The sequence below is a fragment of the Peromyscus leucopus genome, chromosome 13 (genome assembly GCF_004664715.2).
Source record: "Peromyscus leucopus breed LL Stock chromosome 13, UCI_PerLeu_2.1, whole genome shotgun sequence".
In the NCBI taxonomy this organism is placed as follows: Eukaryota; Metazoa; Chordata; class Mammalia; order Rodentia; family Cricetidae; genus Peromyscus; species Peromyscus leucopus.
In genome coordinates this window covers 11,798,901-11,870,989 of record NC_051074.1, presented here as the reverse complement: position 1 = coordinate 11,870,989, position 72,089 = coordinate 11,798,901, and the positions used below count along the sequence as shown (strand labels likewise).

Here is a 72,089-nt window from a genome sequence, read left to right as displayed (position 1 = left end):
ATTTAACAATGTAATACAAATTTCTGATCCTTGAATGTTATTATTACCAACTACTAGGATATAAAGGAATGAAAGTTAGTAGTTAGACATTACAGTAGAACTTGTAGTCATATTAGATATGTTTTAAAAATTGAGCAGAGATGTTTTAGACAGGTCATTTCAAACCCTTCAGAGATCTATAGAATATGGCATTTAAAATGTTTTAATAACTTAGAAAATTTTTCTTTTTTGAGACATGTCAGCTCCTGGCAGTACTAATCTACTTCAGAGAAAATATGGGCATTGAAGAAACTGCATATGGAGTCAAATTTCCTTGTGGCAAAAGTTAGCCACTGGACAACAAAGTATCCTCAAATCAACAGGACAAAATGGACAGACAGAACACGAAACAAGGGACTATTGATTCTTGCCAAAACAAGTGTGGTTATGGCTTTATCAAAAGGCATCTTCTGAGGCCAGGACAATATGGCCCCATCCCTGAAGTGGCCTTCGCATCCGGAAAAGGTACGGTGCCCTTTTCTTCGAAGGCAGCTTAACAGGCAGAGGGCCGATGGCTTCTGTTGTGCAATGGAACAGCAGCTGAAAGTTCATGCCTCTCGAAAGTAGACTGGCATTTAATAGAGGGATGTGGAGAAGAAGGGGATGCTGAGATGAAGCCATATATACACAGCCAAGAAGAATGGACAGCTGAATTAAAAAACTGTCAACAATTTCCAGAATTTAAAATCCTGAATCATGACAGGACACTAGTGGAATTCAGGTGTTTCTGGTACATGGACTGCTCTCACCCAATGTGAGATTGAACTGTTGACCTTGTGTACATCCTACTTCACAAATGAGTCTGTCAGATACACTAAGCCTATAGGCTGAAGATGATGCCCCAACACTGCGGAGAAACCTCAGGTGACTGCCCAGGTAGCTGGCTGTTTCTGTCAACTCACAAATTTTTTGGAAGTTGCTTGCATGCACTTCCTGTTTTTTATTTTTGTTAGCTAATATTATTTCCTTCTTGGGTCTCTGAGGGAGTTGATTAGTTAGTTATGGTTGAAGATTAGTTAAATATAGTTGAAAAATTAATTAGGATAGAAAGTGCATTAGATACATCTTGGATTTACCAAAATAGGATAGATAATGGAATTATTTTCTCTGATTTGTCCAATACCTGTTTAGGTATTTATTATTTGTATATATTGTATATAGTTATTGTACTTTTGTATATAGTTTTTCTTTTGTTAGTTATAACCTTTTGCTTTTTTTTTCTTTTTATTAAAATAGAAAAGGGGAAATGTGGTGGTAATCTAATTGTACTGAAATGTGATTTTGATTGTATGTTAATAAATAAAGTTGCCCGGGGGTCAGAGCTATTAGAGCCATAGCAAGAGTGTGGCGGTGGTGGCACACGCCTTTAATCCCATAGATATCTGTGTGTTCAGGGATATAGCCAGCATTGGAGACATATGCCTTTAAGACCTAGGGGGCTGTACATTCAGACAGTGACGAGGCAGTCACATGTTTGGGTTTACAACCAATGAGAAGGCAGAACAAAATACTTTAAATAGACGAACAGACAGGAAATAGAACCCTCATTCGGGAAGCTGGGACACCGCAGGCGGAAGGGTGAGATTTTAGCTCTGAGCTCTGACCTCTCGGCTTTCTCTTTTGCATTGTTTGGTTACATCTATAAGAAGACTTGACTTCAGTTCCTCAAACCAAATTTGGGCAGCTTACAACCACCTATAACGCTAGTTCCAGGGGATTTGATGCCTTCTGTCCTCTGGAGCACCCACATGCATATATACCTATGCCCATATGAACACATGCATACACACAATTAAAAATAAAAATAAATCATAAAAAGATGTATCTCTTCTGTGGATGGCCCACAAATTTCAAATCTGTATGTTCACATAATTTTTCTACTTTCCAGTGACCTTCTGGGTGTGTTAGAACAATCATTGAACTGAGCTATTAAAGGTAGAAAAATCATCAAAGACATAAGCCCTTGTACAATTTTTATCTGCCAAAGCCAGTGTTAAAATTTAATTCTCCTACATTACTGTTATCTGAAAAAAGAAAAAAAGTTTTGTACTTTAATTTAGTAAATCTTAGATCGAAACTCTCCTTGTACTTTAACATTCTACGTTTTTACAAGATCATCCTTCCTTGTGCTGTGATGTTATTTTGGCTCAGGAATTCATAGCACAAAAATAGGTCATTTGAAAATGTTTAGAACATGAGATGGGAATGTATATGTCACCAGCATATGGTTTTGTCAAAAGCCCAGCTACCTTGATGTCTCTTTTTCCCTCTCTCTATTACTATTACTACTACTGCATATGAACACACACACACACACACACACACACACACACACACACACACACATGTCCCCACTCATACATACACATACACACACACATGCAGATACACACCCTCACACATATACAAGCACACACACACACAAACTCGCACACACACACACATACTTGCAGAGAGTTTCTCCTACAAAGGAAAAAAATTCTTACTAATTATTTAATTAGCTCTGTCAGCTATGTTGACAGAAGTTGAAGCTACACTAAGGCTCTGTCCACACACAGACATAGAATTTGGTCTCAACTCCTGTTTTTGATTCCAGAACCTTGCAAACAAAGGATTTTATTCTCCATTGATATAGTCCAGATATTTTTTTGTCTAAGTATTTTTTTTAGCATAGTGATATTTGCTTTAGTGTGTCATAAATTGGTTCTCTGCAATGGTAAAAGTAAGAGCAGAGATCCCTGTAAATGTGAAATAATATCATAAATGCTAATAGTTTGTCCAAAACAACATCTATGTAGAGAGCTATGAAGGGTAACATTTGTTTTAGTGCCTCTTATAAAGTATAAAATAAAAAAATGAAACAAATCATTGAAAATAAATATTTGATTAAAAAAATCAATGCCATTCCACAGAAAAACACCCTATAGTCAGTTAAAAACAAGGAATATGTCAAGAATTATTGATAAACCAGAGAAATACAATTAGATTTTAAATGAACTATTCATCGGCTACATCAACAAAACACTCCTGCATGTAAGCCTCAGGGAATATTGGGGAACAGGAGACAAAAAGATGGTAAGAGCCAGAAAATCAGGGAGTTTGTTATGAGGTTGTCTATTAATAATATTCGAAGCTACACCCATACAGTCTCCCCAACATGACTGCCCAAACATGAGCTGAACAAGGATGACAAAAATGTCCACACCAAACCAGACAGAGAAAAAAAAAAACCCACAAGGCCTACAAAAAAAAAATAATAATTACAGGCGACTGAGGAAAGCTGGGAGAGGAAGAGGTGGTCATCCCCAAGGAAGACCACATCCATTGGCTGTCCAGAACTGGGCACACAAGTGGCATTCCATGAACTAAGCAGGTTATAGTTAGGAATAGATATGCATACACACACACACACACACACACACACACGCACGCACGCACGCACGCACGCACGCACGCACATGCACATGCACATGCACATGCACACGCACACATATGAAATAACAGTGCAAAAAGAGACCCTGGATTTGAAGGAGATAAGAAAGAGGAATATAGAGGGTTTACAGGGAATTAAGAGAAGGGAGAAATATTGTAATTATAATCTCAAAAAATTAAAAAAAGCTGACTCAGAAAACTTAAAACTCTAAATCATCCAGCCTTAGTCTTCTGAGTACTGGGATTATAGGTGTGCACCACCATGCATGACAAAAATACATCTTGAATAGAAAATAAAATAAAAAATAAAAAGCTACTTTATTCATATGAAAGTTGATATATGCATTTCTATGTTTAAGTTTTAGTGATTGTGCATATAAATACATCACAAGCATAGAATTCCCAGTGATTTTTTTTTAATTTAGGTTATCTACTTTGTAGTGGCAAAAAAAAATGTGTGATAAATACTTTTTATTTCAAAAACATGATAAAATTTAGAATTCTAAAAGCTACATCAGACTTTCAGGTAGAATAGTTGGTGACTACCAGCACCAGAGGGAATATTTTCAAATGGAAGTATGGACTTTAATGGAATTGTAAAATCAATAATTAAATGAAGGTAAGAGTGGAAAGAATTATGAAGAAAAATAAGTTGGGATCATTGTACAGTAACTTATTGATCATCTGTAAAGTTTAGAAAACGGACAAATAAATTCCTGTTGTGGCCCATGTCCTAAGATCTTTTTGAAGCAAAATGTAGAGAGCTTACATAACTAAATAGACTAGATGGTGTTTCTTTTAAATCATAGATTATATAATCTATGATTGAAGTGTCTAGATAAATAAGTGGTTAAAAAAAAAGTTACACTCAATTCTTCTTCTGTGAAGGCAACACAGACTCCATCTTAGACCAACTGCTGTACTCAGTTTCAGGAAGAACCTCAGGAATGTGTCATGACAACTAGAACAGATACAGAGCAGTATGCTCCTGCAGACATTCTGTCTGCAGTTTATGGCCCTTTTTACAATATCAAATCTTAGAAATATGTCATATGAGAATCACATACTTATATTATTTCATTTTGCACAGCAGACTCTAAGTTTATTCATGGCATCAGTATTGCAGACTTTCCATTCATAAGGCTGAATAATTATCACACTTACTAATTTCTATCCATTTATTTATTGATAAATATTTAGGCTTTTTCCAAAATGCTTATTGTGAATACTGCCAACAATTAACATAGTGGTGCTAATATTTCTTCAAGATCCTAGTTTCAATAAATACCCAGACAAAATAGTAGGAAAAGCTAATAACTCAACTGAACATTAGGCAAAAGACTAGACTATATGTTTATTTAAAGAAGACCTATAAATTCAGAAAGCATATGAAAATATTCTCAAGGTTCTTAAGATAGAAATATAAATAAACCACAGTCTTCTCTTCACTCACATTATTATTATGACTGTTCTTATACCCTCATTTTTAAATATCTCACGACTTTGAACCCTTTCCACTTCTATACTGCTCAAGTCTGATTTCTAGGAGAGACTGGTTCCCTGCAGACTTCCCCTACATTCTGGCTCTTACACTCTTACCCAATGTCCCCTGAGCTATAGATGCAAGAGAGGTGATGTAGCTGTATCCTTTGGGGCTGAGCTCCCCATGATCCATTGATCGCTGCGCTGTGTCCAGTTGTGGGTTTCTGTGAGTGTCTCCTTTTTCTTTAACAGGAGTGGTAGCTAAACTTAGCTGTGGGTATAAGGATAAGATAGAACGTAGTAAGGAATTATTCTGGTCTGGAAAAATGGTAGCAATAGACTATTTTCTAATGTCCATGCTGTTACTAGCCTTGGGAAGCAGCCTAGGTTTCCAGTACCAGGAATAATTTACCCTCTTTTGATGGGCCTCAAGTCCATTTAGGCAGCTATTGTTTCCCATTGACAATTCTAAAGGCTATGAATGCGTTTTATGATGTTTCTTAGCCATTCTTATTCTTATTTTATAGCTCTATAATGTATCTTTAAGTCTGGAAGAAGAATAACTACAGTATTCTCCTTGCTTAGAAATGTTTTGGCTGTGGCTTCTGGAATAATTTCTTCATTTTCATAAAGAGAGATGGTATTATGGTTCCTCTTCTTTATTGAAGGCCTCCATGGGAGTTCCTGTAGATGTGGCAGCCATTTTGCAAACATGGATACTAGTCATAAAGAAGATCAACACCAAAATGAGGTGGAGTTAATAAAGACTGCTGTGAACTATTAACTTAGGCAGCTCTAGGATAATGCAACATGGGAACTTCATTTATATTTTTGAGAAAAATCAATTTGCCTTATTAAGTTGACTTGAGGTTTTGTCTTACCTGCCGTGAAACTGAAGCTATTAACCAGTATGTGATTGCATTGTGTACTATTTGATATTCTCATATTCCATGGGTACCCTTACTTTCCTACTGGACCAAACTGCATTTAATTCATCTCCTTTACTTAAATTCCATGAAATTACTCACAGCCTCATATAACATCAAGATTTCTCACTTGTCCATTGCTAATTTTCTGTCTTCGGTGTCTCTGCCAGTTTTTTGTTACTGGTGTCATTTTAGGAAGAATCTACACCTCTATCTATAAAATATGAAGTGATCCACTTACATTATTTTACTTCCAAAGTACTTATGATTCTTTCCTGAGTCCAATCTCTCCACTTGCATTCAAAAAAGTGTTTGTTTTTCTATACAGTATTTACTTCATTTCCTCTTCTATCTTCTTACTTTCAGTTGGATTAAATCTGCATCATTTATTTGATTCCCACCTGGAAACACAACCAGTAACTGTTATATTTCTGTATCGAATCTGCACTGTTATGTCACATTGTTAAAGCTCTCTGCACTACATGATACAGTTGAGCACTGTATCTCTCCCAAGCATTTCTCTTCCTCAGTGGTGGTATTAATACTCCTGAGAGCCTATTCTGGAGCTCTTTATACATTTCTAAATTTACATGCTTTTCCTGAGTTACAGGAGACTTCAGCTTTTCTCATAACTTTAATCTTTTCAAATCACATTTTTTTTCACAAATACATATAAATGTTTTGATCAAGCCTTAACATAGTGTATTGATCATACACCATTACAATCTACTATAATTCCACCATAGGAGAATCTACTACAAATCTACTACTAGAGTTTACAATTCCTGAAGGTTTGCAGACAGGGATCTTATGATTTCTCTCCTACAATGTGAGCAATCTCAGTAGATGATTTCTTTTTACACATAAAACTATTATATTCATGTTGATGATGCATATTTCAAAACTCTCTAACAAAGTGCTACACATGTAATGTATAGTTACTACTAGCTTAATTACTTCTCCAAGCTGGTAGTAATTGAATAAATACCCTGTGTGAGATGAATGGCTCACTGGTTAAGATCACTTGTTATTCGAACAGAGAACCTGGGTTAAATTCCCAACACCGACATGGTGGCTCACAACTGTCTATAATTCCAGTTCTAGGGGATCCAATGCCCTCTTCTGACCTCCACAGGCACCCAACATGGATGTGGTACACATGCATACATGCACGCAAAAGATCTGTACACATAATAAATAAAATAATTTAAATGAATATTTAATATCTCTGAGTTCTTAACCTATAATGAAAGTCTCACTTTTAACTATCACTTCAAAATGGTAAATTTCACTTGAGTGAAAGAAAAACTTGAAATTTTAGGAATTATATCACATCTATTTTCTTACTCATATTCAGTATCTCGGTTGAGAATATTATGAGGGATTCAGTTATTGAAATTAAAAATGTGATGGCTTTTGCTACTATCCTTTCAGTCTTCCTGAGAAAGTCACTTAATTGGCCCAGTTGGCCGTCTGTGTCAAATTGTATCAGGCTTCATTCACTTAAATCCATTTCATCTGCCACAGGCTTCATTCACTTAAATCCATTTCATCTGCCACCATTTCTAATACTGTGCTTATTTATTTCAAAGGCCTCCTAACTGTTTTCCTCGCCTTTCTATGCTGAGATGACAACAAATAGGGCCTTTTAAAATGCAAATCGACTAACAGGGTGTCTGGCCATCCCATCACAGGAGTAGGTCAGTTCCTGCCTTCTCTCGACCATTGCCAGCAGTCTTTTGTGGGGGTATCTTTGTGGATCTCCGTGGGCCTCCCTAGCTCTCTGCTTCCTCCCCTTCATAAACCCCATACAAGGAAGGTCTGAGGAATCTGGATGCAGACATCCACGGCTGGGCCCCTGGTGGAGCACTGGGAGTCTAATTAGTGAGAAAGAAGAGGGTTTATATGAGCGAGAATTGTTGAAGCCAGGGTTGGATAAAGCACAGGGACAAATAACCAAATGAATGGAAGCACAGGATCTATGAACCAAAGGCTGAGGGGCCCCCAACTGGATCAGGCCCCCTGAACGGGTAAGACAGTCATTTGGCTTGATCTGTTTGGGAGGCAGCCGTGTGTTGGTGCCGGGTCCTGGGCTTGTTGCATGAGTTGGCTGTTTGAATCCTGGGACATATGCAGGGACACTTGGCTCGGTCTGGGAGGTGGGGACTGGTCCTGGCTGGACTGAGTCTACCAGGTCGATCCTGGTCCTCGGGGGAGACCTTGATCTGGAGGAGGTGGGAATGGGGGGTGGGGTGGGGGAGGGGGAGGGGGGGCGAGAGTGGGAGAACATGGGAATCTGTGGCTATTATGTTGAACTAAATGATGTTGTAAAATAAATTTACTTAAAATAAAAAAAAAATGCAAATCGATTGCATCACTGACTACTTTAAAACTTCCCATAGGTCCTCATTCACATCAGTTATAATAAAACCAAGATTCTTGCCAGCTCTTATTAATTGCTCTGTACAGCAATTAAGACAGCTCTGCCCATGATGCTGTCCTAGTCTCATGTCAGTTTGGTTTTAGTAGCAAAGGATACCACACCTTTGAGTTCTAAGTTTCCATAGCAATTCAAATTGGCTCCCATCCAAGCAACGTTCAGATAACAATTCCCCTAGGATGCTTTCCGACTGAGTTTTCAAATATCTGCCTCTTTCCTACACATCTCATTTTATATGTAACTGTTTCAAGAAGCATATCTTGAATACGACATATCGCTGTTCATCTTGCTCCTACCAGAGATTTTCTAACACAAAGCTCAGTATTTCCAAATATTTGTCATAACTAGTAATCATCTCACTGAACTTGAATGTGTGCTGTCATCTGCTCTCTTGCTGGAATTTGCACTCCATTCGGCTGCATCTCTTTCCAATCTTTTTGCCTTTATGTGCACAGCAGGGTTTCTACAAAATTGTTGTTGCACTGGTGTCTAAGTGTTGAGACTAAGTGACATTGTTTATCATCCAAGGACACATGGGAAGTGCCATTCTTTCTCCCAAAATCTTTAGTGTTCTCCAAAACACATTCAGCTACTGCTGAATACCCCAAGGAACTTTACTTCTGGAATTTAAATTTTTATGAAATCTTTTTCATAGTTTAGTAGATTTATATTTATGCAAACTATGCCTTGTTCTAGAGAGAAAAATATCAAGATCAGAATTATTATTTATGCCAATAAAGAGAATATTTTAAGTTGAGAAGAAATAAATTGGAGATTTTTTTTCAAATAAAAGCCATCACTTAGTGTGAATTTACTTCAAATAGATACTTTGATAAAAGCTATTTCCATTATCTGATACTGTCATCACATTCAAGAATAAGCTAAGTAATGATACTGAAGCTTTAAAAATTATTAACAATATTCCCATGGTGAGTAAAGAATGGATGTCTTCAACGTCTATGTGTGGAGTCTCTTAGGTTGTATCTGTTATGTTCTATTTCTTTTCAGCAGGGGTAGGGGCACAGGACATCCATGAACAGAAACCCCTGCTTATATCATGCTGTAACATCCATTCTTGCATTCTTTCATCTTCTTTATGTAAACTAAAGGCTGTACAAAGTTAAAAACTTCAGCCCTTGGATATCTTTCCAATGCCAAAAGCAAGGTTTGTAGAATAGAATAAAACAAGGCAACTTCTAGGCAAGGACGTGAGATCTCCTAGCATATATTATTTCAAAGATCTGTTTTCTGGGCAGCTTGTTGAAGTGCCTGCTTTTGTTTCTAATGTCCTAAGAGTAAAGTGATAAGTTTGGAAGCAGGATTTCCCTTCAAAAATGTTTTCTATTTGGCCATTCTGGAGATTTTATGAGTTGTTTGCCATTGAAGTTAGCTTAAATGTATTGCTCTTGGACCTAATTACCTCGATTGATTTAGTAATTGCTGTAAAAAGTTGTTATCTATAACAGATAACAAATTGTGGATTTGTCTTAATGGAGAATGTGGAGAGATGAAAATGGATTTTCAGAGACTAGACTAGAAAGCTAATGACTTTCGATGCACAATGGAGAGCGGCAGGATTAAATTTCCACCTGCTGCACCGTGTGAAGCAAACTGTGTACTGTCTCACTGCAGCATTAGAACAAGAACTGGCAGAATGTCGGGTGGAGCCAGCTTGGCACTGTTGGGAAACTCTGGGGGTGAGAAGGGGTCTACAGGCACAGATGCGGGAGCTGTCACTTTCGTAAGAGAAGTGCTTTCTGCCCACAGCTTGACATCTATATTTACAGATAATCCTATAATTCAGACCTTTAGAAGATTAAAAGATAAAAGCTCTGCCAGGGCTCTTACGAGAAACCATTCTGAGGAGAGCAAACTGCAGCCTTCGGAAGAAGCCAGGCAAATTCAGACAGTGTCAAGGAAGAAATGAGAATAAGATTTGCCTTCCACCCAATATTGGCTTCTAATACTATGTCAATGTCTAGGAAGCTAAGGGAGGGAAAGTGGGCAGTGTAAAGGCCAATCAATGAAAAGAACAGTGTGAAGATACCCAGTCCAGGCTGTAGTGTGACTGTCAGCAGCTCCAAGGTCCCCCGTTACAACCACAGCAGTTTTGAAAAAGAGTCTCAGGTGTTAGGTCTGTACCCATCTCAAAGGATAGTGAAGTGTAGCAGGATATTATTTTAAGGTGTGTTACTTTTGTTTATGTTGCATTTGTTTGACTCTGTGAAGCTGTGCTACTGTGCCTGTCTAAAACACCTGATGGTCTAAAAAAGAACTGTCCAATAGCAAGGCAGGAGAAAGGTTAGGTGGGGCTGGAAGGCCGAGAGTATAAATAGAGGGAGAAATCTGGGAAGAGGAACTGGATATCTAGCAGCCGGAGGAGGAGGAGGACTCCAGGACCAGCCACCCAGCTATGTAGGAAGCCCCAGAGTAAGAGTAAGTTTTATGTAAATAAGACAACAGGGAAAAGCCCAGAGGCAAAAGACAGACGGGCTCTGTTAAGGAAAGCTGCCTAGAAACTAAGGTAAGGCCGTGCATTCATAAATAAGAATAAGCCTCCGTGTGTGATTTATTTGGGAGCTGGGTGGCAGGGCCCCCCAAAAGAGTCAAAAACAAACAACACTGAAGCTGAGAGGGAGGAAAGGTTGGCTGACCAAAGAAGTCACAGTCACTAGCTCAGGAAGTCCTGGTCATGCTTATTAGCAGAACATGAGACTTGGTATAGATCAATACTTCTCTGGATTTTCTTGGTATTATTTTCTTGAATGGAAGTTTTCATAATACTCATTCTATTTTTTCCACCCAATTGTACTTGGCTTGGAGACACCTGATCTTTCTTTTAGGCAGTAAGCACAGGAACCTTGGGACAGGCACCTGTTGGTAAGATGGCACACTGCCAGACATACAACTTGAGTTCTTAAACTGGACACCATCACGAGGGGACAACTTGGGAAGTCTCTGCTGAAACAGATTTAATTACAGATTACTACTGCTAAAACAGGGTGGGGAGAAGCCACCAAAGATGGGATTCAACAAATTAACTTCGTTGGGATAACAATCAAATTCCCATTTCTTTCCTTATTAAAGGACCACCTACTTTGCTACTTTGTTTTTTGTTTGTTTGTTTTTTTTTTGACAATGAACTCAAACAAAAATCTCTATTTCCCCAGTGTGAGCAGCTTTGATAAGATGCTTCAGACCACAGAGAAAGTGCAAGTGTGCTAAGAATTTCTATGTAATCTGACTTTTTCAATTCTGTATACTGTTCCTAAAGACAGACACCATAAAATTCTCTTTCTTTATGCATAAATCCCTTCCTCTATCAAAATGGGGTTTAATTACTCTCATATTGAATATAAGAATGATTTAATGGCTAACTTAAATAATCAAGTACAGCAGAAATCACATCAGAAAACTCCTGAGACATCATATAAAACTTTTCATTGGCAAAAATTGAAATTACATGTTGGTAACACGTTCCCATAATGCAGAAAACAACCACAGGTAGTGTTTTAAGTTATAATCCTTCTGCCTGGAGGTTGACTCAAGAGGATTGCCATTAGTCTGAAACTAATGGGATTTACAGTGGGTCCCAGGCCAGCTTGGGCTTGTGCGAGACTGTCTCAAACAAACAAACAAACAGACAAACAGAAACAAAAATCAAAATGAAAAAAAAAAAAAAAAGAAATGGGGAATGGTTCCAATAATTTATATACCAAGGAGAAGGATAAAATTCCAACTAGTTTCTATTGGATCCATAACATAATATAAAGACAGGATAAAAAAGATAAAATTCAGTATTTTTTGGAGAATTTTTAGAGGATAAATAACAGAAGACACAAAATTGGACACTTTATCCAATTTTCCCAGTATCAGAGCTTCTCTCAAATGAGAAATGCATCAGGGCAAAATGCAGTCTTAGGTTGTGTGGTGGTATTGTGTTCCCCAAAATATTGTGTACCCTAATAAACTTATCTGGGGTCAGAGATAAAATAGCCACTAGATACAGAGGCTAGAAAATGGTGGCACTCATGCCTTTAATCCTAGCATTCCAGAGGCAGAAATCTGTCTGGATCTCTGTGAGTTCAAGGCCACATTGGAAACAACCAGGCATGGTGACACATGCCTTTAATCCCAGAAAGTGAGCCTTTAATCCCAGGAAGTGAGGGCAGAAAGCAGAAAGGTATATAAGGCGCAAAAACTAGGAACTAGGCTGGTTCAGCTGAAATTTACTGGGATAAGGACTCAGAGGCTTCCAGTCTGAGGAAACAGGATCAGCTGAGGAACTGGTGAGGTGAGGTAGCTGTGGCTTGTTCTGCTTCTCTGATCTTTCAGCTTCACCCCAATACCTGGCTCAGAAGATGCCTTTTGTTAAAGCCACAACCACACTTGTCTTGGCAAGAATCAGTAGTCCTTTGTTTTGTGTCCTGTCTGTCCATTCTGTTAGCAGTCAATTCGAGGATACTTGGTTGTCCAGTGGCTAACTTTTGCCACAATGAAAGTTAACTCCATATGCAGTTTCATCAATACCCATATTTTCTCTGAAGTAGATTGGTACTGCCAGGAGCCGACATGTCTCGTAGTCATAACAGAAAGAAAAATTTTCTAAGTTATTAAAACATTTTAAATGCCATATTCTATAGATCTCTGAAAGGTTTGAAGATGACCTATCTAAAACATATCTGCTCAATCTTGAAAACACACCTAATATGACTACAAGTTCAATTGTAATGTCTAACTACTAACTTTCATTTCTTTATATCCTAATAGTTGGTAATAACAACATTCAAGGATCAGCAAATTGCATTACATTGTTAAATGAACGATATAAGTACAATATCTTGAACAAGATTAGAAATATATGTATGGCATTTTCTAACAATGTCAATCTCAATATATATGATTTGTATACAATATAAAAAATCCAATCCAATGTAAAATATTTAAAACTAGTAATTCTCTCTCTCTCTCTCCTTTTTTAAACAAGAACCTTAAATCTAATCTCCTTTGCTTAGCCCTTTTCTATTTTAATAAAACATGAAACAAAGGACTACCAATTCTTGCCAAGACAAGTGTGGTTGTAGCTTTAACAAAAGGCATCTTCTGAGGCCAGGACAATATGGCACCATCTCTGAAGTGGCCTTTGCAATCTGGAAAAGGCACAGTGCCATTTTCTTCGAAGGCAGCTGAACAGGCAGTGGCCGATGGTTTCTGACGTGCAGTGGAACAGCAGCTGAAATAGTTATTCTCGAAGAGTAACTAAGCTCACACCTCTCAATAGTAGACTGGCCTTTAACAGAGGGATGTGGAGAAGAATGCGATGCTGAGATGAAGTCATACACACACACAGCCAAGAATAGACAGCTGAATTAAAAAAAAAAAAAAACAATTTCCAGAATTTAAAATCCTGAGTCATGACATGACACTTGTGGAATTCAGGTGTTTCTGGTACATGGACTGCTCTCACCCAATGTGAGATCGAACTGTTAGCCTTGTGTACATCCTATTTCACAAATGAGTTTGTCAGATACGCTAAGCCTATAGGCTGAAGATGATGCCCAAACACTGTGGAGAAACCTCAGGTGACTGTCCAGGCAGCTGGCTGTTTCTGTCAACTCACATTTTTTTGGAAGCTGCTTACGTGCACTTCCAACTTTTATTTTTGTTAGATAATATTATTTCCTTCTTGGGTCTCTGAGGGAGTTGAAGATTAGATAGTTATAGTTAAAGTTTAGATAGTTATAGTTTTCCTTGTTAAGAATTTTAGAAGCCGGGCGGTGGTGGCGCACGCCTTTAATCCCAGCACTCAGGAGGCAGAGCCAGGTGGATCTCTGTGAGTTCGAGGCCAGCCTGGTCTCCAAAGCAAGTTCCAGGAAAGGTGCAAAGCTACACAGAGAAACCCTGTCTCGAAAAACCAAAAAAAAAAAAAAAGAATTTTAGAAAAGAAACTCACTAAAGAGTAAGTGTATAAATTTATAAATTTGAAAGACGTTATAAAGATAGTTCTGTTAGTAATATAAGTTATGATAGAAAGTGAATCAGGTACATTTTGGACTTACCAAAATATAATAATGGAATTACTTTCTCTGAATGTGTCAAATGCAAATGGACTAGACATTGTTTAGGTATTTATTGCTTGTATATATGGTATATAGTTATTGTACTTTGTATATAGTGTTTCTTATATTAGTTATAACTTTTTTCCTTTTTTCTTTTTATTAAAATAGAAAAGGGGGAAGTATGGTGATATTTCATTTGTACTGAAATGTAGTTTTATTTGTATGTTCTTAAATAAAGTTGCCTGGGGGTCGGAGCTAATAGCAAGCCATAGCAGAAGCCGGACAGTGGTGGCGCACACCTTTAACCCCGATCACATGACAGACAGATCTCTGTGTGTTCAAGGATACAGCCAGCATGGAGACACATGCCTTTAATCTCAATACTAACCATAGAAGACCTGGAGGTCTGTATAGACAGGCAGTGACGAGGAGGTCATGTGGCTGGGTTTATAACCAATGAGAAGGCAGAACAGAAAGTCAATAAAAAGACAGATACACAGGAAGTAGGTCTCTTTCTGAGGGCAGTGGCATTGAGGGGTAAGAAAGGTTTTTTAGTATCAGCTCTTAGCTACTGTTCTGACCTCTTGGGCTTTTAACTCTGAATTTGGCTCTGTGTTTCTTTTTTTAATAAGACTGTTAAATCTAAAGGTTGTTTTCAATAATGTGGAACATTATAACCTTAAGGCATGATTCTGGTCAATCATGCACTTAGAAAACCTTTTAATGACACCTCCATGGAAGGGAGAGGCATAACATAAACAAAGAAATGAACACATAAATAAATAAAGCAAACTCCTTTAAATATCAAGTTCTGCAAATGTCAACCAAATAAATGGCAAGATGGCATCAAGACTCTAAACCACAAACCAGAGAACCCCTCTAGCGAAAACAGAAACCATGAAGATAACATTATCTAAGGAAGTAAACCCCAATGAAAATGAAGGAAGAGACTCAAATTTCTATCGACATAAAGCAGGCCCAGCCAGTTATTCAAAATCAATATAACCCCTATAACCTTACTGAAAGGAAGGTCTTAGAGCCCAATGTCAGCAGCCTAGAGAAGAGACCAAGTGCCACAGATCCAGTCCCTTGGAGCACAATTAGAACCCAACCAAACAGGTGACAGGTGCAGAGGAATCAGTGTGACAGGAAGAGCTAATAACTGAGTGCTGTTTCTGCATCACCAGAACAAATAAATATTAAATATTTTTGATAAAGTATTATGTATTAGAGATGAGACAGTTTAAGACATCCAATTTAACAATTCAACATTGTATTAAACCAAAATGCCACTTAGTATTCCGTAGAAATGTATAAACATAACTTTTTAATGCTGTGATTATACTGTCCCTCCAGTCAAAATTGACCTTTTATAAAATTTGAATTTTTAATGAACTTCAAACCTGTATATCTCTCTCCCTTGCACTACTGACTATTGAGCAGATCATTTGACTCTGGTTTATATTTCTTTTGTTAAAGAGAAACCATATTTGAGGAATTGCATCTAAGTTCCTCGAACTATACCCAAGCCTCTCATTTTCTTTTAAATTTAAATGTATAAATCCTAGGGTTTGAGCCACGCCCTAAACAGAATATAATTTGGGGAACACCAGAGAAAGACTGTTCTGCAGATAAGGGGGATATGAATCCTGGTAGGCAATAATGGTGGTCTCCACAACTGGCCACCACTGGATTCCTTCTGTGTGTTTGTGTTGCTTCTCCCATGATGAACATGTAGACTGTAGTTTCCTTCCCTTGACTTTAAATTAATATTCGTGACAGGTTTGATGAAGAGAATATGCCAAAGTTAATATTCACACACATCTGAACTGAAATCCTAAGAAATGTTGCTGTTTTTCACTCTTACCTTAGGATGATCTCAAAATCTAGATGCCAAATTCATGGTAAGCATGTGAGTTGAACTCTGCACCAACAAGTCACCATCAGCTCCCAGACATGTGAGTAAGATGCTCAGGAGTCACAGTGAAGGGGAAACTCCAAAGGACCACAAGTCCAGGCACAGTCTGAAGGCACCACATGAACTAGTCCAGGTGGATAGCCCACGGAGACTTGTCAGTAGAGGAGAATGTGCTGACAGGAAAACCTTTTATATGCTTTGAGTTTTATTCTGAAATATTATAGGCCTAGGTTATATATTTAAATATAAAACCATTTTCTTTGTATCTTTTTCTCTTTGTTAGAGGAGTATCTATTGTGGCCTTGTTGAATGGGAGTAGCTCTAGGGTTGGCTTTGGTCAATACAAGAAGGGTAGAACTGAAATTAATCCATCATTATGAGGCAGTAGCCTATAAAATAACTAAGTTTAGCATTTGAGATAAATTTCTTGATCAGCTTTGCTACAGAGAAAATATAATACAGAACAAAACTATAGACTGTAAGTGTAGCTGATATATTAAAAAATAAATCTTTACTGTAAGCAACCATGACCATGGATGATCCCATTCTGTTACACATTCAAATGACCTCACTTATGCTAGTAAGAACAGTGTTCATGACCCATGCCTTTTCTGTAAGTCTTCTTCTAAAATTTAAAATATGTAAAATCAGACCTGGGTGAGATTAGATTTGCTGTGAGATAATGAAGCTAATCTCTACATAAATTCCTGACTTCAAAGTCTACAGATGGAATATTTCAATCGCTTGGTCTCTTCAATCTCTTCTGACAAGACTCAGAACCATACAATCTGATCTGTAATTAACTCTCTCACATTAAATTATAAATGCCTTTGAAATTCATAGATTTCCAAAATATCTCATCTCTAAGAAGATATTCAACCTTCTTTGCCCCATTTATCCTTGGACTCAATCTCAGAGAAATCTCCTGTCTTATGCAAGAATTATAGATGTGAGACATTAAGCTAACGAAAAATACATTTTAGACTCAGTACATAGAGATAACATAAAAATACACATTAATATATAATAATGGAGTGTTTATTTTGTAAACACATTCTGTCTGTACCACTTAAATAATTTTAAATTACATTTATTCTTTTGCATACAATAGCACAGACAATTACTATTATTTAAAAACTCAAAAACAACATAACAAATTTGGCTTTTTCCCCACAAAAATGGGAAACTTTTAGTAGAGAAGAATTTTAATTAATTTTTCATACCAGTTAGTTGTGGCTTCTAGTTCTTTAAATTATGACACTGACAAAAATAATTAACAACAATTGATTAGTACTTAAAAGAAAACAAGGTACAATAATATGGTAAAAGGAAGGGTCAAAGCTCTTCAGAAAATACCATTTTAAAATAATTTTCCAATGGAAAATCCAGTACAATAAAGTTTGTCCCTAAGAGCATGGAGCCCATTAATAGAGCAGTTCCAAATATACAAAGATATAACAAAATGATACAGTATTTATTGCGCAACAACAAATTAAAGGTTGTCATAATGTATGCAACTTAAATCCCCCTCCCCCCTCAATAGATTGGCTTCTTATTCCTTAGACATAGAAATTCTGTTCTTCAGTAGAAATATGAAGTCTTCTCATGAAAGGCACATTCTCATCTGTAAAATGAATAAGTAAATATATAAATAACACTTCTGTATAAAATCTAAACACATCTAAATATTCAGAAGTTTTGAGGGAATAAAATAAAGCTAAAAAAAAGAAACTATTGTAAACCACTATGACTGGGTGACACTGTCATTATTAATTGTTTTGGATATTGTCCTTTGAACTGTAATTTTAACTATTCAAAATAATTTTATATATAATATTATTAGTCATAAAAGCCTGTGTCTATATTCACAATAATGTTTCCTCACAGAACATTAACAAATGATTTCAATTGACTTCAGGCAATATAATCTTTTCATTTGTTTTATAGTTTCTATAAATAGAGTTCTTTAATCCTGCTTCTCAGCTTTCAAAATGCAACCAAAGGCCATAAGTCTGAAATCACACTCAATGAAAAAACAATATTTTAGAAATTTGTAGTATGGCAACAACAACAACAAAAATCACATGAAAGACAAAGTTTTGCTGGGTATGGATGTTTGCCATAAATTCATGGCTAGCCTGGGCTACATACTCAGACCCTGTTTCAGACAAGTGAACAAACAAATGAGACACATTCTTCAATAAACACATTCATTGGGATGTCTGCTCATTTTTCTTTTAAATACTTATAGCAATATGAATCTTCATTCCTATTCATCCCTCGCTGGACCATATAAAGTAGCTCAAAATACTGCAACTCAGTTTTTTGTTAACTCTAGTAGTGAGTAATTTATAAACATTGGGTCATCTAGAACGTAAGTGCAACAGTATTACTAATTTATTCAAAAGCATGGGATGGTCTGGGAGCACTCTTGACTGACAAAAATCAACCTTACAGTTTTGTTTTCATTTTTACATGAACTTCTTAATTTGGCTCCAGCTATAATAGATTTCTCCATACCCCAATCTGCAAAGCCTGAGAACAAGTGAACATTTCCAAAATATGTAACACCACACCTTAGTTGGCACTTTTAACTCCCCTTAGCACACAATTTCTTCCTCTCCCACATGAACATTTCTGGCTGCCTTGTACACTTTAAAAAAGTAACTGCAACTCAAATATCACTTCACCAACATGCCATTCTCAAATGCTATCCTTAACTCAGCTGCTCCTTTTCAGGAAAACCAGGATGACATTAGCAATATATGAGCGGAAAAAAACCCAAGTTCCTCTTCCTGAAGAAAGAATACAGATGTTATAAAAGGTGGCCTGGCAGACCAGAGTCAAGAGGGCACAGTGAAGTCTGGGAGTGCTGAGTGGTGAGAGCTGTTTCTATTAAGAGACTTGTTTGGGCATGGACAGACACTGAAGTTGGGGAGCAATTAGGACAGACTGCCGCCACTTTAGACAGGACTGCCAGCATACCCTGTCCTAGGAAGAGGGTCATACTGTGAGATGGAATAATATCCTAGACAACAATAGTTCAATAATTGCTGTGCCGATAAAAATCTATCACATACCAACAAGCACAACTGCCATCACAAGCTGCCAAATTAGTCCAGGGATGAAAAATGGAAAAACATTTAGGAAATGGTAAGAAAAACACTTGTATAAAGTATCATTACATTGTCAGAATTAAATTGGCACCTTGTTTAGACATTTTAGGGATCAGTCTAAAAGCAATAGAGCTTCAGATTAAATAAATGGTTTAAGTCTCCATAGAACTTACAACGATTTGAAATGGACAAAAGATGGGTAGAATCTTTTACTAAACAAAGCAGTCAATTTCCAGTGCACTCAGAGCAGCCATGCATGTATGGCATACTGTATGTGCCAATGTGTAGAATAGCTTTAAAATTTTTTAAAGCAAATTTTTTGTTGTTTAATCACCTAAAATATATTGAAGGTCTTAATCTTAACTTTTTTTTTTTTTTCCCAGACAGGATCTAGAAGTCCTTCTGCCTCAATCTCCCAAATTCTAGGATTAAGGCATGATCTAAACATGCTTGGTTCTGGGTTTTTACAACTGTCAGAAATACTGCCTTTTAAAATTTTTATTATCATCATCATCATCACCATCACCATCATCATCATCATAAGGTCTCATATAGCTAAAGATGCCTGCAGTTTTCTGATACCCTAGCTTTATTTTCTGAGTCGGGAATATCATTTAATTTTGGGAAGCTGGGAAGACAGTGATCAATTAATAAATTAGTTAAAAGAAGAATCTCAATTCTCTACTTTGTAAGACAGTTGTACTTGTGAAAGTACCCACCCAGCTTGGAAGTCACTCTGATGAGGTAATCTTGACCTGAAATGAATGCCTCTTTTCTAAAACACCTATTTGGCCAGTTGGCTGCTGAAGTTATAAACAAATTGTAATTGAATCAGACTATAATTTGAAGGGAAGATTACTGTTGATTTTTAATAGTAGTCTTCAAAATGTGAACCGGCAAAGCCTACGAAGTGGAAAGCAGGGCAAGTGTTTCATAATGCAGTCAACCTCCATTATGTGAGAGTGATTGGCAAGGAAGAATCTAGCCTCAAGAGACTGGTCTAAGCCACTCTCTTAGCTAGAACTGACACTCCAGAAACACGTCAGCCCACCACATTCAGCAGCTTAGGGTATGTCACAGCACTGTTCAGCCACTCATCTATATCGCCATCGCTACAAGATCCTGCTAATTACTGCACATGTCAAAACTTAAGTAAAATCTGTTTTCTGATTTTTGACAGGCTGATATAAACAGCTAGAAAGCGTTTTATGACTAGGTATCTTTAGGTACAAATTATAATGAACACACACAATATTAAATTGAAGTAGCAGAGCGAAAGTAGTAAGGCAGCAAATTCAGGGCTTTGAAATGACACATTTGACACAGATTACTAGCATGGCATTAAAATGGCATCAGCACTAGCTTTTACAAGCCATCTCCACAATCTGAGTTGTCTTCTAGTACATAGCATTATACTAATTTTAGTTTTGATAGAAGTTAAACTTAACACTACTAATATATTGTTTCTATTTGTTGTTTGTACTATAAAGTGTTTTAAGCTTCCAACATTAAAGTGGATTATTGGCATATAATAAAATAAAAATCTCAATTTTTTTCAGAAAAATAAAAATTTTTCTAGTGATAATAGGCTGCCTGTTCTCCTGGGTTTTTCTGTTCAAAGGAGGAGGAAACTCCACCCATCATTTAAAAATGTGATGTGTTCTTCCTATGTTTATAGTCCCTAAACAATAGAATAGGTTAGCATAACAGAAATACTCTTTATAAACAGTACCAAAAGCTAATTTTTAAAACTGTAAGCAAGAAAATTCCTCTTCTTCTCTAGATATGATTTGTTTCCTTGTGCTTTTAAAAAAAGAATTTGACTTTCATGAGTTCTCAATGGTTTTGTTTGGTCGTCTCTCCAGGTTTCCCCATCATGATCCTGATGCACTTGCTCATAGAATTCCTCTTCTCTCTCTTTGACTAGACTCCTGGAGCTCTGCCTGGTGTTTGGCTATGGATCTCTGCATCTGCTTTTCATGAAAGTTGGATCAATGGCTGTAAAGCCTAAATGGGACTGGACTAGACCCTCTGCATGGCCATACAGTTGTGTAGCTTGATCTGCTTGGGGCCCACTACCCATGATGGGACACCTTGTACAGCCCTGAGGCAGGGGGAGGGGCTTGGACCTCCCTCTAATGGATGAGCCTCCCCATGGGAGACCTTGCCTTCTTGTGTAGCGGGGAAAGGAGGTGGGTTGGGAGGGAGAGGCTGGGGGGCGAGAGGAGGGAAGAGGGGGATCTTTAATGTATAAAATGAATGAAAAAAATTTCCTAAATAAAAAAAATAAAGAATCTGGGCAATAAAGGAGAATTTTGTAAGTATTAACACAGTAGATATGATCAAAACTAATTACTAGAACGGCTATTACAGAACACTAATGTTCTTCATGCAGCGGGAAAGAGAGCAACTCACAAGAATCATACTCCTACCTTATGGATGCACATTTGAAAAACTGATAGGAATGAAGGGTCCTAGCATGAGGGAGGGACATAATGGAAATGTTTCGTTTATAGGTATAAATCAAATAAAAAGTAAACAAATGGAATGAGATTGTAGCAGGATGAAGAGTCTAAAGCCAGTTAAATTCTCTCAGTCTTTTTCCTCTTTCAAATCAGAGTATTAAAAACTACTTTAGAAGATCATACTGATAAGCCTCCTAGTAAAAAGTCCAGTATAGTGCATCTGAAACTTAGCAGCTAACACTTCAGTCATTCCTGTTACAGTTCTACGACCTCACAGTTCCCAAGTCAGAATGAGTTATTCCCTTCTAGGGAAATCTGCATCAATTACTGAGATATTTTCTATCCATTAAATTTGAGTATTATTTCTGATAATAGAATGACGATTCATTGTTAAATTTCACACAATATAGAAATAAAAGTGAGACATGATTGCTCACACCTACAGCATTTGGGAGGCTCAGGCTAGAAGATTACTACAAGTTTAAGACCAGCCTGTCCACATAGCACATACACCACACACACACACACACACACACACACACACACACACACACACGCGTGCACACGTGTGTGTGTGTGTGTGTGTGTGTGTGTGTGTGTGTGTGTGTGTGTGTATTTAGAGAGAGAGAGGCGGGTGCTGTAGATTCCTCCAATGGACTGCTATCTACAACTCTGAATTTCTGCAGCAGAGGTGCAAAGGCTGTAGAGTCAGAGGATTAAAAAGTTTGTCAGATTGTATCTCCTAGAAATGTCAAAAGCTACATCCACAAATTCTCACCAACACAACTGCTTAAGATGAGCTGAACAATGACAACATCAACAGGAATGTTGAACTAGAGAGGAAAGACCACAAGGCCTCAACCCTATACAAAAAAACTACAGGCAATAAAGGAATGCTAAGAGAGGAAGAAAGAGTATTACCCAGGGACGATCACATCAGTTTGGTTATCCAATACCTAATGGTCAGCCCTGAAAACATACAGATAAGTACTATTATATAGACTGAGCAGGTTGTACTTATGTATTTAGGAGTGTATGTGTGTGCGTGTATGTGTGTGTCTGTGTGTGTGTGTGCACACATATAAACATATATGTATAACAATAAATTTAAAAAGCCACAAATTTAAAAGAGAGTAAAGTGTGGTGTATGGGAGGATTTGGAGGTAAGACAGGGACATGGAAAAGAGAGATGCTCTTTATTTATTGTATTTATTATATATTTATTATATTATAACCTTGCAAAATAAAATAAAAAAGCATTATATTAAAAAGGCAAACACAGAAACAAATTTGGATGAAGAATTATAAAAGGATTAAAAGTAAACCACAGACTTTGTTTGCAAAGTTATGGTAACACAGATATGACTTAATTTCAGATAATACTCATTTGACTGTCTTATCCATATACTTAGAATGTTTTTATAGAATTCTGAACTGGCTGAAAAGTTCATGAAAATCCCCACCTTAAATCACACTCGGTAAATTTACATAGATTAGCCTTCTCCCTTAAGTATTTATGTTATTAAGGTAGCTTCTTAAATAACTGTGAGGTCTGGGTGGACCCACCTATGTGAACAACAGTAACCTGCTCTGGGCCCATCCCCACCCCCCTTGGCAAGCATGCCACCACTGAGCTATAGCTTAAGTCTTGGATAGGATTTTATAGCACTTCTAGCAAATTTTCAATATCTCTAAGGGGGAAAAAAAGATCAGAAATATTCCAGTTAGCAAAGGAATCACCTTTTCTATACTGTGACAAACTCCAAACTTCAACAGTTTTATGTCCCTTCTTTGATGGCTGACTTTAATTTCCTCCTTATGGCATGTGTGATGACTATAATCAGTGCAGCACAGAACACAGCCACCAGTCACCAGTCTGCTGCAAAGCCTGCTCCATCCATTGCTGCACATTTGCAGCAGTCTTCACCACTGAATACCGTTATTTTTAACAACAACTGCAACAGGAAGGAGAAGGTGACATTCCTCAGCTATTCTGCTTCATTAATTTGTATCTTTAAAAAGAGGAATGGAGCTACTGTAAGGTTTGGTCTAAAGAAGGGAAGCAATACAAAGGGAACAAGAAGGAACAGAGGTGGAAAGACTAAAGAGGGAATCCATCAAACAAAAGAGAAAACAGGAGAGGAAACACTGCTAGTGGGTTCCTGTAATATTATGTCATATACAACCTAAGGCAGGAACTTAATTAATAAACAGAATTTTGTACAACCCTGGTACTTTTCAAATGTGTAATATACACAAACAAATAAACCCATGTGTGTGTATGTATGTATGTAAATATGTGTAATACAAAAATTGAATGTATTACTAACATTCTTATCAAAGGGAAAAAACTCCACTCCCCAATGCTCCCACTCATGAATTCTGTCAGCCAACAAAGAAGTAACTGCAGTGATACAAATCTAGTGGAAAATACAAATGCAGAGCTGGGGATGCAGCGCAGCAGGTGCTTCCAGAGCACAATGGTATGCTAGACTCCAGATTTAATCTGCATCAGCAGAGAGAGAGAGAGAGAGAGAGAGAGAGAGAGACAGAGAGAGAGAGAGAGAGAGACAGAGAGACAGAGACAGAGAGAGAGACAAAGACAGAGAGAGAGAGAGACAGAGAGAGAGACAGAGACAGAGACAGAGAGAGAGAGACAGAGAGAGACAGAGAGAGAGAGACAGAGACAGAGAGAGAGACAGAGAGAGAGAGAGAGACAGAGAGAGAGAGAATGAATAAAGGAAGAACACAGACACAATTTGTTTTTGTTACGATATGGCTCTAACTATCCATCTTTGTTTCTCATTTAAAAAAATAGACATATGCCTGGCCTCCAAAAGTATGTTATCATTGATTTTGGTAACCTTAATTAATAAAAATGTGGAATCTCAAGTTTACTATTTTTAAGTTTCTTTTGTTCTGTCTTCCTAGCCTTAGGTTTAATAGACCATTTTTCACAGGAAACTGGGCAATTTGCCTATCTCTGTTCTCCCTATAAAGCCAGAGGTTGCTAGAATACCTGGGTACATAACAGATAACAATCACTTACTCTAATAACAGAATGATTCCTTTGTTTGTTTGTTTGTTTGTTTGTTTGTTTTCTAGAAACAAGGTTTCTCTGTGTAGCCCTGGCTCTCCTGGAACTCAATCAGGTTGGCCTCAAACTGGGAGGCCTGCCTGCCTCTGTCTCCCAAATGATGGGATTAAGGGTGTGTGCCACCACCATCCAATTGGCTCTGATCACTGGGCTACTGCATAATCATCCTAATTCCTCACAATAAAACTTCATATTTGATGACCCATAATAACTTTCACAGCTTCATTATAGCTTGAGTGTGCTCCCCATGGATAGCTGTGCTACATGTAATACCTACTGTGATATAAATGGAGCAACTCAAATTTCAGGATAATTTAACTACTTTATCTCTGAACATTACACCACCTTTATTATTACTATCTCTTTCTCCTCTGCCTAGAAATAGTAATTCCTAAATCTGGTTGGTAGCCTCTGATACCCTTAAATAGCGCAAGTCACTTGTATATTTGCAGGGTCTAACTCACATTTTTTCTTACTCTGGCCGCCTCCAAAATTTACAGTGATCATCACAATGGGTTGTGGAGCAGAGTCCCAAAAGACTCAATATACATCTACAAAACACTCCCCCACCTAAGGCTCAAGGAAAACTGCAGGAGTAGAATGATTGTCAGAGCCAGAGGATCAGGGAATTCGCTGTGAGACTGTGTCTCCTAGAGATATCAGAAGCTAAACCCATACAGTCTCACTAACATTGCTGCCCAAATGTGAGCTGGACATGGATGACATAAGTGAACATGACAAAGTGGACAGAGAAAAGCCCAGGAAGCCTCAACCCTGTACAGAGAACTACAGGCACCCGAGAAAAGCCAGGAGAAGAGAAGTGACCCTCTTCAGCAAAGAGTACACCAGTTAGTTATATCGGTATTTATCCCTGTTTTCCTAGGTTACAAACTTGATGGCATATAATTATACATGTTAGTTTCGTGAGCTTCTCCTTCTGTTCCTGAAGCTTCACCTTCACAACAGCTGAGCTTTAGGTAGTTATTTCTGCCTGTTGCCACCTCGTCAGTGAAGAATTCCTGTACTATTTACCTTCATAGGAGTAAGAGTTTCACTTGGCTTACACTCCAAAGGGCACATTCCGTCATGAAAAAGGACGGCAGCAGAAGGACTGTGAGGCGGCTTTTCACACTGAATCCACAGGCGGGAAACAGAAAGCGGGCAGGAACTGGGGCTGAGTATTGAAGTGCTGGCCCCACTGACAGTGTCCCATTTCCTTCAGCAAGTCTCTACTGGCTAATGCTTTTACCATGCTACCAGCTGAAACCAAGCGTTCAAACCTGACTGTGTGGAGGATGTTGCACATTCAATCTACAACCTGTTTAATATAGATGAACTGATACTCAAACTGAGTTCTTCTTCTCAGGTAATCACGAACTGTTAATTCCATTTTATGTCTTTCCTTTCTATGAATGTATATAGCAGACATCTCATAAGTACCCAGCATAATTAAATATAATAATTGTCAATGCAAATTATAATTAATAATAATTTTGAAAAGTAAATGGGATTCTAATGCCGTTGTTTTACTTAGCACTTTCACGTGGAGCCCAAGATGAGATCATCTTCTATTTACTCAGTAAGCATTTGTTCTCAATGCTACTTCATATTATTCTCTTTTGATTTTAATATAAAGACAAGCATATATTACATACATTGACTTTTAAATGCAAGCTAACAAATTTGGTTAACCTACACTTCAAAAAGAGACAACCAATAAAATTAGTCTTACCCACCAAATAATACAGGCATTCGTTATTCCTCGTTTATCCATTAGAACCAGATGAAGATAATACCCATTGCTGAAGACAACACACATACAGATGCATGATAAAAAGAAATCAAGCTAGAACTGAGCCGTTACTTTTTTTCCTGATAGCTTTCCTAGGGCTGGGGGGTATTTAAAGGCTGCTGCTGGGCCTCTCTACCATCAGCTCTTAAACAGGTATCCCATATCTGCCTCTGAGAATTTTATTTAATAAATGTAATAGCTTTTGGGACTAATGCTATTCAGCCATGTAGGATATCTCCCTCCTAAGAAGAGAGAAATCTTGGGATTCGAACAAAGGTAATAAAAAACCGGGCTATTCAGTTTTACATCAATGCAAAAGGTCACCCTGCCAGAATCCTAACAATTAACCTGGTTACCTGCAGGATATGCCACCAGTGCAATAGCAACACAATTGTTCCAAGGATAAGCAACAGCTTTTAGACTGGATCCTAGGCCTCCAGAGGGGAATGCATGCCTGGTGTTAAAAATAGTAAAAACAAACACCCTACAAAGATACGAACTAGGGAGCACAGGGCTTAATTTGGGGATTCACTACTGTTGTTTAGGTAAATTGACATGGAACCAAACTGCATTCTAAATGTGTATACGCATAGACAAATATTATTCTTATCCTTAACCAATGATATATCTCTTTGCGAAGAATAGCAGTGAGTGCAGAGTCATGGCTGCTCAAGGGGCTATTAATAAGTGGTATTTGAAAGCTGAGCCCTAAGTAGGACACTTAAACCTCCCCCAGGAGGCTCAGAAAACATTTCAGAAGAGTGGAGAGAAGCCACAGCTGGAAGATTCAGGAAAGAACTGTGAAACGCTGTCTTCAGGGCATGACATAGCATTGCCAAGGGCAGCTTGCGGCATCTGCACCAAGCCTTTAACACTGGACCTGTCAACTGCCAATCATGAACTGGTCCTCCCTGCTGAGCTACTGGAAACTAAATGATTGTTGCGAAGGGGCAGTCATTCTTATCAATTATTGACCTCACTGACTTATTGACCACCATGCTCCAGGGGGTTGTTGTATACCTGTGTTCACACAAAGTTGAGGTTAAACTCAGTACATCTGAACCAAAACAAAAAGGCATGAATGTGGGAAAGGGACTTGTAGGAAGAAGGGTGGGAGGACAAGAGGGTGAGGTTAGGCAGAATGCACTATGCACATGTCTGACACTGTCAAAGAATAAATTCAATCAAGTAAGAAAGATTTCCGTGCTCCCTGACTTATATGATTCTAGACTCCAGCTTTCCTTCACCAGAAATCCTTCTTTCTCTTAGGATATTTTTCCTACATGCTGTAGCCCTTGTTGGCTCTTCTCATTCCAAATGCAAATGCACTGATATTAATCATATACCAAACCCTGCAGGAAAGATCTTGACATGTCATGAGACTAGATCTGAATACAGACATCACAGCTACACCATGATACAAACAAATCTCCAGTCTTACAGTTCTGTCAGGGAATGCTATTTCCAAATCAAATAAACCAAACAATAAACAAAATAATTTCAGGATATAAAAATAAAAGCAAGCTTACTAAATATTTCTCGAATACAAACATATGCCAAAAATAATGAATACTGTAAGAATGAAAAATTTCAAGCCCCAAACACTGCAAGGAAATCTGCAAAAAGAAGGCTAATTTTAGGATATAACCAATGTATACTATTGGTTATATCCAATTCAACAAAGCCATGTGAATGATATCTGTGGGATGGGCAGAACAGAAGACATTAAATAGAAACCAATAAAATTTGCTAGAATAAAGTCTGTAAGATTATCTGAGCAAAGATCTGCATCGTTATTTAACTCCTGCACCACCTTACCTTCTAGGATGATTGGCATCGAACAATGTGTTGTCATCATCCTCATCATCTTGTTCTAAGGGTGTCAATTCCATGTTTTCTATGTTAGTGTCCAAAACTCCGTATCTCCTAGTTTTACGGTTTCTCCTCCTCATCCTATTAAATCAAACAAATACATCAATAAAACAATTTTAATATAGCCTAATGATTATTTCTTATGCAATTGGAAATTAAAGAAATTAGTTCATGTTTCATACCAAGCACACAGTCAGTACAAAAATGATTACAATTCAGGAATATTAAAACAATTAATTTAGCACCAAAGATTAATGGTAATTCACTAAATAAACCTATTCCTATATATTTGAATGGCATCAACATTTCTCCTGTCTAGCATACTCTCTAGTCTTTTCAATCGCTCTGAACTGAAGTTGAGAGATCACTTATTACTTTTTATTTATGTGGATGTGTGTGAGTATGTGTGAATGAATGAAACTTGTGTGGATGGCCACCTAAGCCAGAAGGATGAGGGTGTCATAACCCTTGCAGTCATAGTTACAGTTGATTCTGAGATGCCCCACATGGGTGCTGGGAACTGAACGCAAGGTCCTGTGGAAGAGGAGCAGCACTCTTAACTGCTGAGTCATCTCTCTAGCACCAAAAGATAAAATTTTAAACCTTACTTCAGATATTAAATTTTCCCTGAGCCTTCAATTCTAGCCTTTATCTCATGTCCTTGATGCCTCCTAATTGACAGAAACAGCTAAGCATTGCTATTACCATCAAAAACTTAGATAATGGAGGTCCTAGACACACATTCAAATTTAGTCAGTGGCTTATAACCTGGACTAAACATCTGAATCACCTGGGATTTTTAAAATGATCATACTAGGGCTATAATTAAACCATCATGTTCAGAAATAGAGACCAAGTGTCCCTAAGCTGGTGATTTCTGACTCAGTGATTCAAAACTATGAACTTGCAGCCAATGACCAAGTTGCTTCCAATGCAATAGCTTTAACACTATATACAGTAAGCAATGCTTCACAGGAACTTTTTGGAGATTAGAAACAAAACAAAATATTTCAGGAAGTGATCACAAATGAAATTTGTTTTACTTAAACTATAATTTACTCAGCTTAAGATAATAATGTTAACTGATATTTAGAATATTAACTTCAGCACCAATGGCAGAGTAATAAGGGCCTCTTCAAAAGTGACTCTGGGAACCCTGACAAAGTATCCATACATTTATGCAAAATACATATATTAAAATCCATGTTGGAATTGTATTAACCAACAGATACTATATTAGCTTTTGAGTATATATGGTGATATTTTGTGTCTCAATATATTGTGTACCATAATAAACTTATCTGGGGGTCAGAGAACAGAACAGCCACTAGATAGACATAGAGGCCAGAAAATGGTGGCACACACATCTTTAATCCTAGCCTTCTGCAGGTAGAGATACATCTGGATCTCTTTGAGTTCAAGGTCACACTGGAAACAGCCAGGCATGGTAAAACACGCCTTTAATCCCAGGAAGTGATGGCAGGAAGCATAAAGGTATATAAGGCAGGAGGACCAGGAACTAGAGGCTTTTTAAGCTTTTAGCTTTTAGCAGCAGTTCAGCTGAGATCCATTCGGATGAGGACTCAGAGGCTTCCAGTTTTGAGGAAACAAGATCAGCTGAGAAGTTGGCAAAGTGAGGTTGGATGTGGCTTGTTCTGTTTCTCTGATCTTTCAGTGTTCACTCCAATACCTGGCTCCAGGTTTGTTTTTATTAATAAGACCTTTTAAAATTCGGCTACAAGTATAAAATGTCTATTCTCAGCAATCAAAATTTATAAGATATCATGTCTGGAGAAAAATATAATTTCCAAAAGTCATTTCTTACAGACCTATCTTTATATCTACCTAAAGGTAATGGACCAAGAAACTGGCTTCTGTACAGTATTTAACATCACATATTTAACCACTGTAAAACCCAATAAAAGCTTTAAACTAGTAAGAATAAGACAGTGTGAAGTATAAAGTGGCACTTTATATTAAGAAACTATATGCTTAAACTAACAAATTTACCAATGCATATATAAACCAACACACACATATACACAAACATGCATATTTGTACATAATCACACATATCATATAGAACAGTACCTAAATGTTTCCTGTTATTTAGGTTTTATGGGTCAATATGATTTCTGTCAAATATTTGTCTTGGTATTTTATTTTGTTTATAATTGTTTAAAAAATTCTTGTATCTAGGACTTGTTTACAAAAACTTGCTGGCAGATGGAATTTAGCTTGTTTACCAAGATTAAATTTAGACTTATTAAAGCCCTCGACAGAAAAACTAAAAACATCACTTTGGAAAGAAGAAGAAAAAAGTTAAGGAAAGTAGCTCATTATTGGTCCCTTTTCACTTAATGATTGGTGAGTAAGATGCTCCTTAAATATCTGTGATGTTTCACATGCTGTCCTGTGATGTGAAAATGAGTACACAGTGCAACAAGTTGTGGATACTACCGTTCTAATATAGCCTTTTCTCTCTGGCAATTCTTTTAGTGGAATTCTTTTCTAAATCACATGACTTCCCAGTCTCCAGTTTCAGTCAATGAGGAACTTGATGTCATATGAAGTCATCTTGGGCAACAAAATAAATTCTCCCAGATCATATACATCAAATGGGCAATATGCTAGTAACCTGGATTAACCTCACTAATGCTTTAATCTGGAACTAAAGTCATCACACAAATTGAACAATTTCTTAATCTTCCAAAAACAGATAAATGCATCTGTCTAACATTATATCCCATTCCTAATTATAGTATAAACACCTGACTGCATTGATGTAAAAATTATCATTTGTCTTAGTTTATGTATTCTCTAGGCATATTCTCGCTATAGTTTACACTATAGATTTATTTTGTAATATATGTAAATACTACCTTTCAAAACTCTCTTGAAACCAAGAACCTATTTCATAAATAGATACAGAATAGTTAAGTGCTAAACATTAATAAATGGGAGGTGCATGTTGATTAAAATAAATTTACCATTTAGCATATGTGTTAACTCATAAAAGTATTAAACAAAATTTAAAAGCCGTATATTAATAGAACAACTTGAAATGCTATTTCTCTAAAAATGTCTTTCCCCATTCTAGTGATAAACGAAGTGATGGCTAAGTGGTCATGAGAGCTGCATCCCATAACAATATCAACTGCTATATAAACACTGCGGTATGTAGTGGTACTTCTCAAGGACAATTAAAAAACACACACAAAATTTAAAATAATTGTGATGACCCAATAACCTAAAATGCTAAGTATAAAATATACATTTTAATAAACAAAAATACTAAGGGAAAAAAGCTATTTTTTTACTTTTATCAGTTTATATTATTTTTTCAATCAAAACGTAAAGACTTCAAAATCCATTCCTTATCGTCTTTACTCTCATACATACAACTGTGCTAATAATCAAATACATAGTTATTAATATGCACACTTTTCAATTAGGCATAACAAACACATATTACAACATGAAAGAGTATTTTGTTGGTTCCTACTGAATATTATGACTATTACCTAAAACAAGTAGAAAAATATCGAATCCTGAAATGACAGGAGACAGTGAAACAGTAATCTATATTGAGCTACATTTAATCACAGCATAAGTGATTCAAGTCAGTGTCTTAACACAGATGCAGATTCCTTAATGTTTCATCAATTATGTTCAGCTCAGTCAGAACTATCTCTGTTTCAATAACATGCATCAGTTATTTATGGAATCAAAATAGAAGTACTAAAGTAAGCATGATAAAATTTTATGTAAAAATGTTTGATGCCACATAAAATAAACACAACAAAATAAAACTCCATTTCATTTTACTACTCTGCGAAAGTGTGAACACCTGATTTGATTCATAAATTTGTTTCTTCTCATTTTCTTTTACTGGAATATGTGCAAAGAATGTATTAAGTATGAAATAATAGAAATATTAGAATTTCTTTGTTTTATAATACATCCTAAATCGACTGAGGAATATATAAATCAATCACATTTATTATACACATGTACATATGAATCCTCTATGTGCTTAGACATAAAACAGAGTGGATTTCAATAAATAAATACATAACTATATATTTATATATTTGTATATTTGCATAAATAAAACTTTGTCATTAATTTCTTTACCATAAAAGTAACCAAGAATTAATGTAGTAACTTGTGAATAAGAATTAATTCGAAGCATTTTCTGTAATAGTAATATAAGGAAATAACAGTGAGCCCTATTAGCTCTCTACAATTTTCATCATGAAATCAAAATTGGATGTGCTATATAATCAAACCTCTTTGACTAACTGGACATCTCTCATTTCACCTCCTGACATTTATATAACCAAACACACCAGTTATCAGTTGAAATTCTTCTATAAACAGATAACAATAATGGATTATAGTGATATGCAGACTGAAAAATGTCCTCCAAATTTTGTAATTGAGTTAGAGTTGAGGTGCTAATTCCAAGAACTGCAGAATATGGCTTTATTTTGACATATGGTCCTCACAAAGGGAGAGTGTGTGTGTGTGTGTGTGTGTGTGTGTGTGTGTGTGTGTGTGTGTGTGTGTGTGAAATGGATAGGGGACTGTCTTAGCTACTGTTCTATTGTTGTGAAGAGACACCATGACCAAGGCAACTATTATAAAAGAAAACATTTAATTGGGGCTTGCTTACACATTCAGAGGGTTAACCCATTACATCATGGCAGGAAGGAGACAGGAATGAAGCTAGAGCAGTAGCTGAGAGCTTGTATCCTAATCAGCAGGCAACAGATAGAGCAGAGACAAAGGGCCAGGTGTGGGCTTTTGAAACCTCAAAACTCAACCTTAGGGACACACTTCATCTAACAAGGCCAGACCTCTTAATCCTTCCTAACAGTCTACCAACTGGGAACCAAACTCTCAAATATATGAGCCTATGGAGGCCATTCTTATTCAAACCACCACTTTCCTCTTTCTTCATGGCTTCCATCACCAACTCTTTATCTAGCACTATCAAACCTATATTATTATAAACATTTCATAGGCCAATATCACACAGATGAGTAACTACAATGCCGTACATAATTTATATATATGTTACATATATATATACATATATATATATGTATCATATATATAAATTGGTATTTGACATTGGAAATTTGGGGGCCTCTATTTACTAACTGTCCCAATAAAAGTAATTGCTATTTAGTGTGCAGATATATGTGGCAGGCATAAGCTATGTAGCTTATAAGCCTCATCCTTTATAATGTTTTAAAATAAGATCCACACACAAACAGCTTGACTACACAACTAGAAATTTTAAACATTAATGTATAGTGTCTTCATAACCTGCCTAAGTTATCTTAACCAAGGTTACAAAGTTAATTGGTCAAATGGTCTTGTGATTCCCCAAACAATATTCTTACAATATGTTAGAATGAATAACTTCAGTGAATATAAATTACGTGATGCATCCTCCCCCTTTTTAACTTTGGTGAAAAATAATGACTTAGCATCTACTGACACGACCAAACACAACGATGCTCGTATTAGCCCATCTCTCCCATTTCATCATGGTAGAGGATCTGTGCTTTCTTTAGTGATTGCTCTTAAGCCAATGTAATCACAATTGTATGAGAGCAATGATATAAACCCAGCCCTAAAGAATAGAAAATGATCACAATAACTGACATAAACTAATCACAAAAACACAGTTTCCTTGGTAGGCATTTTGAGTGGGGAGGAAATTAAGCAATTTAGACAAATGAGATTGAAAGAATGTCTCTTGTGGGCTTTCTAGGAAAAACTGCTTCCCCTACCCCCCAAAAAGGGGTCTTCCTTACATTCTAAAAAGTCTGTTGTGTGGAAACACAATAATTATGGCTAAATTATCTATCCTACAGAGACAGAGACAAAAAACTAAGAAAGCTTGACAATTTTATAAAGCCACTGTCCCAAACCTGGTCCGGCTCACAACAGGAAAGCAAAGCCGAAATACGTCTTTACAAACTGTCGATTGTGTATTTGGTTTCTGAGAATTCAAACCCTCCTAAGAAATAAATACCTAGTACTTAGGTTGTCTGTGAGACACTGCCATCCATACTCCATCAGTGACTACTTCCTCCTGACTCTCCTCAGGACCTGTCAGGTTGTTCTGTTCAAATGCCCTTTACTCTGAATACCTTCATCAGAGTTCCTCAGCACATTTTAATGTCAAAGCGCTAAGCCAACAGTAAAATAAATAAAATAAACCCCATTAACTCTTTATAGTCTTATTTGACATATACTGTTCAGCTTCGCACAGCAGTTCCAATACACTGAGCTATCTTATCTCTATCAGTGTATTTAGATCAAGGAAAGAATACAACTCTAACTAGGCTCCTCAGACTCCTATTTCAATGAACATCAGCCAAACAGTACAGCATTTTTTTCCTAACTAGTTTACATACTGGGATCCTTACACTAAAAATAAATAAATAAATAAATCCATAGAAATAACTAACATAAGAGTAGTACACAAAATATTACATATTGCATATACAAAAATACATAAAATATAAAAACGATTATTCATGGCATCTTCCCAAAGAAAACTTACTCTACCTATACACTCCTGTGAGTGGAAAAGCAACAACAGTCATGGTTTGTACCACAAAAAACAACCAACTGCAACTCACAGGCGGATTTAAGATGACCTGAAAATGAGCACCATTCTCACACCAAGACTGTCAATCTCGTAAAAGAATCGTTAAAAGTAGAATTCAAATTGGTTCCTGCAGGGCTGTGGTTGTACAGAAGTATTATGGCCTTTTGGTAGATAAAACTATATTCACCAAATCTGAACATACCCCCATTCTCCACTGAAGAACCAAAGCACCCCCATTTCAAGCAAGAACCTCACCCCAGCTTGAAATAGGCCTGAGTATCAAAATTCTCAGAGCTGCTGACATAGGTCCCAGGACAAAGTCAGGATGTTTGAAGAGCCATCTGGTAGCAATTGATTAACCACAGAATGCCCCAATGCCAGAGGTAGTCTATAAAGTTTGTCAAACATCCTCTATGGATGGCTTGATGAGGTCCCTGCCATGGCCTGAACTGCTTCAATAAACCTTGCTTTTGCATTTCGGTGAGTTCGTGTCTCTAGTAGTCTCTTTGGGGGTCTCGCGCCCAGGGCATAACATTTGTAACACACATACTTTCCAGCCCTAAATAGTTAGGATCATGCCTACTTCTAGCCAAGAAAACATGGACAGAAGCAGCTGTGACTAACAGCTGTGACTAGATAGTCGTCTCTAATCAATAACTCCCAAGCTCTGACAACTGCAGAAGACATGTGCTAAAGTAGCAAAACCAGTTTATTACATGAAGGTAAACTGTTCAGTTTATTCAAGTAATTCAGAAATACAGTTCAAACATCTAGCTGAAATTTTCTAAAAATAAATCTTATCCCATGCATGTGTGCTACTCAGAATTTTATGTAATAATGACATTTTTCTGTTCTGATTCATTGCTACCAGTGATGTAATCTCTGAGTGGAGGAAATGCTGCTCTAACTTCATTTTAGCTGCATTCATTCTAGATGCATATAACAGTGCCTAACAGACTAGACAGGAGAACCGTACCACACGGGAACTGTAAACACACGTGCATGTGTCATAACACAGCTATAGTTTAGAAGGAGTACAATTCGTTCAGGATGGAAGATAAACTGAAAAGACATATTGAGAGTAGAGGAAATAATTAGGATGGCTTCTACCAGAAGAACAAAGTTATTAAATCCTAACAAACACAAGGCTGTTGCACGTAAGGGACATTTGTAAACTGAAACTAGAAGACTGGAGGCAGAAGGTAAACAAGACTAGAGGCGGATCAAGCTCCTAGCCCGGGGAACTGTAAACGTGAAGGCATTCACCTAGTGAAAATCATGCAGCTTAAGTTTAGTGGAGGAAAAAAAAATACGATGGTTGAAGTTGGGCATAGTAGTGCACACCTGTAACTCACAAACTCAGCAAGCTGAGGCAGAATTGTGACAGCAAAGCCAGAATGGATTACATAGTAAGACACTGTCTCAAAAACAGAAACCAAGCTTTCAAATTGCAATTTGTGAGACTGTACCATTTGTCTAGTAAGAAGCTGGCTGACTGCGCAAGCTTATAACTCACAACGCTATTAGCAGGGTTGAAATGGCAATAGAAAACAAATTTCGGATGGATCACAGAGGCAGCGGGGATAGTAGAATGCGAAGGGTTGAGGGAAAGATACATGTCACTGGAATAGATTAAAAGAGGTAAGACCATTCCCCTTGCAAATATTCATATTCTATTATCAATAAAGGGACCTTGGGAATCAAAGACCAGTTCTCCAAGGCAAATAAATGGTGATCAAAACAGGAAAAAAGGTTGAGTGGTCCACAGCTGCCTGAATCATGACTCTCCAAAGGCGGAGGAACAGGAGTTCAAAGCCTGCCTTGGCTATATTTTGAATTAGAGGCCAGCCTGGACCACATGCAACCCTGTGTCAGACAAATATAAACAAACAAACAAACCAAAAGTTTAAAAAAAAGAATTTATCACTAAGGAAACTCATGAAAAAGCAAGATACTATACACAGAGAGAAAAGAAAAACTGAGACACGATGCTGCAGAAGCCAATGTATAAACTGTTGTATCCACTGTTCACAGGGGGTGGAGGGAGTGCATGAAGGGAGACAAAAGTATTTACAAACTGTCCTCTGTAAGGATACCCTAGAGTGGTGCAATTAGAAGCCAGGCTATGCAAAGGAGACTAAAATACAGGGAAACGGATGTAGCAGATAAGATCATGCATGTGCAGAGGGGGGGTATGGACATAGACAAATGGGGATATTTCAATGCAAAAGCTCTTTGCTGCTCTGCCCATGTTACTCCTACCATGTGAGTGTTAGATACTCCTTCCTGTCTTCTCAGATTCTGTGCTTTCTCATACCTTCAAATGTTCCTTCTCTATTTACTGTTTTCCTAGTATTCACATTCAAACATAATTGGACAGTTTATTCTTGAATACACATCTCTTTAATATAGTAATCCAAAAATTCTCCGTCGGTAGGAAGCACAGCTTAGAGTAGGCATTGGAGAAATCAGATCGTCAATCAAGGGTGCCTATTCTCCTCAACAGAAGGAAATGAATGATACCTGGTTACCTGGAATGCCAGAGTGTAAATGGTCAGACAACTTGATGATCCTTTGCTATTCTATCGGAGCCGGCCTCCACCTGAATCCCCCAATATCCGGAGCATTGTTTAGGCCCTAATCCTGAGCTTTGTCTCTCAGCGACTACAACCATCCTTATGACACCCTCCACCCACAGAGTCTGTTCTTATGCTTATACAGATCCTTCCTCTCTAGGCTCTAGCCCTAAGCAGTTTATGGCAACCAGAACTCATTCTTATTCCAAAGGTCACAGGTGCTTTGCTACTTTGCTTTGTAGCTATGCCTAAGGCTTTGTTGGTGATACTTGTTACATGGAAACCTTTTCCCAGAGTTTTATTGTATTTAAATATCTAAAGGACCAGACTCCAGGAGTTTTGACCCAGTGCCTGAAAGGTGGTACTCAGCTGTTTCATCCCACCACATAGGGATCATCTTCCTCCAGGCCAAGGAAGTCCCTGACACCTGCCTGCAATTTTTCAATTGTTAACAGGAACCAAAATATTTTTCTGTAAAGGTTAACTGAGAGTAGACTGGGTTAGACCTGAAGATGACACATGTAAATTATAGACATATAGCACAGTGTAAACAAATAGTTACTGTTAACAAAAGAAAGTGCCCTTTCAAATGGCCTGTCTCCAGAGTAAGACCCCAGAGCAGTTTCCTCCAACATCAAGCTTGATCTGTTATTCCTAAATTCCTCTGACTTCAACTGATCACCCCAAGCAGCAATAAGACTCCTTGACTGGACAGCTGGCTCCATGAGAAGAAACATGACTTAGCTTTGAAGTCCCAACAACAAGAACAATTTGAGAGGTTTAACATTCACTCAGATTTACCATGAACTAACTATACTTTAATATAGTCCACATTTATCACCATCTTTCAAATACTTCCCAAATAACATGCCATACACACAAATGCAGTACATACATGCTGATGCATAAGGCAAAGTCCCTCCTACTCTCCATTCTTGAAGTCACTGAGCAGGGTCTAGGATGAATAATATCAAAGAACACCATATTGATATAAACTTCCCTGCATGTCAAAATGACAGGAAAATGTCAGGAAACATAGTCCTGGCATTAACATCTAAAAAAATTAGAACATGTTTACATTTCAACTATACACAAAAGATATTGACTAAATGCAGCAGTCTTAGGATATATGGAAGGACAGAGTGAAAAGACTGCATTAAAAACACTCAGGGAGAGCAGGATGCCTTAGTGAATAAAAGGGCTTCCTGGAAAAGCCTGACAACCTGAATCCTATCCCAGGCCCTACTATAGAAAGACAGAATCAACTCCTGAAATTTATCCTTTGAACTCCTCTTATGGGTCTTGGCCCACATGAGCCAGCATCACACACTCACACACACACACACACACACACACACACACACACACACACACACCATCAACAACACAATAATAAAACAACTGGAAAAAAATGAAATGCTCAAAATGCAACTGTAAGTTCAGTACACAGGAGATGGAGACAGGAATATCAGGTGGTCAACGACAGCTATGTAGGGAATTTGAGGTCAACCTGAGCTACATGAGAATAAAACATTGTCTTGAAAAAAGAAACTCTCAAAAGTACTGATTATGTTTAAATAATAGGAGAAAAGAGGTAGATTTACAGATGATGCTTAAGAAGAAAAACAATAACCATCATCACCCCCAAGTGGTCTTTACCTGGCAAGACCCATACTACCCGCTTTATGTAGATCTTTGACTAATCCTTTCAGGTAGAAACCTTTAGTTTCCCTGATTCACCAAACCTGAGACGGACTTTGAGGACACCATGTAACTTACATGTGAAAGTTGGAATACATTGCAAGGAGGCTGACTTCCTAACAGGCTACACTGAAATGAATTTGGGCTAGGACAATTGAAAAGAAATCAACATGGGAAAATTAAAACAAAATAACCCATTACTGTACTGGAACTGTTCAGAACTGACCCTTCCTATAGAATTATGACTTAGCAGGTGTGTATTTGAATAACGACCTTATGGACTGATGGGCTGGACTCTATACTGCTACAGTATCTTCTATGCTAACTGGTCAAATCATAAGATATTTTTGAGCCAGCTCCAAAGACAGGAGTTTTAATTTGCTGGGTTATAAAATAGTAACTTAAAACACAACATAATGGTCCTCCCCCAAACCTAAAGCAAAGATGAAGATGAGCATCAACTGTTTCTGATGACTACAAACTTTGCCTTCCTTGTAGCACTCTGTATTTCCTTATTGGTATAATCTCCCCAACAAAAGTCATCATCTGGAAAAATGGTCATTAGGATTGCTACCATCCTTGGCAACAAGTGAACTTCTTTTTCCTCAAGCATTTATTTCCTGAGCTGAAAGACAAAGGCAGAAGCAAAGAAAAGACACAGGAAGCTGTATCCCCTCAGTACAGATGCAGAGACCTGTGTGCTGTGCTGACTTTGTATCCTTCTTGTCTTAGCCTGCACTGATCCCCGCCTGCTCCTCAGAGCCTCAATTGTTCTATTTTCTTTCTTGCCTTTGACTTCTTAATATCTTAAAATTCTAGTAAATGCCAGCAGCACCCAGGAAGTTTTTCTTTTTTCTTTGTGCATATTTTGTAGGGAGAGAAGGCTGAGAGAGAATATTTCTGTTGAAAAGCTCAATGAGATAACTACTATTTTCCCTCTTAAGAGTATTTACACTCTCAGTCTGCTCAGGCCTACTTACTCTGCTAAATATTCAGGTGCAAGCTCTGTGCTCCTTCCTCTATGGAGAGGGTTAAGGAAAGTAGCCACTCTTCTCTAGCATTTCTGAGTCTTCTCCAGGAGTTTCCTTCCATGCTGATGACTGACAGGCTACACTGTCCCATCACTACTATCACCACCACTGGTCATATTTGGCATCAGGAGAGTAAGCCACACAGCTCATTTAACACTGTATTATTTCACAATATGCATAAACACTTGGGAAAGTTTCATCTCTCAAAAAAAAAAATACAAATGCTTGAGGAGTCACACTTCTTAAATATATTTCAAAGCACTTTCATATCTCTCTATGTAATATATTAAATATGTATTTCTTGTCTGACTAAGTGATGACAAACCAAAGCACAAATGACTTTCAAAAGATATATAAACAATTAAAAAGATTCTTTAAAAATGCACAAACTTCCCATCTTATGTGTTGCTAGTTCTTACTACAAGGTCTAGTACTGACAGGCACTAAGCAATACTTATTAAATTAATAGCAGTGACTAATGGATATAAATAGCTTTACAGACTTTCTGTCTCTATAACCACCTAAGCTGAATTTTTATCAATGGCATAATTTTATAATTGGTGGTGAAACTCATTCAGTAACTCATATTCTTAAGAAACCAGATAGGAAGCTGGACATGGTAGCACAGTTTTAATTCCAGCACTCAGGCAACAGGGGCAGGTATATCTCCAAGTTTAATGTCACCTTGTTCTTCATAGCAAGAACTAGGCCATCTGAGGGTAGATAGTGAGACTATCTCAAAAAGAAAGGTGGGGGGAGAGGAGGAATAAAGAAGCAGACAAGCCAATGTCTAGCAGTAGTAGTTACTTTAAAAATACAGCCATTCTCTGACTATATCTAGCTAATCAAGAAAATCTTTGAAGGATGAGGCGCAGGGCTGACATAGCACGCTACACTATTTTTCAGTTTACCACAGTAATGAGTATCAGCAAATACTAAGGTTGTCTTACTTTTTCAATTTGTAAAGTCTTAAAAAGTCACGTTCACCAAAAATCATCTTTTACAAAGAATCACTACCCACTTCATTTTTCCATAAATGAACTGGCCATCTTCATAGATACTAGCCCCTCAAATACGGTACAGTTGTTAAAGCCGACAGTGCAGTCACTGGTTATGCTAGGTCCAAGAGGACCTGGATTTGGGCAGGTCCTACAGATGTGCTCTAGACAAACCCTTATGCTTCTTGAATTTCAACTTTCCCCAGAAGAGAACCACCCACTTTGAAGATTATTTTACAAGAATTAGAAAATGTACTCAAATTATGTGACGTTATGTGTGATACATATCACTTAGTATTAACATTGATTAGTTTATATGTACCATAGAAAAAAATCTCAAAAGCAGTGTTTTAGTTACAAACATTCTTTGAAGGAAGAGTCACTTTATACTGTAGAGTAATGCTGTATAGTTTCTGCACACTAAATATTAATAGGACCCAGACATAATTATTGTAATTCTACTTTTAATTGCTGTACAATAACTGTACATACACATAGTCCCTGTCATCCAAAGAAGCCAAGATGGAAAAATGAAAAAGGATCACTAGCAAGGAGGGAGAGAGTGAGTCGGGGACTTTAATGCTTCTTTGTTGCAATTTTTAATTATCTGTATAACTATTTGGTGAATGTCCCTGTGCTCTTCCAGGCTGGAAGTACCATGGAGGCAGTATTGTTGATTTACCTCAAAATGATACTGTGATTGCCCAGTGTAGGACAGCTGAACAAACACTGGCTGGCTGAATGAAGACTATCAAAGCTAAATCTGGTGCTGATTACCACCATTTCAAAGAGCTCTTTATCTCTATTTCATAGAGTTCTAAGACCGGAAGAGTAGAATAACTTCCCAAAGAAGGAAAAGTAGATTTATCACCCTGAATTTAAAAAAGACACATCATGGGAGGAAAAAAAAGAATCTCTGCTTTAAGGCAAGAACAATTAATCATAAATTTTTAATAGGAACTGTTTTTACATAATCAACATACAATGCTTAGGACTGTAATAGCTCTCTAGGATTGTTTTCTGGCCTTACACATTTTGGCCAGGAGAAATGTCCTACAAAGAAGAAAGAAATCTAAGTAGCAATTGAGATATTCATATTTCTTCATTCTATCAGCAAGCAGCAATTATCCTTTAAGTTTCTAATTCTACCACTTACCTATTCAGCAACATAAAGAATGAATTAAAGCTCATTCACTATGCAACACTGTGCTCTCTAGACACATTGCACAGTGCTACCAACTTCAGTAATAGGCACAGGGTAAAGAATAAGACATACAAGATGAATTTTCACAGAAAGGCTGTATTCATCTTATGAAGTCTACTTTGCCCCTACAGCACTCCTGTAATGTATTCAAGTCCCTCTACAGAAAGAATGTCATTGTCTAGAGTATTTCTAGAATGCCAGTATAAATTATTTCTATCCAAATATTTGTGATGCTGAGTTAGATGGAGACAAAACATTTTTGAAGTCTCATAGAGTTTGTGCTGTGGGACGGTCTGTATGTCAAATTGCTCTGATTGGTCAATAAATAAAACACTGGTTGGCCAGTGGCCAGGCAGGAAGTAGGTGGGACAAGGAGAGAGGAGAATTCTGGGAAGCGGAAGGCTAAGGCAGAGAGACACTGCAGCCGCCGCCATGACCAGCAGCATGTGAAGATGCCGGTAAGCCACCAGCCACGTGGCAAGGTATAGATTTATGGAAATGGATTAATTTAAGCTATAAGAACAATTAGCAAGAAGCCTGCCACGGCCATACAGTTTGTATGCAATATAAGTCTCTGTGTTTACTTGGTTGGGTCTGAGCGGCTGTGGGACTGGCGGGTGACAAAGATTTGTCCTGACTGTGGGCAAGGCAGGAAAACTCTAGCTACAAATGGCGCCCAACGTGTTGGCAAGAGTTTCTACCTAAAACCTGAGAAAAGATTCTAAAATGGAGCTAAAAACAGCTTCCTAATTGTCTCTCTCAAATGAGCGGCAGCCTGCCGGTTTGAGTTACTGGCGGGTTCCTGGCGTGTGTGCTTGACCTGCAGTATGGCGGGAATGAGGCCTCTGCAAGTGGCACATTAAGCTGCATGGTGGATTTAGCCTTTGCTAGTACAAAACAAAAAGAGGTTTCTGGGCTACAAGCTGCTTTGATAAGAAGCATAGACCCACTATTTCTGAGAATTGATGGCTCCCAGAGCTGGCGGAAAACGTACCACCGCCATGTTGGGAAGCTGAAGTGGGAGGAGCCAGCAGCCACAGCGCCATTTCAGGCTTAGAAGGCTGCAGTTTAAAGCAACAGGCTCAAGGTAATATAAAACATAAGCTGCATAAAGATGGCTACCACACAGAGAATCTGGATTATGTTCTCTTTGATATTCGTAACTGAAGAGAAACATTTGATTGCAAAAGCTGTTGAGTTGTGCCAAAATGTATTTTAAAGGTACCTTAACTTCAAAATTTGGATGTAAGGATATGTTGCTTTGGAAAGAAGGCTCTGCTTTTGTTTCCACAGAAAGCCAGAGGCTATGGATTTGTTCCAGATTAAGATACATCAGGTTTGACCAACCAAGACCACCTGAAAGGTCTCCGATGACACCATGGCCCAGATGATCCAACATCCAGAATCGTTTCAAGGCAACTGGCTCAGATGATACAGCCTCAAGGACTACTCCATGATCCTAAAATTTTCTTTGTGTCCCCATAAGATACAGCGCCCCCCTCCAGCAGGAAGTAGTAAGAGAAGCTATGCCCAAATTCCCAAATATACCAAGCTGACTTTGGAGATGTGTAAAAGTTAAAACCTTCCTTTTAAAAAAAAAGAAAGGGGAAGTGCTGTGGGACGGTCTGTATGTCAAATTGCTCTGATTGGTCAATAAATAAAACACTGGTTGGCCAGTGGCCAGGCAGGAAGTAGGTGGGACAAGGAGAGAGGAGAATTCTGGGAAGCGGAAGGCTAAGGCAGAGAGACACTGCAGCCGCCGCCATGACCAGCAGCATGTGAAGATGCCGGTAAGCCACCAGCCACGTGGCAAGGTATAGATTTATGGAAATGGATTAATTTAAGCTATAAGAACAGTTAGCAAGAAGCCTGCCACGGCCATACAGTTTGTATGCAATATAAGTCTCTGTGTTTACTTGGTTGGGTCTGAGCGGCTGTGGGACTGGCGGGTGACAAAGATTTGTCCTGACTGTGGGCAAGGCAGGAAAACTCTAGCTACAAGTTTGATATAATAAAATTTTACAATTAAAATATTTGGTTTCATCTCATATCATCAGTATTCTCCCGTGGCACAAATAAGCAACTCTGGTTCACTGTCACACATATTTTTGGAAAGGGAGTCCAAATGAGCAACCACCATAATGAGGACAAAAGTATAATCTGGAAGAGTGTGAGTTCTGGGGATCCCAGATTTATCATCAATCAAGCTTTGGATGCCAGACAACCAACTACATTTAGAACTTGGACTATACCAACGTGTTAGATGCTGCCTGAAGTATGCAATTTTTATCAGTTGCAGTTCTGAATTTGGCTGTTCTCATACAACATGTGACTGAATCATCTAATACAACCAGAGAAGGCTGAGTTCTTTCAAGATTCACATAAATGAACAGAAAAGAGCAAAGGCAGTAAACATTTATATATAAGACTATAAATTAAATGAGGTAGAAAAGGAAAATCAAACAAAACCAAGAAAATTAACATTCTACCCATCTACGTACAGGAATTTTACACAGTAGTAAATAATTATATAGTAAAAAAGAATTTAATTTTCCTTTAAAATTTCTTAACATCAAAAAGTCTCACTTTGGTAATCACAAGCTTTTAATACTTTCTCAACATTGTCTAACTTCCCAGTGACAGAGAGTGGCTGTGGATTTTCTGAACTTTTTCAAATCAACAGTTTTTAGCTCAATAATATCGCGTATATGAGGGGTTTTCAAATGCTTTGAATTCCTTTTCATTCTTAAAAGTTACTAAGGGCTCCAAGGAGCTATATATATATGGATTATGCACAACAATATCTAACCTATTGATGAAATATGAGAAGAATTAAATACTTGATTTTAAATGCTTTAGAACGTTCATAAAACCAGAAATAGTAAAAAGAATGGCTCAATATTTTTCTTCAAAATCTAACATTTGGCCTGAACTATATATACAAAATAAAAACAGACAAGCAAACACTAGATTTTCAAATGTGCTTCTGTATCCAATTCTTTGTAATATTAGGTTAATGGATACAAAGAAAATCCAGCCTCAGATACATATCAACTTGGAAAACAAGGGAGCAATTTAGTAACCTTTTCTGATTCGTTTTACTTTTATACAACACCAAAGCTTGACAAGAGGTATTTCCTTAGTATCAGCTTCAATGTAGAATTTCAAACCTTACCAGTAAGTATCTGTACTTTATACACTTGTATACACTGACTCACAAATAAGAGTGCATTCTAACAGGCAAAACGCTGGCAAGTTAGTTACACCAACTGCAGAGTGTTAAGAGTACTTGCACAGTAGTGTAATCAAAATTCCAGGGGATGGGGGAATCACTTCCACTACAAGGTAAAGGTACCTTTTAAGGCAAAGGCAAGCCTCGGGGAACGAGATACTGGATGTGGTTACTGATATATAAGTGAAAGACATCAGTTTGAGTCGCGGAGGTAAGGTATCTCAGGCCATTAAGACAGCCAATCAGGTGGTCTTAGATTCCAGTCCCAGATGCTGGGGTCAGGGAAGGAGTCAAGCCCAGATCACAGACATCATCATCCATCCACCCAGCTTCTTGGGGCAGGTCACCTGTCAGCATGCTCTAGGCCGCAGGGGGCGTGGGGGGACCCATCGAGGCTCTGCCTCACCTGACTGTCCTGACCACGAAGTACACCAGCACCGCGCCGCTCACCACCACCAACACGGTCAGGGCCCGCTGGGTCATGGGCTTGTCGCCAGGGTTGGGGCTCACCGCCAAGCTGCCACCCACGGAGCCTTCCCCGGCTTTCCCTCCAAGGCCACCGGCCTCTGACTCCGCTCCGGGGCTGCTGCCATTGCGGCCCTCCGAGCTTCGAGGGCCAGCGGCTTCAGCCTGAGCTTGACCCCGGGGCTGGGCCGCGGTGGGGCCGGGAGGCAGCGGTGACAGCGTGCGCGGCCCGGGCTCGGGAACCCCGGATCGGGACGCCGCCCTGGCTGCTGTGGACAGCACCGCCCCGGACCGGCTCAGCGCGGGCAGCAACAGCAGGAAGAAGGCCGGAGCCAGGAGGCGGCGAGGCCCGGAGCAGCCGCGCGGGGCCGGCATCCTCCCCACGCCGCCCTCTCAGCACGCCGCAGCCGCCGGGCCAGCCTCCCGGTCCGCAGCGCCGACCATGGGCGCCCCGGAACCGGCCAAGAGCCGACTCCCCCGGCCGAGAGCCTGCACGGCGGGTGGCGGAGACTGCGGCGGCTTCGGCGGCGACGACAGCTTGCCGGGGCAACCGGAAGTTCGTACATCTCCGCAGCCACTGCTGCTATGGACGCCTCCGGTTGCTAATATGTAGGGGCGGGCCGCGCTCAGTGACGTCAGCGGCTCGAGCCGGCTGCGCACGCGCAGCAGTGGGAACCTCTTCCTGGCGGGCAGAATTTGCTTTTTTTTTTTTTTTTTTTTCCAGGAGTGGACTTATCAGTGAAAGCGCTGGGCCAGGTTGGGCCAGGTGAACAGGATATGGATTGTGTAAAATGAGCCTCAGTTCTTTCCATGTGGGGGGAACATGAGTGATAGGAGATTAAATTCCCTGATGCCAAACTTCAAAACTGCACCTCATCAGTAGGCACTTGGTCTCAGTTCCCTCAGCAGGATTACCAACTTCAAGGGGAGCTTTTTCCAGCTTCAAGGGTCCCGACTTTTCTTGGAAGCTTCTACTTTAGAAAATGTAGAGTTTGTTAATTCGGGGTTGTCCCTTTAAAATGTAAATATTTGTAAAGCCCCCTTCTCAGATTCTGGAGAATCTGATGACCTGAAGTCATCTTTTTTAAATACAATCGAAAATATTTCCTAGTTTCTGTTGTAGGATAGGACTCTAACCCAATCAAGTTCCTTGCCTCAAATGCAAAACTACTCCTGGACTTGTAGAACACAAAAAGTTGTCTTCTCCTTTGCATATTGACTTAGGAAATACATGGGCCTATGATTTACCCACTCACTTTTATCTTACAGAACCGGAGCTCAGACTTTCGTCTGCTTACGTTTGAATAAAGTTGTCTTTGTCTATGTCTCCCATCAACGAACACTGAGACAAATGAAACACCCGGGGCAGTGGGGCAAGGGTTGCGCATCAATATGGTTAGACATTGTTAAATACTATTGGTATTGGTAAATGCTATTCGAATTTTTGGTCCTTTGTTGATATTTGTTTCAGTCTTTATTATAAACAGACTTTTAAGGCTTTCTTAAGAGTAAAGCTCTCAAGAGGCAGATGTTTAAAGATCTGGAACGGCCATGTAGTCCTTGTGGCAGACAGAAGCAGCACTCTGAAGATTCTCCAGCAGCTACAGAGAACTGCTGAAGACATGCTCCAGAGAGCCCAAACAGGCTTAAAGAGTAGTAAGAGGCAAGACAAGCATTGATGAATTCTACTTAATTCTGCAGCCATTCTCACCAAGACCTGGAGCACTTCGCTAAGAAAAACTCATTAGCCATTTGTCTCCAATCCTTAGAAGGTAAGTTGCCCAGTAACCCTCACTCAGTGACCACCCTCAGAATTGTACAGCCGTACTGCATGACTAACTGCTTTTTTGGCTTCTGTAACTACTTAGATACCCAAAGATTATTCTGAGTGGCCTTAACCACTTAAACTTGGCAGGACATACCAGTTTGTGCTTGCTTGCATAAATATTGAAGGTCTTCTTGTGGTTTCACCTTTAAAAAACCCTTCCCTATACCCCTCCTTCATGACATGCCTGAGATTGAGCTTTAAGGCTGTTGTCCTTCCAGCAGCTAATCAATAAACCTTTTAATTATAATTGAATTGAGTCTGTGGTCTTTTCCCAGGGGTCAAGAACTCCGTAACACCTTCTTGGCCCACAAGAGATCTGTGATTGGTACAATCACAATCCTTCATTCCTGTGAGGTGTTGTGCTGTGATTTATAAAAATATAGTCATTTATTTGCAAATGTACTGTAGTTAGTCACCATTCTTACACCTCCTTTCTGGCTGTTGTAAGTAGACTGTTGAGCTTACTTTTCAAGCCACCAGGAGACAGTCTTCTGTGCTGTCCCCTGCTGTTGCAACATTGGGCACAGTGGTTTCCTCTGTATTGTCTTTCCTTGCTGACATTTTATCTGTATCACTACTGGAGCTGAATGAGCTGTTAGAGGAACAAAAGAAGAGTTGTCCAAACAGCAAAGCTTCAGCAGTGTCCAGAGAAACAGTGAACCCTGGTGACCAGAAGTCTTCCAGAGTGCCATCAAACTTCAAGGGGCAGGTATCTCAAACAGTGTAGGCCTGAAAACTGGGACTGTCAGGGTTGAGGGTCCTGACACCCTGAACTAGTGAGCTGTGTCATTTGTCACAGTAGATCTGACAGTCCCAGCCATAGGGTCCAGTACAGGAACCTGTAACCCTAGTAAGCTCCAACTACTATTGTTTGCAACTGTTTTGCACTGGCTCATGGCTGAGAATTTCAAAGGTCAGGGCATCTTGGAACTCCCAGAACAAGCCGGGCGGAGGTGGTGCAGGCCTTTAATCCCAGCACTTGGAAGGCAGAGCCAGGCAGATCTCTGTGAGTTCAAAGCCAGCCTGGGCTACAGAGTGAATTCCAGGAAAGGAATAAAACTACACAGAGAAACCCTGTCTCAAAAAACAAAAAACAAAAAACAAAAAACAAAAAAAAGAAAAACAAAACAAAACAAAAAAAGAACTCATAGAACTAAGCCTCTAATCTAAGCATCTGGACACAAGCACAATTCCCAGTTATAGGGAATTGGAGGAACTCTGCCACTAGGCCTTCAATACTCAAGAATTGTTAGCAGTAGAAAATATTCTCCTTTCCCACCCCAGTTTTCAGTCCAATTAAATAATGTCCCCAACAAGCTGGTTTTCAATAGCTGATTAATCCCATTTAGGCAAACATTAGCAAAAGGCTGTCCAATCATGACCAGTTGTAAGTATCTGTATAAATCACCATCAAGTACAGGTGTTTTGCAGGACATTTGATTATACTGTAAACCCTGAGACTGCATTATTTACTAGAAAAAAAAGCTGTTTCTAGTTGTATGGCTCAGCCCTAGAATACACCTTTAATCCACGAGCTTTCTGCTTGAATACTGTAAACAGAGGCAGAGCAAGCAATCAGTTGACAAGATAAAACCATAGAGTGTAAGAGGCAGTCAGGAGGGCAGATAGAGAAATGCAGAGGAAGTAGAAGGAAGGGTGATCCAGTTGGAGGAGGTTTTGTTTGAGATAGCCCTTTTTCTGGGATGGAGGAAAGAGCTGGGTGCTATCTCTGCCTCTTTAAGCTAGTAGGTTTTCACCCCAGCATCTGGCTCCTGAGTTTTTATTGATAAAATAGAATGATATAGTCTTAGTTTAAAAACAACATTTGGTACTCCAATAAATGGCATGAACACATGGACAAGAGAATTCATACCAGTGAAGGACAAACTGAGAAGTCACTGGACTTGGTAAGACACCTGGAAAGTCCTTAAGGAGAGAGTTAAGTAATAGTAAAAGGTGAATCTTTTCTATGTTAAGGATGGGGAATATCATAATGCAGGGCATTAGGATGCTGTATAGTGAGTGCTACTTTGGATGGCTTGAAAATAGAAGCAGAAAATGAAAAGATAAATGACTTAACTGAGATTGACATAATGCTGACTATAAGTACTATTAGTCTGGTAATTCAAATTTTATCCTAAATAGCCATAGTGATTTTTTGTGCCAAATATGAAAAGTGGACTGATAAGATACCAGCCTTGGAAAGACTTCTAGATGAAAATGAGAAAAATACTAAGGCACAAACAGTGGAATTTAGCCTAGAACCTATGCACCACCCACATAATGAAGCTAGAGAGGGGCAACCCAAGGTTGTTAGAAGACCAACCTTAGTTTGTTACTATACAAGAACTACAGGGGACAATAAGCACCCTCAATGTTATCAAGAAGTTAAATGGAATTCTATAGAAATATTAGATTTGAGGAGATTTAAGGAAGTAGTCTTTTCATATAGTATGCATTCAATGAATGTGAAGCAGATATTAAATTCATGGACGACTCAGAACAGAACTATTCCCCCAAGACTGGAAAGATTTGGCAACACAAGATTAGAAGCTGGTATTCAGTTACAATGGTGAACATGGTGGAAAGAGGAAGCTAGGGCTGTGAAAAAATGAAATGAGGCTAGAGGTGTTAATATTTCCCAAGATCAGCTTCTAGGTGAAGGCCAATATGCTGAATTGCAAATGTAGCTTGAATTTGATGATCACATGTTGACATTACATTGTTTAGCAGCTTTAAATGCTTGGGACAAGGCTGAAGAATTAGGATAGAGGTTGGAGTCATTTGCTAAAATTATACAAGGCCCTAAAGAAGGCTTAACTGATTTTTTTTTCAAAGACTGACTTCAGCTGTAAATAGAATATCAGATCCAGAAGACAGACAAATAGTAATCAAATTTTTGGCTTTTGAAAATGCTAATTCAGAATGCAAAAGGGTGACTATGTCTTTAAAAGCAAGATCAGCACCAACAGGTGAATGGATTAGAAATATAGCTGATATTGGATCTCATGTTTATAATGCTGCTCTGATAGAATTAATTTCTAAAAGTTTTAAGAAAAATCAAAATGTCAGATGTTTTAATTGTGGTAATCAAGGTTATTTGAAAAGGGATTGTAGGCAAGGCTTTCTTAGAAACAATGCTTTTTCTAGAGATAATCAAAACAGAAGGCCCCAGCTTTCTGGAGTATGCAGAAGGTATGGCAAATGCCAGCATTGGACTAATTAATGCAGATCAACATGAAACAGGCAAGGAAACCCTTTGCCACTGGAAAATGCCCTAAGGGATGTCCTGCAGGCCCTGATATCAAATTTGATTCAATCATTCCCTGTCAACATTGGAGAAACTCATCCAAAGAGCAATTAAAAGATTTAATGCGGGTTGTTGAAAACAGCACTGCTCTGGATGTGATGAAGGATAGAACAGCTTCAGTAAATAATACAAAAATTTCAGGAGAGACCAGAAAATGAGTATTTTGGAAAACTGCTATAAATGGTCAATGACCAAAGCTAAATATACAAATAAATGGCATTGAAATGGATGGTTTAGTAGAAACAGGAGCAGATATAACAATAATTTCACCAAAATCTTGGCATCCAGATTGGTCTCTTCAGGAGGTAAATAGTCAACTTCTAGGGATTGGAACTTTATTTCAGGTAAAAAAAAAAAATGTACAAGGTGGGTTGAGTGTATAGAGCCAGAAGAAGAAATAGGAAAAGTAAAGCCATATGTGGCAAATATAGCCATGAATTTATGGGGACGTGATTGGTTACAGCAATGAAAAGCACAGATTAGCATTCCTCCAGCCTCAGAAACAAACAATAAAATTAAGAATGCTGCTGAGAAAAATATTCAAATGTATTATCAAGAACAGTCACAGACCATTCAGATTGTACATAAGCGGGATACAGCAGCTGTTCATATTTCAAAGGTACCAGCCACCATACCTTTAAAATGGTTAGCTGACAAGCCTGTGTGGGTGGAACAATGGCCCTCCGTACCAGAAAAATTACAGACACTAGGTTAGCTGGCACAGTTAATCCTTGGAATTCCATATTTGTCATTAAAAAGAAATCTGAAAATGGAGAATATCGACAGACTTGAGAGCCATAAATAAGGTGATTGAGCCAATGGGCTCTTTACAGGCTGGAATTTCTTTGCCTTCTTTATTACCTGAGGGATGCTCTATTATGTGAGTGATTTAAAAGACTCTTTTTTTTACTATACCTTTACAAGAACAGGATAGAGAAAAATTTGCCTTCACAGTACCTACTTACAATAATGGTAAACCTGTTAAAACATATCAGTGGAAAATTCTTTTACAAGGGATGTTAAGAAGACCCATCTTCTGTCAATATTTTGTACAACAGTCATTAGAAATGATTCATAAATCATTTCCTCAATCTATAATTTATCATTATATGAATGATATCTTACTAGCTGACTCAGATGCAGAAATCTTAAGAGAAAAATGTTTAAAGAAGTTAGAATTTTGCATTGCCAGGGATTACAAATTGCTCTTGAAAAGATACAAAAAGGATATTATATCAATTATCTAGGGTATAATAAAAGTTTACAGAAAATTTAACCACAGAAAGTATAAATCAGGACAGATTAATTCCAAAGTCTTAATGCTTTTCAAAATTTGTTGGGAGATATTAAAGTTCTATGACCTACAATTGGATTAACTACTCAGAGGTAAGTAATTTATTTCAAACATTACACAGTAATAAGGACTTAAATAGTCCAAGAGAATTGTCAGCTGAGGCTGAGAGAGAATTGGCTATGGTAGGACAGAAATTACAGGGTTCACATATAGATTGCTTGAAGTCAAAGCTTATTTGTATTTTGGTTTGCCTTCTACTCATTCTCCCACAGGAATTCTTATGCAGAAAGTATATAATATCTTAGAACGAATATTTTTACCACACAAACAGAGTAGAAAATTAAAGATCTGTGTAGAAAAGTCTTCTGAATTGATTCTGAAAGGAAAAACGAGACTTCATCAATTCTCAGGAGCAGACTCAGCAGAAATTGTGGTACCTTTTACCAATGCTGAAAATGTCTCATTGTGGGCAGAAAATGAACATTGACAAAGAGCTTGAAACAATTTTTTTTGGAGAGATTAGCGACAAATATTCCCAAAGTAAGAGACCTCAGTTTTTAAAAAGAAGTAATTGGATTCTCCTTCATATAGTAAATGAGACACCAATTTCTAGAACCCCCTACATTCTACACTGATGCAAATTAATCAGGAAGGGAAGGCTATAAATCAGTAAAATGGCTCAAGCTCATTATGATTCAGTTAAAAAAAATCAGAGCTATATGTCATTCTTTTGGCATTACTAGATTTTCCTGAAACTCTTAATATAGTTTCTGACTCTCAAGATACAGAAAATGCTGTTTTACATATTGAAACTTCTGAACTTATTCCTGATGATTCAGAATTAACTTCACTGTTTATTCAACCACAGCAAGTAATCAGAAATAGAAATCATCCATTGTATATAACACATATCAGATAACATATGTGTCTATCAGGCACTCTAGCACAAGATAATGATGAAGTCAATCAATTATTAAAAAAAAATGTGCTAGGAGCCTCAAAATTTCATAAGAAACACCATGTTAACAGCAAAAGTTTGAAGAAAGATATTTTTATTACTTGGCAACAAGCCAAAGAAATTATAAGGAAATATCCTATTTGTTTTTTGTATAACCAAACTCCATTAACTCCAGGAAGTAACCCCCAAAATAACCAAAGAAATGAAATTTGCTAAATGGATGTGTTTCATTTTACAGAGTTTGGAAAATTAAAGTATGTGGGCCATACCATGGAAATATATTTAGGATTTCAATGGGCAACTGCTTTAAGTTCTGAAAAGGCTAATTCCATGACTACACATTTATTAGAAGTTATGGCTATTATGGAGCTACCTACACAAATTAAGACTGACAATGTTCTGGCATATCTCTCTAGTAAAATAAAACAGTTTTTTGCATGTTACAATACAAAACATATTACAGATATACCACACAATCACACAGGACAAGAGATTATAGAAAGATCTAATTGCACATTTAAAGATATGCTCAATAAACAGAAGGGGTAATAAAGATGTCTGCCAGAGATAGATTACACTGTGCTTTATTAAATTTAAATTTTTTTAAATGCTAATGAGAAAGGAACACCAGCTGCCGAGAGACATTGGATAGTAGGAAAAAGGTGCTGAATTAAATCATCCTGTATATTTTAAGAGATGGTGACCTCTGAATGGAAACCAGGAAATGTGTTACACTGGGGAAGAGATTTGCCTTTGCTTCCACAAGAAAAGGAAAGCTGTGGATACCATTAAGATTGATAAAGATTAGATTCAAACAGGAGAGAACTCCTGAATAAGGAGAGGTGATAGTTCATCAGACAGCTTGGTGATTCAATCTAGATGGATCAGGTATGATAACATAAAAATAAATAATAATATTTTCAAATAATAATTTCCCAAAGGCACACTTGTCTTACTGGCATGAAATGAAAAATGGGTTTTCTTAAACTAGGTGTCTTATAATTCTATGTTAGAATGTTAGTCTGTAGATTACCACATGAGCCAGGCCATCTTAGACATCAGCTTTTGCGTTTTCCTCCTAAATAAAAAGGATATTTTGTTATTTGGTATTTAAAACACAGTTAAGAGTTTTAAAATGTTTTAGGTAAATTCAAAGAGTTACTGCAGTTCAAACTTGTTTTCTAAATCTCTAAAAGTTGAAGTGATTTGGAGCTAAGATAAAATATTTGAGGAGGGTGGTGGAAGCCCATGCCTTTAATCCCAGCAAAGACAGATGGACCTCTGTAAGTTAGTTGTTTTCTAAATTTTACAGTTACAGTTAACAAGGTAGTGGTGGCACATGCCTTTCATCCAAACACTCAATGACAAAATTCATATACATTCCTAATTGGTATGTTTTCACACTAGAAAAATCACATACTATTTTACAGATTATTATAAAAATGCTCTATGGGGTTATGAGAAAGGTAGATAATTATGGATATCATATTTATTGATGAATGTTAACACTGGGGACTCTTCATAAAGAAAAAAGGCATCTACCAACATTTGCCTGTTGGATTCTATTGCAAACATTTTCCATATATGGGGAATACATATATTCTTTGAGAAAAAAATCTGGACATTTTACAAGACATGGAGAACCTTATACTCAGTCATTACCAACTACTGTATAATCATAAGAGTGCCCCTTACTATGATGATTGGTTATATTAGAAGACAGAGTTCTTCACAGGCTTAGCCATGGAAGGAAATGTATTACAGTGGGACTGGTACCTTTCTAAATTCCTTTGTGGCCAGGATGTGGTAGCAAAGTGCCTCCCCACAGTGAGGAAATTGCTCATTTGGCTATAATCCTCATCCCTAAACCACTCACTCCTCCCCAAAAAGAGGCACCATTATAAGTGGGGATCAATGGAATGGTCACAATATTTGGTTTATTGATGGCTCATCAACCACTGATGGAACCAAAACTAAATGCAAAGGGGCAACTTGTAGACCAGGGGATGGAATGTCTGTTCCTGAGCAAGGAACTGCCAAATCAGTACAACACACTGAAGTAATAGCAGCACTATTGGCTATAAGACAAACATAAGGAAGGTAAAAGGAAAATCTATCTTCTCCAACTCATGGTACTTGTGCAATGGTATGGTGATCAAAATGGGAAACCACTAATTGGCAGAAAAAGGGCAAAGATACCTGGTCATGGGAGGCATGAATGGAAATGACAAAACCTAGCAAAGACATCTAATTTTGTGTAGCTCATACAGGTAAGACAGGCAAAATGTCTGAGAATAATAAAATAGTAGACAGGCTGGCATCATGTTTAATTAAGACTAGAATATTAAAATTTACCAGGAAACAAATTCAGAATAAATCAGCAAAAATGATATATTACTTCTAAAAAGAAATATACTTTACTCTTGAATTTATATATAACGAGAAAGGGGAATATAGGTATATTTATCCACATATACTAAGGTATACTTAGTTTCAAAACTTCAAAAAATTGAAGATAGCACTTTTTATTTGCCCAAAACCATATTTCCCTAGGAAAAATATAACCTGCCAAAAAGAAATACCCCCTACCCCAAAGTTAGGGCTGGGGCAGGGTATTGTTTTTATCTTTTCAGGAACATAAAAGCATCCAACTAAAGAATCCTGAAACCACTGGACAAGTGAGAAACATCCAAAGAAAATGGACAAATCATCAAGAAAAAATGTCCCAAGAAAAAGAGTAAATTGGCCTGATAGTAACCTTTGAAGTCTCCAAGAAGATGATGGGGCCCTGCAATGATAAATTCACCTGGACTGTGGTAATACTGCTAAGCTGACAAACACCAACCAAAGATCAGCTTCAGACTACAAACGGCTCAAAACAGTCAAATACCTGAGTTCATATGAGACTGACACAAACATTTTATCGAACTTTGAACTCAGAAATACTTAATCCTGAAACTGCCAAATACAACCAAATTACACATTATGGAAGGTTTGGCAGTAATAGCTCCATTATTGTAAATAGTTTTTACTGTGTTAGAGTTAAAAATGTTTCTTTTTATTTAGACAAAAAAATGGGACACGTTGCAGGCTATTTAATCACATTGTAAACCCCAAGATAGCATTATTTGCTGGAAAAATTTGTTTCTAGTTGTGTGGCTCAGCCATAGCACACACCATTAATCCAAGAGTTTTCTGCTTGAATATTATAAACAGTAATAAATAAAATCAACCATAGGTCAAGAGGTGAGGTGGAGCAAGCAACTAGTCAACAGAAAAAAAAAACATAGCATGTAAGAGGAAGTCAGAAAGATGGATAGAGAGACTCACAGGAAGCAGAATGGAGGGAGATCTGGTTGGAGGAGTTTTTGTTTGAGATAGAATAGTAAAAAGCCCTTTTTTTCTGGGATGGCAGAGGAGGAGGAAGCAGCAGCATGCTTTCTCTGTCTCTCTGAGCTAACAGGTTTTCATCCCAACATCTGGTTTCTGAGTGTTTATTGATAAAATAGAACAATAGAGACTTAGTTTTTAAAAAGCAGATTCTTCTTTTCTGATGAGTTGAAATATGCATTAATCTATGGGTATATTAACAAGTCATTAGGAGTTTAGTTTAATTCTACATCCATATCCTAGGGTAGCATTTGTGCCCTAGGACCTATGAGCTATTTAGTCACAGGTTCTCGGCCCAATAATGGTATCAGGTATTGCTTTCATGTTGTGGAGAAGAACTTAAATCTCATAATAGAGTGGTTGGTTACTACTATGATATTTTGCCAGTGTTTTAGTTAGGGTTTTTATTGCTGTGAAGAGATACCATGACCTCAGGAACTCATAAAGAAAATATTTAATCTGGGTGGCTCTTTTACACTTTCAGAGGTTCAGTCCATTATCATCATGATAGGGAGCAGGGGGCCTGCAGACAGATGTGGTGCTGGCTACATTTTCACCAGAAGGCAGCAAGAAGTTAATGATTCATTGAGTAGTATCCTAACCATAGGCAACCTCAAAGTCTGCCCCTACAGTCACATACTTCCTCCAACAAGTCATACCTGCTCCAACAAAGACATACTTCCTAATAGTGATACTCCCTATGAGATTATGGGGATCAATTATATTCAAACTACCACATTTCACTTCCTGGCCCCATAAGCTTGTAAAAATATCATAATGCAAAATTCATTTAGTTAAACTTCAAAAGTCTCCATAATCTATCACAGTCTCAATGATGTTTTAAAGTACAAAGTCTCATCTGAGATTCATGACATCTGTTAACTGTAATACCCTGAAAAAGCAAAATCAAAAAACAGATCATATACTTCCAACATATAATGGCATAGGATATACATTACCATTCCAAAACATGGGGAAGGAAGTATAGTGAGGAAATATTAGACCAAAGCATTACTAAAAACCAGTTAGGTAAACTCCAAGCTTTGCAGCTCCATGTCTGATGTCCACATCTCCAACTCTGTTCAGCTTTGTTGACTACAACACATTTGTTTCTCTTGGGCTGGTTCCACTCCCTGCTTGTAGCTCTCCTGAGCAGGTATTCCATGACTCTGGCACCTCTAAAACCTCTTGGGTTCTCCAAGGCAATCCAGGTTTCAACTTCACAGCTTCATGAAATGGCCCCTCTACTAGGCCTCCATTCAAGGACAACCCTGACACATGCCTTGCCTCAATGACTTTATTCCATACTTCCTTTCTTCTGTCCTTAATCCTAAAGCCAGAACCACATGACTAAAGCTCCACATTTTGCCGCTTGCTGGGGCTGGAACATGGCCCCCTTCTTCAATTACATCTTCACCAGCTTTCTGTCTTTCACTGCCTAAGCTTGATTGTCCTGAAACTTGCTCTGTAGACCAAGTTGCCCTCAGACTCAGAGATCTGCCAGCTTCTGCCTTCCCAGTGCTGAGATTAAAGGTATGTCCCAACACACCCAGCTCTAAGCTTTTCTTTAGTTTCTTTCTACAAGTTAGAAACTTAGCTGTGTGGGATTTTTATCCTGAGGTCACCACTCACTTTATTCCATTTCTTAATCTGTTTACCTCCTTGAACACAAGATTTAGCAACATTCCACTTCCTGGTTCTCTTTTTCTCCTCAAAATTTACTGTTTGTAATTTACCCTGCTCATCTTGATCCATTTCATTATAAATCTGCATTAGAGTTAGCACTAATATCCACAGGATAGAACCTATACTAGGCTCTTTTGAGATTTCTTCTGCCAATAGAATTAATGCAAAACTCTTCACTTTAGCCTCTTCAGACAAGGGCAAAAGGCAGCCACTTTCTTTACCAAAATATCACAAGAATGATCTCTAGTCAACATACTAAAATTCTTGCCTTTGAAACCTCTTCAGTGAACCTCTGACAGTTCAAATAACCCTTACCACCTCTGTCTTCTGTGTTCTTAAAACCACGGCCTATTGAACAGTGCTTAAAGCATTTCACTGCTTTCATAACCTAAAGTACCAAAGTCCAAATTCCTTGAAACACACACATGGTCAGGTCTAGCAAAGCAATACTCTAGCCCCTGCTCCCAACTTTAATTGCTGTGAAGAGATACGATGACCATGGCAAACTTTATAAGGAAAACATTTAATTGAGGTGGCTCTCTTACAATTTCAGAGGTTCAGTCCATTATCATCATAATGGGGAGCATGGCAGCCTGCAGACAAATGTGGTGCTGGCTAGATCTTGACCAGAAGGCAGCAGGAAGTCAACTGATTCACTCAGTAGTATCCTGAACAGAGGAAACCACAAAGCCTGCTTCCATAGTGACACACTTCCTCCCACAAGGCCATACCTGCTCCAACAAAGCCATATTCCCAATAGTGACACTCCCTATAATATTATGGGGGCCAATTTCATTTAACCTACCACAGCCAATATTATACCAATGGACATCTTTTTCCCAGGACAGTTGTGTTTCCCAGGACGTATCAACTCACATGATTATATCAGCATGCACAAGAACTGTGCAGGCTGTTTTAAAGCCATATTAAAACTCAAAATGGAAACAGGAGGTGGATAGAAAGCATGCCCTTCAGATGAGGAACTATGAGAAGTGATAGGTTCTAGGAGACAGAGAGTCAATTTTCCTTCAAGAGTGCAGCCCCTGGTAAGTTAACAACTCTCTTCAATGGAAGTCCACATGTTCAAGGATGTATAAGAAATGCAAATTGAAGCCGGGCAGTGGTGGTGCATGCCTTTAATCCCAGCACTTGGGAGGCAGAGCCAGGCAGATCTTTGTGAGTTCAAGGCCAGCCTGGTCTACAGAGGGAGATCCAGGAAAGGCACAAAGCTACACAGAAAAACTCTGTCTCAAAAAAACAAAAAAAGAAAAGAAAAAAAAAAAAGAAATGCAAATTGAATTTGATGAGTGTCAAAAAATAATGAAAAGACACAAAATTGAGTGGATAGAGAAGAGGAGTGGAGGAGTGGAGTTTGGATGGCTTGGGAAAAGGAAGAATATGATCAAACCGCATTGTATGAAATTTTCTACTAATAATGTTTTCAAAGAAAACATTTAATCTCTGTTAGTTGATATTTTTAAACCTTTTTGAAAATATTCTGTAAAATTATGAATGTCAGTGAACAAAAGACCTCCTGCCTGTCTTGATAAAATACAGGTTCAATGATGATGACAGTATAATCACACTAAGTTAATATACTGTAATATATGTCCAAAATGAAAGTATAGGATATATAGAACCTAATTTGCAGTGGGCTGTTTTTCAGCAGGGACCAAACAGCATGCCTTTTAACTGAACTTGGAGACTTAACCAGTGCAATCATTCTGCCTTGTAGAACTGTCAGGAAGTCATCCCAATGTTGGGCTGTAGTGTGGTGCAACCTGCATGATACATCTAATTGTCAGCTTCCAGCTGACATTTATGAGTAATAAACTGGCTCATTTGATTTTCCATTCTTTGTACTCAGGTATTTATCCCAAACTGTACATACTTGAGTGTTAGTATTCAATGCACTCTCTCAGACCTCCCAAGAAGTCCAGCATCTAATAAGCAAGGAAAGAAATAGAGACAGAGGAGGAAGAGGGGAGTGAGTCATCATCCCTCCTTCCTTCTGAAATCTTATTTTAGCATTTTGTTCTTTATTTTCCTTCATGGAATTTTGATTTTCTTCAATGGTTAGGCATAAAATTATGGAGCCATTTGCTACCTGATCATTCCCATCTATAGGCATTCCTGCCATTATCTGGGAAATAGAAAAATCTAAGTCATTTTGAATCTGGGAGTCACACTAATGTTTCTAAATCATCCCAATGTGTCTCAAAATCTGATTCTGACCACTTGAATAAAAAAAGGGTGGGGGCTTTGTAAAGTATAGCATCTAGATCCCTATATTTAAATTTCTGAGACACAGCTTTCAAGAGTAGTAACCCAGACCACGTATGAGTAAAAAGAGTGTTTTTATTATATTGCAGTTCAAGAATCGTTTTCTTCCCTCACCGCCTGCATCTGGGTGTTGTTCTGTCTTTCTTCTTCCCCCGACATCTTTTCTGCTCCATGACTGTAACAAGAAAGCTTTGTCTTGCTATGGCTACATGCTTTTCTACTTGGCTTCCTGCCCTTTGTACATTAACCTAAATCCTAAATATCTAAATTAACACTAGATTAACTTTTCAAGTTCAGATCTAGCTTGAAATAACAAACTACTAGAAAACACATCTTTCCCCCCACCCCCCAAATCTCCAGTCCTCAGCAGCAATAATAGTAAGCAACCCAACCACCTGGAGATGGTTTTGCTCATTATAGAATACCATATTGTAATAAATCATTATGGTATAAATATAGAGTCAAATCTATAATACGAATGAGAACCAATTTCCCTGGGGAAAAAGCTACTTTGCTTTTGGAATTTACAATTGTGTATTTTAAGCACATTTCTACTTAAAATTCAAGTTATAGGAAACAAATGAATAAATACAGGTCTTCCCAAATTGGTGTAAATAGTTGTTTCTGAATTTTTATTAATATTAATGTATCCGTCATTCATTTACTGTTTAATTTACAGTTTGTTCCAAGCATTAGATATTTAAAAATCATTTAAAGAACATTTTACAATGAATTTATTTTAAACTGGCCAAGTTGATATGCATAGTGGGGATAAATGGCAATTTTTTTTTTTTTTTTTTTTTTTTTTTTTTTTTTTTTTTTGGTTTTTCGAGACAGGGTTTCTCTGTGTAGCTTTGCGCCTTTCCTGGAACTCGCTTTGGAGACCAGGCTGGCCTCGAACTCACAGAGATCTGCCTGCCTCTGCCTCCCGAGTGCTGGGATTAAAGGCGTGCGCCACCACCGCCCGGCGCAAATGGCAATGTTTTAATTTAAAAAAAATATAATCCAACTAAACATATTTTGTCAAAATACACTTAAAACTTTGTAAAGCTGATTATAATTTGAACTTAGTCTAGATTTAATAGAGGCTAAAACATTGTCAAGTATGTACCAGATACCATGCTAGCAAATATTAAATAATTACCTTGTTTTATAAAGAAACACCATTATTGTTCTTATTTTATAACTAAGAAAACTGAGATATAAGATAATTTTGCTAAAACACACACGTTTAATAGTATTGCAAAATATTTGAACTCTGGTGATACCAGCAAACATAGATTATTTACTGCTTTGGTATTATATTTGCCTAATTAAACATGCATATGTCTTGATTCTAGCTTAATGTTTCAATCTGCTGTTCCTGGGATAATAGTGCATAGCCAGTAACCATAAAATCACAGTGGCATATAGCAAGTAAACACATCTCTTTCGTGTATGCATGATTAAAATGTTGCTAGCAAGCTCAGCGTAAATCTCTATGTGCTTTGTTCTAGGACCACCTATTTCATTCATTTTTACCCGGTAACTTCTTATATTCTTCAAGGATCAGAGTACTAAAGGGATCAGGTTCCTTTCAGAGCTAACATCAAGTAGAAGGCTAGTGAAGAACAGACAGAGAGAGAAGCAATCTGTTTCTTTTAGCAATGAAGAGAATTCTACTTTAACCTAATGGAGAAGTCTCAACTGATGCTATTGATGCCTGCTTGTTTGGTGATAGCTGAGCAGTCCACATGAATGTATTTAGCTTTTGAGGAATCTGGCAAGATAAACATTTAAACAAATATGTTTGGGTTCCAACACAGCTATGTTCATGTCAGTAGGGGAAAATGTAAACCTGATATTGAATCACACATAGGAAAAAAGTTTAATAATTATTCTCTAATGTCAAAATCGCCATGCTTGTCCATTAATGGTGAGGTTCAATGTTAATGATCATTTATTACTATACCTGAGGGAAGGAATCTCATCTCACATCTTCATGATGTTTTTTTGAAACATTTTAAATTTTATTCTTTAATAAAGTCATACTGTGTGTGTGTGTGTGTGTGTGTGTGTGTGTGTGTGTGTGCATATGCACACAAGAGAAATGTGGGGATTAATTCTCTCTCTGTGACACTGAAATTCTACCTTGACTTTGTGGGTTTGAACATTCTATTAGCCTAATTCCTTAAGGTTCTCTGTTCTTTTCATATTCTCTTCCCTGGGCTGTTGAAATGTATCATGTCTAGATGGAAGCATTCCATGGTACTGCACCCCAGCCCTGATCCTCTGGTTTTCTTCTTTCTACCTCCTCTTTGACAACATTTCTTGAGCTTTGGGGTGGTGGTGGTGATATTTTTTCTTCAGGAGAGTTACTCACTCTCAGCACTTTGACCAGTTTTGTTTCCCTGCACGTTACTCACTAAGAAACAAATGAAGATTCTCTGAGCAATAATGTGAGCAGTCCGTTTTTTTTTTTTTTCTGACTTTGTTATTCCTTCCCTAGAACTGTGAGGCCCTCTCCATTTATTTAATAGTAAAGAATTTCTACAGAAGGTAAATAAATGACCTTCAAAAAGATAAAAATCAGTAGTCCAGCAATAAAATACAAAAAGAACACAGAACCTTTGGGCAATGGTCTAATAGAATGTATCAAAAAATAGAGGGTAAAGGCATACTAGGAATATCACAGAAAGAACTAAGAACAATCGGAAGAAAAGAATGCTGCTGGAATGGACAGAGCATAGCCAAATAGGAATATGAGCAGAATACATAAAAGTAGGCAACAACACAAATGTGCTATGATTTTTGCGATGAACAAAAAAGGGAACATCACAATTGTCCTGTATAGAACAATTTGCAATATAAAGGGCAGGAACCTTGAGTTAATAGGAATATGGCAGGCAGGTATCTAACTGGACAGAAATCATAGTGCTCTGCTTTTACAATGGGTGGAATCCAATATGGAGTGAAGCAGGTTGTGAGATTTATCCACATTATCTCTCAGACCTTTGCAGAGGGCTAATCAAGACAACCACAGATCCACTTTACTGAAGCTTACAACCTATCCCCAACAGAGTTCTTAAAAAATGGAGCTAAGAGATTGACAAAAGCCAATTCAGTGAGAGTTTGAGCTTTTCAGAAAACAACTCTATAGGAATTACAGTACTCATTTAAACAATAAAATGATCTAAGGAAAATAAAGAGAGTGACATTCCTGCAACTGTGTAAAAAAAAATCATAGTTAAATCAATACACATTGGAATGCTCAAGAGAGTAGAATACAGGGAATAAATTAGTTTATAAAACTGATGCATAGAAAACTGTAACTTGAACTGCGTGGTGATGGTGTACACTTTTAATCCCAGCACTCCAGAGGGAGGCAGAGGCAGGCAGATCTCTGTGAGTTCGAGGCCAGCCTGGTCTACAGAGTGAGTTCCAGGACAGGTACCAAACCTACACAGAGAAACTCTGTCTCAAAAAACAAACAAACAAAAAAAGCTGTAACTGGGAGTTTTAGAAAAGTCAGTGATTAGCATGCTAGAGAAATGAAAACAGATCCAGATTTACACAAATCCGAGTCGCTTGTGATATACAAAATCAGAAAATCCTCTAAACACAAATGAAAGAGCATTCTCTCTCAAAATCACAGACAGTAGAGACTGCAATAGCATTATGAAGATGTCTTAGGGAATCAAAGATACCTGTCTTGAATTCCATATGCCATCAGACTATCCTTGAAAATGGTGAAAAAAATAAAGATATTTTCACAGAATTTAGTAAGAGAAACTTCCATTTCAGCCATTTATATGACAACAAACTCTAAAGCATGTTTTCTCAAACTAAGTGAATAGAAGTAGAAAGATCTGCTTTTAACACTCTTCTAATTGATTAAAAGTGCTAAAATTTTATACAAAATAACATTACCCAGCTACATTTATCATATATAAAAGTAAAATATGGATATAGTATACATGAGATGGCCTCAGCCTATCTGTGCATGAAGGGTGGAGTTTGAAATTAAAAACATTCACTGAGGACATTTGTGTATGCAGTTCCTCATGCCCTTCCAACTTTTTTACATTCATCACTTGTAAAGTCTAAAGGAATAAAGAAACCTGTGATACCTAGCATTAACCACCTGTTCAGATTTAAAATAAACATATTTCATTTCAATGTAATTATTTTTAAAGGAAAATAGTGATATATTTTTTAATTTACATATGAAAATATAGAAAACTACTAATTTTATAATTGAAATCTTATATAATATAATACATAATTGTACAAATATAATATCCTAAGTAATTTCACTGAATTTAAATTTCAGATGCCTATTACAGTTTCTCATTAGCATGATATTTCTGAGCATATAAAATAAGAATCTTAGTAGAATCTGAAAGTTTAGCTGTAAAATATTTGGAGTCCTATTTTACCATGTCATAATTATAATTAATAATCAATTTGTTGTTTGTCTAGAATAAAAGGCATCAAGAATTCACACTGTACAGACTCATACAAATGGTGTACCAAAGAAGGTGTGCCAGTTAGCTTAATTTTGGTAATCACTAACAACATTTTCATGTACAAAAAAGATCATATAATATCACATTGTATTTATTAACTTTTTAATCTTATGTGTTAATTTTATACCAGTGAAACTGGAGAAATGAAGCGAACATGTAACAGTGTAGAAAATTTCTGAATCAAACAGGACATTCTTACATCAATTCACATAAAATGACTCTAACAGAGTATTCCTACAAAACACAACAGTGTCATATGAGTGAAATTTTAATGTTTCTAAATGTTGGTACACTGAAGAGTTATAAATTCAAAGGTAAATTGCTTTGAGTAAGGAGATTTATACATGAATATTTGCTTCTGAAACAATTTTGAGGAGACTGAATACAGCTTCAATTTAATTTAGGATGTCAGAGCACTTGAATTGAGAAAACTATGATGTTTATTTTGCAAAGCAAACTGGAATGAAAGTCCTTTCACATAGCACAGGTAAAATGGCATTTCCAGTCATATGATGCTATTGAAGAGTGATAGTGACAGAAAGGATGTTTCCATCCAGGAAATATAATCTTTCTGAATTTTGCAGATTGCTACTTCGAGGCAACAAAATTGAATGTTTGCAAGCTACAGCTCCCTGGATTGCTCAAACTATAGCAAAAGAATTGGTGTGAGCTTAGAGTGCTTTCATTTCAACATAAAGCTCTGGGAACCATCTTCAACAAAGCAAAATCAAACAAATAAATATATAAAATGACAAATTACAGCAAAGACTTAGACACTCATTTCAGACATTAGAGAAATGTTGCCATTGTTGTTGTTAAAGGTAAAGTGAAAAACTTGGAAGAATTTGAAATTCAGATTTTAGATCACTTTGGTAAAATCAAATGAACTAAAACAAACATTGTTCATTATAAAAAATATAAAGAGATATTTAAAATTAAAATATATACTGCTGTTTTAAAAATATGTTTATAATTGAAGTAAATTACATCACATTTTCCCCCCTTTCTTCCCTTGAGTCCCTCCTAGGTGTCCTCCCTCTAACTCCTCTCACACACCCATACTCTCAATAGCTTGTTTCTTATTATTGCTACACACACACACACACACACACACACACACACACACACACACAAACACCCTCTCAACTATCTGTCTGATTGTCTAGCTATCATCTACCGATCTATCATTATCTACATATCTATATCATCTATCTATCTATCTATCTATCTATCTATCTATCTATCTATCTATCTATCCATCCATCCATCCATCCATATTATCTATCATCTATCTATCTATCTATCTATCTATCTATCTATCTATCTATCTATCTATCTATCTATCTATCTATCTAGTTTCAAGGCTGACCACTCTGCATTCAGAACCAATAACGAGGCTCATCCGTGGGAAAGCCTAATTTTCCTATCAGTCATTAGTTGCCTGTAGTTCTTTTTCTAGACAGGACACCGTAAAACTTTCCCCTATTTTTCATTAAAATATCCATTGATATTTTCATTGTTCAATTATTGTTTATGGAGCCATTTCTAGGAGAACCCATTTCATAGCAGATTTCCTAGTATTCTGGCTCTGACAGTCTTTCTGCCCCCCTTCCCGAATGTCTCATTTGCTATAGAGCCAGGAGCTTTGATGGAGCTGTATCCATTGTGGCTGGCTTTCTAGAATCTGTGGGTCACTATTATGTCCAGTTATGGTTATCTATGATGGTTTCCATTTTCTGTAAAGAAAGGCTTCTTTGATGAGGGGTAGATATAAAAATAATATTTAGAATATAGTAAGGAATTACACTGTTCTAGAAAAGTAGCAGTAGTAGTTTATTTTCTAGGACCCATAACCTCACTAGCCCTGGAAACCTAACAAAATTTCCAGTCCCAGGAATCATTTCTCTCCTATTTGGAGGAGTTTACGGCTAATCAGGAAGATGCTGGTGCCAGTGAAACATGAATGTCAACTATTGTACATTTGCGCATATCTTAGTATGTTGGTAATTGTAAGTGGTACACAGGTGTTGCAGATTTGTAGGACTGTTTAACTGCTTCCATCCCTTGGCAGTTTGCAAAATACAATAAACGAAACAACTGACAATAAATGCTCATGAGGTGGTGAAGAAGAGGAAGCTCATTCACTCTTGGTGGGAATGTACTTTGGTGTATCCACTCTGCTAATTGGTATTGAGCATCCTCAAAAAAAATCTGTAAAATTCAATCCACCATATGATTCAACTATTCCACTCCCTGGCTTATGTCCAAAGGATTCTTCATTTCTTCTACAGAGTCTTGCTTGGCAATATTCACTGCCACCTTACTCACAATTAACCAATGAATGAAAACAACCTAAATGTCCTTCATCTGGTAAATGGATAATTAAAAGGTGGTACATACAAACAGTGGAATATTATTCAGCTATAAAGGAACATGAAATCATATTTTTTTCAGGTAAATATCTGGACCTGAAAAAATTATATTGAATGGTGTAACCAAGAGACAGAAAGACAAATGCCACATTTCTGTCTGTGATTCCTAGCTACAAATCCTGAGATATGAGCATATATATCATGGAGTAGCTATAAAAACCAGGAATGTATAAAAGGACCATAGGTGGTGGTAAGGTTTAGGAGGAAAATAGTATGATACAGGTGACATAAAAATAAAAAATTGGATTAAAGGGGATGATATGCCTGCTGGGGAGAAGGGAGGAAGGTCAGTGCAAAAGGAAAAAGGAGGAATTAGGGAAAATAACATCAAGGTTTCTTGGTAAGGCTTAAAGAAATCATGTTATTTTATATTTGCCTAAAATTACATAATACATTATAAGTGTATGTGTATATACGCATATATGACACATTATATATAGTATTTATCTTAAAGATAAATACTATATATAACTATATAAATAAAGATATAGGTATAGATATCTTATAAGATATAGATTTCCTAAAGAAAGATAACCCGCTTAGGCTGACTATGCTTCCCACAAAACTCATAGACTAACAAAAACCCCAGTACCAGGCATGAGAATGCTACTTTCCAATGGTTGGTCAGGATAATTCATGTGTTTCCAAAACAACACAGTATAGATATCAGCTTTGGTTGCCTCTTGAAGGTTGAAAGTAGGAGTCATCGTTACTAATGATATTGCCCTCTTAGACATAGGGTTCAAGTGAGATTTATTTATTTTTGTTGAGATAAATGTGACCTGAAATCCTGTTTACTGTGGTCTAATTTTCATGGTTCAACTGCTAAAATTTCTAAGCTGTATTTTTAAAGCAAAGTCATTAAAAGAACTGTAAATGTCAGGTCATATACAGTGTGAGCTAGAACCTCCTGTCCTATAGCAATAAGATGGGAGAGATATGTAGAGGTCACATTGAACTATAGACTATGATTATATGAGTCATAGCCTATTCCCTATGATTCATAGGGCATAGCCTCTAACTTCCAAGTAGAGGGCAGCCTCAGGGCTTACTGAAAAGGCCATCACTCCTGTCATTCTAAGGACCAGAAGATGTCAAGTGGAAAAATAATTGGTAGTGAACTATTAAATGCAAAAGCCATGAAAAATAAATACTATTACTTTAGCTCACTGAATTTATGTTGAGTAAATTGTTCATGGGAAGATCATAGATTTGAAGATCTTTACTTGAAGCCTGCTATGAATTTCCAGAGTCTCATCAGTTTCAAAATATGTCAAACCATCTGGGGTCAATGTCAAGGACACCATGTGTAATATTCATGTTTGGAAAATAAAACCTATGTAGGACTTAACTGGCCTGGATGTCGGGAAAGGGGACACTTATTCACTGTTAGTACAATAGAAAACTGGTGCAGCTACTACAAAAAGTTTTCAAACTTTCTCAAAAATGTACAAGTCTATCTACTTTCCATTATGATCCAGCTATACCAGTCTTGAGTGTATTCCCAAAGGACTCTATATCTGCTACAGAGATATTTGCTCATCCATGTCCATTGCTGCTGTATTCATGATGGCCAGTGAGTGGGAAAGGCCTAGATGTTTATCAAGTGATGGATAATAAATTATGTTACATTTACACGATGGAGTAATATTTGTCCGTGAAGAAAAATGAAACTGTAAAGTTTCCAGGTAAATGGATGAAACTATAAATATTCATTCTGATTGCAGAGTCTGAAAAACAAGTGGAACATATTCTCTCTCATATATGGAAATTAGTTTTGAATCTTTAAATTGGAATACACATACATAACAGGACCCTGGTAAGGTGTCAAGGTGGGATTTTAAGAACAGGAATAAAGTCAGATGACATTACTAGAAATGAAGAACAATGGAATAGAAAGGGTTAAAAAGGATGGGTAATGAAATGCCTGGGTAAAGGATGAATATGAGGGATAACTAATAGTACAGGTATTTTTAAAAGCCTTATGGAAACCTACTACTGTAAGAGCTTACTGAAGGTAAATATGCATTATATAAAAGGAATTTAAATGGAGTTACCCCACAAAAGGAGGCCAGTGTCTTTCTCAGAGACAATAGGCTATTGTATAACAAGCGCAGTGCCAGGCAGTCATGGGGTAACTCTTTTTGGTTTGGTGGTCATTGAGGTTGGTGATCTCCCGACCGTGTCTCACACTAAGGGAAGACTGACAATGGATAATTGTGAGGAGAGGAGAATTATCTTTATTGGAAATATGGCCAATAATATGTCTCCTGTGCACCAGTGGGTGGCCCTACACTCATGCACATATAGACAACACTAACCAGGCTTAATGTCTAATCAAAAATACAAAGGCACATTAAATTGGGATACGTGTTTATTGGGAAGGTAAGGGGAAGGTAGAAGGAGAAAATGGGAGGTAGATATGATCATGTTTTATTGTATACACATGATTTTTTTAAAAAATTAAATTTAAATATTAAAAACACATTTACCTCAGACCTGTTGATTTGCTTTTTAGAAATTTATCATGTGTATAATAATCAAAAAAGAGAAAGAAAGAAAGAAGAGAAAAGAAAAGAGAGAAGAAAAACTATTGAATCAGAAATTTTGTAGGAGTTTTATGAGCATTCCCCCTTCCATTTTAGCATCTCTGTTGATGTTCTTGTATGTCACATGTTGTTTAAGCAGCCATTTTGATGAGTCTTCATGGGTATAGCTTGTCTAATATTTCTAAAAGACACAGTCTCACAGCAAACTTCTTGTGCCTCTGGGTCTTACAACATTTTTGTTCCCTTTTCACAATGATCCCTGAGCCTTAGGTACAGGAACTGTGCTGTAGATGGATAATTGAGAACTAGGTGTCACATGATCTCTTGTTCTCTGCATTTTGTAGAGTTTTCCAATGGTTTAAGCAACATCAAGTGGTCAGTGTTGAGGTCATGTGCATGCAGGTAACATTTTGTGACCTGATCAGCTTGTATTTACACACACACACACACACACACACACACACACACACACACACACACACACACGCGTGTGTGTGTGTGTGTATGTGCAACAATAATTAACAATATTATATTACATTTATATGAAACAATAGTTAAAGAAAAAGAGGTATGAATTTGACAGTATGGGGTTGTATATGGAAGGGGTTGGATGAGGGAAAAAAGGGAGAAATGATGCAGTTATATTATAATTTCAAAAAATGAAAAGAAATTATAAACACAAATATTTTTTAAATTTTGGGTTCTATTTGCTTTGGTTGTCTCTGTATCTTTCCCCATCATGATCTTGATGCCTCTTGCTCATAGAATCTCTCTTTGATTGTACTCCTGGAGCTCAGCCTGGTGCTTGGCAGTGGATCTCTGCATCTGCTTCCATTAGTTGCTGAATGAAGGCTCTTTGATGACAGTTAGGACATTCACCAATCTTATTACCAGTGTAGGCCAGTTCAGGCACCCTTTCCACTATTGCTAGTAGTGTAATCTGGGGTCATCCTTGTGGATTCCTGAGAATTTCCCTAGCACCAGGTTTCTCCCCATTCCCATGAAGTCTCCCTCTGTCTTGGTATCTCCTTCATTGCTCATCCCTGTTCCAGCTTGACCATCCCATTCTCTTATGTTCTCATCCCCCATCTCCTCCCCTCTATTGCCCTCCTTCTCCTCCAGTTTACTCAGGAGATCTCATCTATTTCCCCTTCTCAGGGTGATCCATGGGTCCCTCTTAGCGTTCTCCTTGTTACCTAGCTTCTCTGGTACTGTGGGTTGTAGTCTGTTTATCCTAGCAACAAGGATCTATAAGATCCTGAAGCACAGTATAATTGAAGAACTGCTACAGAAAGGCATTGGAACTGCAAAAAGATTCAATTAGCTTAATGAGATTAGTTGTATTTCAAAAGTGATGTAATGGCACATGCCC

At 37.6% G+C, this 72,089-nt stretch overlaps 1 protein-coding gene across 2 annotated transcripts; it reads right to left on the bottom strand.

Moving 5' to 3' along the window:
• Positions 1-17,370: 17,370 nt before the first annotated feature.
• Positions 17,371-47,022, bottom strand: Fam174a (family with sequence similarity 174 member A). 2 transcript variants are annotated; one of them, XM_028879082.2, is made up of 3 exons: positions 46,421-47,019; positions 28,585-28,719; positions 17,371-17,920 (listed from the first exon to the last, which is right to left on the bottom strand). In XM_028879082.2, the coding sequence occupies exons 1-3, from the start codon at positions 46,852-46,854 to the stop codon at positions 17,917-17,919; spliced, it is 573 nt and encodes a 190-aa protein (XP_028734915.1). In that variant the 5' UTR covers positions 46,855-47,019; the 3' UTR covers positions 17,371-17,916. The 2 variants fall into 2 exon arrangements, with proteins under 2 accessions (XP_028734915.1, XP_028734916.1); XM_028879083.2 differs by lacking the exon at positions 17,371-17,920 and having other exon boundaries at positions 28,581-28,719; positions 46,421-47,022.
• Between the last annotated feature and the right edge of the window lie 25,067 nt (positions 47,023-72,089).

Bases quoted from the DNA above. Each gene is read 5' to 3' on its own strand.
- Fam174a (XM_028879083.2), bottom strand. From the start codon at position 46,854: ATGCCGGCCCCGCGCGGCTGCTCCGGGCCTCGCCGCCTCCTGGCTCCG. The intron at 28,720-46,420 runs GTGAGGCAGAGC...TTGATTTAATAG, and splicing joins TTCGTGGTCAGGACAGTCAG to GATGAGGAGGAGAAACCGTA.